Source organism: Nicotiana tabacum, chromosome 3 (genome assembly GCF_000715075.1).
Source record: "Nicotiana tabacum cultivar K326 chromosome 3, ASM71507v2, whole genome shotgun sequence".
Taxonomy (NCBI): Eukaryota; Viridiplantae; Streptophyta; class Magnoliopsida; order Solanales; family Solanaceae; genus Nicotiana; species Nicotiana tabacum.
In genome coordinates this window covers 100,835,729-100,896,676 of record NC_134082.1, presented here as the reverse complement: position 1 = coordinate 100,896,676, position 60,948 = coordinate 100,835,729, and the positions used below count along the sequence as shown (strand labels likewise).

Here is a 60,948-nt window from a genome sequence, read left to right as displayed (position 1 = left end):
GTTGATTCTGGAGGAGGCCCATAACTCGTGGTATTCTATTCATCTAGGTGCCGCAAAGATGTATTAGGATTTGAAGCAACACTATTGGTGGAGAAGAATGAAGAAAGATATTGTGGGATTTGTAGCTTGGTGTCTCAATTGTCAGCAGGTGAAATATGAGCATCAGAGATCGGGTGGCTTGCTACAACAGATGGATATTCCTGAGTGGAAGAGGAGAGAATCACTATGGACTTTGTTGTTGGACTTTCACGGACTTTGAGGAAGTTCGATGCTATTTGGGTAATTATGGATCGGCTGACCAAGTCCGCGCACTTCATTCCTGTGTGTACTACCTATTCTTCAGAGCGGTTGGTAGGGATTATATCTGGGAGATTGTTCGTTTGCATGGCATTCCAGTTTCCATCATTTCAGATAGAGGTACTCAGTTTACTTTGCAGTTTTGGAGAGCCGTGCAGAGAGAGTTGGGTACTCAAGTTGAGTTGAGCACAGCTTTTCATCCTTAGAAGAACGGGTAGTCCGAGCGTACTATTTAGATATTGGAGGATATGTTGCGTGCTAGTGTTATTGATTTTGGAGGGTCATGGGATGAGTTCCTATCGCTTGTAGAGTTTGCTTATAACAACAACTACCAGTCAAGTATTCAGATGACTCCATATGAGGCTTTGTATAGGAGGCAGTGCAGATCTCCAGTTGGTTGGTTTGAGCCCGGTGAGGTCAAACTATGGGGACTGATTTGGTACATGATGCTTTGGAGAAGGTGAAGGTGATTTAGGAGAGGCTTCATACAGCGTAGTCGAGGCAAAAGAGTTATGCTGATAGGAAGGTTCGAGATGTGTCCTACATGGTTGGCGAGAAGGTTTTGTTGAAGGTTTCACCCATGAAGGGTGTTACGAGATTTGGGAAGAAAGGGAAATTAAGTCCTCGATTCATTGGGCCTTTTGAGGTGCTTCAGAGGATTGGGGAGGTGGCTTATGAGCTTGCTTTGCCACCCAGCTTGTCGAGTGTGCATCCGGTATTTCATGTTTCTATGCTCCGGAAGTATATCGGGGATCCGTCTCATGTTTTGGACTTCAGCATGGTTCAGTTGGATGATAATTTGACCTTTGATGTGGAGCCAGTAGCTATTTTGGGTCGTTAGGTTCAAAAGTTGAGGTCAAAGGATATAGCTTCAGTGAAAGTGCAGTGGAGAGGTCGGCCCGTGGAGGAGGCTACCTGGGAGACCAAGCGGGAGATGCGGAGCAGATATCCTCACCTATACGAGGCTTCAGGTATGTTTCTTGACTCGTTCGAGGACGAACATTTTTTTAGTTGGGGAGGATGTGACAATCTGGCCAGTCATCTCATGAGTTATCGCTCTATTTCCCCCATTTCAGCTTCTTTTTGCTTTGTTATCCGTGTTTTTATGGTATCGGGTTGGGCAGATCGAGTCCGGAATGAGTTTGGTGAAGTTTGAGACACTTAGTCTCTTTTAAGAAGGCTTAAGTTGGAAAAGTCAAACGGATGTTGACTTATGTGTTAGAAGGATCGGAGGTGAGTTCCGATAGTTCGGTTAGCTTCGGAAGATGATTTGTGACTTAGGAGCGCGATCAGAATGTGTTTTGGAGTTATAGAGAAGATTTAGGCTTAAATTGGCGAAGCTGATATTTTGGTGGTTCCGGTTGATAGGCGAGATTTTTGATATAGAGGTCGGAATGGAATTCCGAGAGTGATAGTAGCTTTGTTGTGTAATTTGGGATGTGTGTGAAAAATTTTAGGTCATTCAGACGAGATTTGATGGACTTTTTGATTGAAAGCATAATTTAAGAGTTCTTGAAGTTCTTAGGCTTGAATCCTATGTTAAATTGGTGATTGATGTTGCTGTGAGCGTTCTGAAAAAGTTTGAACGATGTCATGGGATGTGTTGGTACAATTGGTTTGAAGTTCCGGGAGTTCTGGGTAGGTTCCAGGATGTTTTAGGCCGAAAATCATAGTTGTAGCAGGTCCAGAAGGATTTCAGGCCTCGGAACCCACCAGCGCGGTCTGCACAAAACGAAGTGCGGCCGCGGTAGGTGTTGTGCGGACCGCACAAAATAAAGTGCGGCCGCGGTAGGTGTTGTGCGGACTGCACTAAATGCTTTGCGGCCGCGGTGCGGAAATATTTGACTGGTCTTACTTTGGAAATTCATATCTTTTGATCTACAAGGAATTTTGAGATGATTCAAAGATGAAAGTTGTATCCCTTCGTGTCTAGTTTCCAAAAAGGAAAAGGTATCACAAATTGGACATCTGTAGCGGAAGTTATTGCCAAAACACTATAGCCTGTCACTGCAGAGGAAAGCCTGTGCGGCTGCGGTTGTTTTTGTGCGGACCGCACTAGTTTTGTGCGAACCACGGTCAATTTTGTGCAGTCTGCGAAGCTGGAAATCTGTGGGGTACTCTATAAATACGAGGTTTTGAGTTTTATTTGATATTTTGACCTAGAGAACTCGGATTTTGGCGATTTTTCGAAGGGTTTTTAAGAAATTTATCAGGGTAAGTGAATTCTAACTCAGATTTGGCTAGAGTACATGAATCTATCATATAATTCATCATTTAATTCGTGATTTGGGATAGAATTTGGGAAGAAAATTGTGAAATCTTTCAAAAATGTAAAATGATGATTTGAAGGACCAAATGGTATCAGAATTGGATAATTTTTGTATGGTTAGACTCGTGAGAGTATAAGGATTCTAGTTTTGTAAATTTTGTTAAATTCCGAGATGTGGGCCCGGGGGTCGGGTTTGATCAATTTCTGGAATTTTGTGGTAATTCGATTGTTTTTATTTGGACTTTGTTCCCTTCGCATATTGTGACGTACTCGTTCTGATTTTGGATAGATTCCATGCGTGTGGAGGCCGATTCGAGGGGCAAAGGCGTCGCGAGTTAGGGATTTAGCCGATTCGAGGTGAATAATGATTGTAAATGATACTCTCAGAGTTTGAAACCCCGGATTGCACATCGTAGTGCTATATTGAGGTGAGGCACACGCTTGATGACGAGTGTGGGGTAGTGTACTAGTGGGGATTGTGACTTGGTCTGTCCCGACTGATGATTTTACCCCGTATTTGACTGGAACTTATATGTTATCATCATGATTGGGCTGATTGCCATATTTGGGCTTCGTGCCAATTATTTGAACCCTTCGGGGATTTTTATTACTATTTTCTCACTGTTTTGACTTATTAATTGAACTCAGTCATGTTATTTTTCACTGTTTTACTACTCAGCCACTTTTACTCCGTTTTGAGACTTAAATGATGTTTTGGGCTGAGAAATACTATTTTACTAATGCCCGAGGGGCTTGTGAGTATTTTTGACTGAGTAAGGCCGAGGGCCTAGTTATGAGGAAACACTGATACTGATTTGAGGCCGAGGGTCTGAGATATGTACACCACGAGGAGGCTTGTTGATATTGTTTATGAGACCGAGGGCCTGAGTTATATACGCCACGAGGTGGCTTGATTGATATGAGGCTGAGGGCCTAGACTTGATGCCTCGAGATGACTTGATATTACGCTTGGGCCGTAAGGGGCCCCATCCGGAGTCTGTACACCCCCAGTGAGCACGAGTACCTATTGTGATGTGAGATTGAGCCCGAGGGGCTGATATTGTTCTGAGATTGAGCCCGAGGGGCTGGTACTGTTCTGAAATGTTGTCCGAGGGGCAATTTTTGTTGATACTGTGCCCGAGGGGCAAACTTTTACTTGTTATTTACCTGTTAATTTCTTGTTTTACCTGCTGAAAAGGGATTTTTACCTGATTCTTCACTGATTTACTGATTTTAAGTGATTTTATTGCTTCGGTATAGAATACCTTGTGTTTTACGTATTTTCTTACTTTCAGTCATTATTTATATTTATTATTCATTGAGTCGGAGTATTCATATTACTCCTTGCACCGTGTGTACAGATTCAGGCGTAGCAAGTCCCGCTCCTGAGTGTTGATCCTTCCAGTCCAGGCGGTGTTTCGGAGACTACGAGGTAGTTGTTGGCATCCGCAGCCCCTGTGTCTCCCTTATCTTATTATTTCTATGTTTTTCAAATAGTTGTACCAGATATCGTATTTAGTAGATTTGTATCAGGATCCTTAGTTGCTCATGACTTGTGACACCCCGGTTAGGTCTGTATCGGGTTGGGTTTCCGTTTTGTTATCTCTATTTTTGCTAAATATTGCTATTTAATCATGTTTAAAGTATCTTTATGTTATTTAACTGCTTAAAATGGTGAATTATGTTCGATTGGCTGGCCTTGTCTTCACGAGAGGCGCTATCACGACCGGGTTTGCTGTTAGGGTCGTGACAATTTACCACTGAGCTACGGCCAGTCAAACACTCATGCATTTACCACCAAACTACGGTCGGTTGGGCAGTTACACATTTACCACCAAGCTACGACTGGTCGGGTAGTCATGCATTTACCACCACGCTACGGCCGGTCGCACAGTTACCACTGATCAGTTAGGCAGTCATGCATCATACAATATGGATAATAGAAATAGTCTTAAATAGAAGCATTATATATGTAAGTATGATAAGTATGCAGATAAGGTGGCACTTCAGAGATTCAGGTTGATTCTTATATGTCTTTAATTAATGTTGACTTATTATTATGTTTTAGTTCTGCCTTACATACTCAGTACATTATTCGTACTGATGTCCCTTTGTTGGGGATGCTGCATTCATGCCTGCATGTATAGATAATCAGATTGACGAGCCCTCACAGTAGACGTGGTTTGCATTCAGCGAAGGATCGGTAAGACTCCACCTCATTCGGAGTGCAACCGAGTCTATGAGTCATCGTGTTAAAGTTTTTCTACAGACTTATAGGTAGGCCGGTACCCTATCCCATTTGATGTCGAATAATATTAGAGGCTTTGTAGACAGAGGTTCAGTTTGTACGGTATGTTAGAGGCTTTGACGGCTCATATGTATTCATGTTTTAAGAAAAATGGTTCAGTGATACAGTGTTTTTCACTTACAGTTGTACATTATGAGTTGTGGCCATGTGAGCCCATGATAGTTACGAAAGGAATGAATTCAGCTAACTAGACCTATGTATGTTCTAGTTTTGGTCGAATGATCATGAGCTACAGAGTGGTTCGCTCGGGCCAGTGCGACACCGGGTGCCAGCCACGCCTCCCCAAGTTTGAGGCGCGACAAAGTGGTATCAGAGCGAGTCGTGTCCTAGAGAGTCTACAAAACCGTGCCTAGTAGAGTCTCACTTATGGGTGTGTTGCGCGCCACATTTATAATTGAGAGGCTATAAGATATTTAGGAAATGTTACCCTTCTTTTGGTTCCAAATCGTGCCATAGAGCTGAGTCGTAAGAAGTTAGTATGAAGCTTTCGCTAGAGTTTGTATGCACCAGAGGTGCAGGTATCACAGTAGAGCTTTAAGGCGTAATGTGGAAAGGAGGTTATGAAAGAAACATCAAATACGATGTAAGATTGAAAGGTAAGTAAGGTAAAGGTGAAAAAGATACGACATACTCGAGTACAAAAGGTTGTGAATAGTCAAGACTTCAGATATAGTTTGGGTTTTAAGTTTAATTTACAGAGGAGACCCTAGTGAAAATTTTGCAAATCTCTATCAGTCAACATTCAAGGACGAATGTTCTAAAGGGGGAAGGATATTACACCCCGTAAGTTTAACAACCTTGCTATAGTTAAATATATATTTGATATGGTATTTTAAGTGAAATTTTTTTTAAAGTGGAACTTTTTTTTTAAAGAAAAAAATGATTTGAAAAAAAATAATTTTATATTAATATTACTACTTTCGAAAATGCTTTAAATTATACACATAATATTACCCTGTTCTAAGTGTAAGAACCTTTCTCGTCGGGCTCTTCGAAGCTCAATTGACAAATATTGTTGTAAAAATACCTCAGAGAACTCCTTCCATGTCACTGGTGGCGCATTAGGCCCCCGAGGCTGCTTCCAAGTCTCATACCATGTCACAACAATATCACGTAGTCTATAAGAGGTAAACTCCACTGACTCAACATTTGTGGCATGTATAATTTGTAAGGTCCGTTGCATACGATCCAGAAAATCCTGTGGGTCAGTATTAGGATCAACCCCTGTAAATACTAGATGATCCAAGTTGATAAAGTCCTGAACTCTCGCACTCACGGATCTATCAGTAATACCGAGGGTCTGGTGTTAGGCCTGGGAGGTCACTATTCGAGTCAACAATTGTATAGCACTCTGCATGTCTAGGTTCTGATCAGGAACAACTAGGAGAGGGACTGAAGGTACGTTAGCTCCTCTATACCCTTCCGGGGGTGGTGGGGGTGCTGCCCCGGAAGCTTGAGAATTAGCCTCATTCTGTGGCTCATGTTGATCTACATTAGCAAGTGTCACCCGACTTGTGCCCTCTCCCGCCTCCTTATCCAACCTCTGAATAAATTTCATATCCACTTGTCGTCTCGTAGTATTAGGCATCACTGAGAAGGTAAACAAAAAGAGAATTAGGAATGAACACCTATGATTAGGCTCTATTGCACGATCTAGATCAAGAAGAGAGTAATAATCCTAAATGCCTGTTAGCCTCATGTGACTCTACTAGACACGGCTTGTAGACTCCCTAGGACTGACCTGCTCTGATACCAAGTTTGTCACACCCCAATCTTGGGAGGTGTGTCCGGCACCCGAAGGCCCGAGCGAACCAACCATGAGATATGATCTGAAAGGTAATAACCTGAAGGCAAAAGAGCCCAACACGACATATATACGACATATATATATGCAATGACCGCTAGTCTGCAAGCCTCTAAGAGTGTAAGAGAATCTCAGCAAGCCGGGACAAGGCTCCCGACATGCCCAAAACTACACATATACACCTGTAATAGTACCTATGGACTCAAAATAAGCAACTCCGAAGAAGTGGAGTGTGACACCCAACGCTGATCCTGGAGGTCCTACTGAGGAGGCACACAACTCTGTCTATCCAAACCAGTGGGCATGAATACAACGCATAAAAAGGTGTCAATACGAAATATGTACTGAATATGTAGGGCGACGAATGTAACATGAAAAATGTAATTAACAAGAGAAGAGATATAGAGACAATCTGAATTCTGAAACTAGCCTCGATAGGAAACTAAAATTCAACATGAATATAAATGTATGCTCGTGGAGTCGTCGCTCACTATCGCTACTTATAATATATCACATTATATAATAATAATGAATCCCTCTGTGGGGCTATAATATCCATAACATACCCGGCCATAATAAAGGCTCGGTAGAATCATACCTGGCCACGTGAAGCTCGGTAATCCCAATTGATCTGTGGTTACACAATAGGTGTCATACCCGTCTGACTATAGTGCGGCTCGGTAATGAAAGTAAATACATACATATATAAGTACAATGCGAAACTAACCTTAAAAGACGTATTCTAAGAAGTGTCGAAGTGGCCTATCATCATTATTCCCCGACTATCATGGTTGTCACTAAAGTATTTAATGTTCAACTACAAGCCAACAAGTACTAAGAACATGAGAGTTATGTGTTATGAGTACCTTTGAAGTAAGTGTTACTTTTCAGCGACCATTATTCATGATTTATATGAACGTCGAAAGCAGAACAAGTAAAAAAGCTCTAGTTCTTTTTAAGCAAGGAACAAGGAAAATCGAGAATTCATAGATATTCTCTGAAGTAAGCAATCTATGATAAAGGATAAGGTCTAAGCATCTTTATGAGTTGAAGGTGAAATAACTCGAATCCGACGAAACAATTCGATAAACGTTTATTCGAATTCTAGTCATGCCGAAAAGTATAGCAAAAGCCCTACATACCTTGTCGATGGAGTTATATACGGTTTCCGAGACCTCGAAAGCCTTAGGAATGATTTCCTACATAATACGAACCATTCAATATCAAATTCAAGCTCATATCTTATATAATTCTTCATTTAGACATTTAAGTGAACAATTTGCGGGCATGAATTTGTAGACTCTTTTGTAGTTTAATTTCCCCGAAACACACTACCAAATTTTTACTTTACTACATCTCCTCATTGACACGATTCCATACATGTCTTCACAGATCCAAACAACACAATAAAACTATATAGAACAGCCCCAACAATCAAGTCATATTAAGAGAGGTTTCCTAAAAAAATCAAGAACATTTCTATAGAGGTTTCAACTATTCCTTAAGAATTCTTATAGTAGAAGTTTACAAAGATAAAATAGGAAGTTAAATCATACCTTATGTGATCAGAATTACTTTAAATTCGAGATTACTTCAAGGCAAAGTCTTCCTACGAAAAATGAAACACGGAAGAATTCACGATTCCGAAGTTACCATGGTGTTCTCCATCTCGAGGATGATTAAATTGCTGTTATGATTGGCTAGATGGATGTGAGGAGTTTGAGAGTAATTATTAGGTTTTAGGTTCTGTTTTGGAGAGGATAAAATGCAGGGATTCTGTTTTAAATTGACTTAAATAAAAAAAAACTTTTAACTAAAACCGACTAAGCACACTGCTCCCGTAGCAGTGTGCACCCTAGTACGAAAATGTTAATATCTCTCTACTCCGAAGTCGTATTAATGAACGATTTGTTGCGTTGGAAACTAGACTCATAGACCTTCGATTCGTTCGGTAGAACACACTATAACTCCTAGTATATTGAGAGAAAAGCTCATAAATATTTTATCCAAATTTCAGTGAAATTTAAAACCCATAACTTGCGGCGATCTTTGTCTGACTTTTTAATCACAACTCGAATAACTTCCAATCTTAACGTATAACTATCGCATCATTTAATTATCTCATCAAAATTATCTTGCTATCGAACTAGCCCCTTTACGGCATGATAACGCCGAATACACAATGTGTAACAACACTTTAGGCCTATTTGGCCTTATGTGCATGAAAACGTTGGTTGCACTTCAGGCCTATTTGGCCTTAAGTACAATTTTTCACTTCAGATTTATTAGTCTTAAATGCAGGAAAACTTTTGATGCACTTCACACCTTTTGGCCTTAAGTGCATTTGAAGTATAATTTTTCACTTCAGATTTGTTGGCCTTAAGTGCATGAAACGATTGGTTGCACTTCAGACCTATTTGGCCTTAAATGCATCTAAAATGTAATTTTTTTAATTTTCTTTAACTTCAGACCGGATAAGTCTGAAGTTGAGGGAGAAATTCAAAAATAGCCATATTTACAAGTGGTCATTCAAAAATAGTCACAGTTTCAAAAGTAATCGAAATTTAGCCACCTTTTATGTAAAGATAAATCTGAACGAAAACACTGTTCAAAATCCGAACAATATATTATGCTGGATTACTCCAGTATAATATACTGGAGTTCCAGTATAATATATCGGTCCAGCATAATATACTGGAGATTAGAGCTCCGGTATTCCAATCTCCAGTATATTATATTGGAACTTTCCGCGTGTTGGAGTTCCAGCATAATATGCTAGAAGTTCATACATAGGTGCACCGATCTCCAGTATATTTTGTTGGAACTTTACGTGTTGCAGCAAAATAATGGCTATTTTTCAATGACTTTGCAAACGCTGGCTATTTTTAAATGACCAGTCCGAAAACTGGCTAGCCCGTGCTATTTTTAAACTGAAGTTGATCGTAAAGTGGATAAACTTACAATTTTTTTGCAAGGTAGGTATAAGTTCAATTGTAACCTAAAAACAGAATATAGATGCAAAAGCCACGATGAAAAGGGCGTAATCTAATATCTTGCAATATCTATAACTTTGTTGAGTACCGCCGTTTACGGGGTTCATAATATCTTCAAAATTGAACGAGAATTTACCACAAAACTTCCTACCGAATGCCAGAAATTCAAAAGAGTCGATATCTGCGTGCATAATTTAGTAAGTTAAATTTCTTTTCCAGTGAAACTTATTTTAATGTGTGAGGAATATTGACAAAGATAAAAGTACCTATAAAATGAGCAAATGAGCCCAATAAAATGTCCTCAGTTACGCTTACGCAGTCGGTTTGGAAATAAAACTAGTGACACAGCCCACTGTTTCCATCATTTGCATTGTCCTCCATTCTCCTCCTTTTTCAAGTTTCAATAGATTGGTCCTCACCAGGGGCGGATTTAGGGGCGCAAGGGTTTATCCGAACCCCTTTCGCCGAAAAAATACACTGTATATAAGGCAAAATTTATTTTTTACTTTTATATATTAAGTTTTGAACCCCCTTAACACAATACAAAAGTATAGTTTAGTGGTCAAGAGGGTTCAAAATCTACATAAGGTCATGAGTTCAATTTCTACTAGATACAAAAAATTATTTTGAACCCCCTCCGCCACTGGTCCCCACCCTCCCACTTCAGGATAACCATTACACTTATTATATTGTGCTGACACTTTACTTATTTCTCGATAAGTTAACAAATACTTTAGTCCACGCTTTCGTGTGTTTTGTTTATCAATTTATTTGCACATTTAGGAAAAAATTGGGAGCTGCTATTACTTATATACTAAGTGTACAATCCATTTGCTACTATCTGATCAAGAAACCACTAGCTTAAAATAAAACCAGAGGAACCCAAATATGCGTTACTCTTTAGAAGAAGACAACGAGTTGCCTATATACCCACAGAAATATTTGCATATAGAATGCTATTTATAGACTTAGTCCAACTCACCATTCTTCCACTACCTCTTGACTTGTGAAAATTATTGATATTACAATCATTCAAAGAAACATGGCTTTCTTGATATCTAAAGAGCAACGACCTTCTTTCTCTGAGCCCCAAAAGGTGAGTTTCTCACATAATGATCAAGATAGTAACGAGAATGAGAGTGTAACCTCAGTAAGTAGCCAACTCTATTTGAAGTCGTCTCATCAATCTCTTGATAAGAATGTTGTGCTGAGGAGACTTCGTCACCACAAGTGCTTGCAAAAAGTTCGTGGAAATTTGCAGGCTTTATTGGACGGTTCTTCGACAATGGATTATGAGCACAAGTGGTTAGAACAAGGCGACGTTTTCTGCTCCCCCTAGCAAATTTGCCAATTAATTCCTTTAAACATCCTTAGCTCCTTGTTCCTTTGGGCTTCTAGAATCATGTCTCGAAGATTGAGCCGGATCAAGGATTTAAAGTTAGTGGATTCAATCTTAAGGTGTTTAGCATGAACACATGTATTTTGAAATTATAGTTTAAAAGTTTTATATTTCATCAGGTAGCATTATTATTCCTCTATTCCTGTGACTTTACTTCATAGTATAAAATGAGGCAAAGAGAGTTACGCGCTCATATTTTGCACTAAGCTGTAATCCTGTAGCAAGAATATCGATCATATCAAGCATGTGGAAACCCAAATAGGCAAATATATATATCATCATTCCTCCTCATGAAGAAAAAGCACAATTCAAAGACAAAGTAAATTCCCTAATCCTTCACTCCAAATAATGGGTCTTCTCTGCATAGCAACATGACGTATAACATGTTCACAGGACCATATATAGAAAATAACCTGAAATGCCATTGAATATTAAAAGGAGTAATAAACGTTACAAGAAATTGAAATTCTGTTGAACCTTATTATCTTCAAAACCAATAGAGGGAAACACAAACTTTTGTAAAGAGCTGAGTATTTTCCAGAAGGCATATGAATCAATGAACAAATAGAGAACAAGTTGGGGTAAGCTATATAGTAATATTTTTGTAAAACTTGGTATAAAGTCAAAATATATAGTCATCTAACTCATTAGTAAAGAGAAATTTTCATAAAGGACTAAAAGATAATTAGCTATCTATAGATACCATTTGCTATATTACGGATTGTAGATATGTTTTCTGTTGTTATAAGATGTATTAGATATATTTAAGCTATTGTATTCATGAATACAATAGCAAAAATAGGTGTGAATCATGGAAGTCCAGCTAATCAGTTGTTGTATTCGAGTGTATTCGAATGTATTCATGGCGTGAAACATGGGATTACAACTGGACAAATTATTGTATTCGAATGTATTCACGACGTGAAACATGGAATTACACTGTTTTTAAATGGAAAGTGAATCAATTAGCATAATAGACTCCTAATACAACTCAACAAACTCAAATATAACACACAAAATTTGTATTTCCAGTTATAAAAAAGATTCTCAACCGAAAAACACCCCAAAAACATAACAATCTTCAGAGAAATTATATAATACATCTGAATACATAAATTATATTAGTTAAAAAATATATGAATACATTCATGGAATACAACGAGACAGTGAATATAATGAAATACAACGAGATACATTGAAATACAATGAAAAAAGGACAATGAATACAATGAAATACATGGAAATACAACGAGATACATTGAAATATATTAACAGAAAATTCAAGTTGCTCAGCCTCAAACTCCGACGTCTTTGTTCAAGAACAAACCCTAATTTCTGGCGAATCCGCCGTCGAACAATGGTGGCAGAATAAGAACTCTGTTAAAGCTTGAATCTTGTATTGAAGATCACGGAAAGTTGTATTTGCGGAGGCTGAAAAGGATTGCGTTGATTTCCTCTTTCACATCCTCTCATTGCATGTAGGCAGTGTTGTTAGGCTTCTTAAGGAGAAAGGGATGAACGGATGTTTGCCTAACCTCTACGGCAGCATAGAAAATCTGAATGACACCTACATTTAATCTAAGGAACGCAAGAATATCCTTTTGAAACCTAACTCCCCTAGGCATAAATCTGAGTCGTGTAGGTTCTTAGACAAAAGCATCCAACGGCAGCATAAAAAATCTGAGTCGTGTAGGTTCTCAGACAAAAGCGTCCAACTGTTAGGTGGGGAAGCAATACATCCAAGGAAAACATTAAAGAAAATTCAAAAATTAAGAAACACTCAAGAGAATTGGAGAAATTGGGATCAGAGATAACGTAGGTGATGTGAGTGAGAGGAATTTTGAGATTGAACATTGTATTTTCAGGGAACGGGGGAAGAGAATGACATGTATCAAAGTAGAGAGAGAAAGAAAATAGTGTAACTGAATAGCGTACTTAGTGGCTTAGGGTTAGGAGGTAACCAAAATTAGATATATATGAGGTAAAAATTCCTTTTAAAAAAAAGAGGACGTATCTTTACAATAGTTACTTTCATTCAGCGGTGTCAAGAGCAATTTACCCAATACAAAAAGAACCCTGCATTTTCCTGAAATTACTGTTTAAGCCACTATAGCACGCAGTCCGCGTTGCGCTTAAACTCACCTCCCCTGCACTATACTTCCCTCACGCCAATTTCATTCATTTCCGGCAAAGCTTTCCGAAAAACTGGAGCTCTAATTCTCCAAATCTTTCTCTCTCTACAGAAATCTGGCAAAACGATGGTGAGTATTAGCAGAGATATCATCGGAGAAATACTTTTCTATTCATTCCACTTTGATTCATTTGTTTAATTCACATGCATATTGTAACTTTCATTTTTCTATCGGAATTCACAGGTTGTGGCTCAGAAAGTGAAGGAATCAGAAATTATGGAGCAGGACTCACTACTCCTGGTAAATCCCCTGTTTAACTTCATCCTTTGCACATTTTTCTTTTCATCCGCTATTTTTGAACACGTTAAGATCGATCACTACTGTATACACTGGATTTCACTTGAAACTTAAATCTGTTCAATTGCAAATTGATTGATTGGAACGCTGATTATTTAGAGAGTTGATTTACATCTTTAGCTTTGGTTATTTTAGATTGTTATTTTATATCTCTTTGTTAGTGAATTTGGTGATAAAGTACCTAAAATTTTCAAATATTGTATTGAAGTCTCAGGCACATGGATGGTGATGATTTTAGTGATAAATCTGTTCTACCTTTAGGTTACCTCTTTCTGCCAAGTTAAATTTATCATGCTATCAGTCTCTTTCAGTTATCTGCGTTAATTCCGTTAATGCTTATATAACAAGCAGAGATGAAAATTAAGAAACTCATGCCCATGGATGCTGAATCACGTCGACTGATTGATTGGTTGGGAAAAGGCATGTTGATCTTTGACTAGTCTATCATACTTTGTGTTAGATTTTATATTCTGCCCTATCAGTTCTTTACACTTCTTTGTTATTTGGAGGTGTTTATGATGCATTGCAGAAGAAGTATCTTAACATACTCTTGTTCTGCGTGTGCAAAAAATAGATGGACTAACGACCGAGGAATATGCATGTGTAACGACACGACTGGTCGTTTTGAACATTTGCACTTTGCTCGACAGTTTAAGGGCACGAGTATCTTCTCATGATGTATTATGACGTGTGTGAATCGTTGGTTTTGGTTTTCAAGTTACCTGGAATCGATTTGGAAGAATAAACTTCAGAATTGAAGCTTTAAGTTGGAAGAGTTGACCAAGTTTGACTTTTTAGCATTTTGACCTCGGATTGGGGTTTTGGTGATTCCAATAGCTTTGTATGGTGATTTTGGACTTAGGCGTGCGTCCGGATTTGGACTTGGAGGTCCATAGGGTAAATTGAAGCATGTCGGCGAAAATTGGAAAATTGAAGTTTTGGAAGGTTGAGAAGTTTGACCGAGAGTTAACTTTGGTGGTATCAAGGTCGGAATGCGATTCCGAAAGTTGGATTAGCTCCGTTATGTGATTTGAGACTTGCATGCAAAATTTGATGTCATGCCGGGTAAATTTGATATGATTCGGCGCAAGCTGTAGAAGTCTCATAAGTTCATTAAATTCGATTTGAGGTGTGTTTCATAATTTCGATGTTATTTGACGTGATTTGAGGCCTCAAGTAGGTCCGTGTTGGGTTACAAGACTTGTTGGTATGTCCGAATGAGGTCCCGAGTAGCTTGGGTGAGTTTCAGATAGGTTTAGGTTGTGTTGCGCTTGTTTTTTTTTTTGCTTCGGCACCGTTTCTTCAAGCATAAATAGTTTCATATTATGCAAATGAGCTCAAAATTAAGTTTTTTTGAAGCATTAGATCCGTATCGTAATTACGGAGCCATAGCAAAAAGAATCGTGGAATTCGGACTTTGTATGAGAGAGTTATGCTCATTTCCGTGTTGGAGAGACTGTTGGTTTCTGGTGTACTCGCAATTGCGAACTTTTTTTTATCGCAATTGCGATGTCCAGTTCGCAATTGCGACATTTTCCAGCCCTGTTCTTGTTCGCAATTGCGAAGGCTTCTTCACTTTTGCGAGGGTTCGCAATTACGAACCCTAGATCACAAATGCGGCATCTTCAGCTTGTTTTCAGCTGTGTAATTCGGGTTTTTGATTCATTTTGTTATATTTTGAACCCTAACCTCGATGAGAGGCGATCTTGTGGAAGGATTTTCATACCAAACTATCGAGTAAGCAATTTTAATCAACTTTCAATTATATTTCGTGATTATACATAAGATTCAACATCTAATTCATGAGAATCTAGGAAAAAATTTGGGGATTTTGTCAAAGCTTTGAAAAATAAAAATTTGGGATTTGAAAGTCGAATAGGACTCGAATTTGGAAACAAAATACGTATATAAACTCGTGGGGGCTATGGGTAGTCAAGACCTACACTTGGACTTAGGTTTGGACCGGGCAAGCCCGGGGTTGACTTTTGTTGACTTTTTGAAAATTGTTTAAAGGTCATAACTTTATTAATTGAAATTGTTTTCTCTTGCATTGTATGATGTATTTAAGTCATTTTTGGCTAGATTGAGTTGGGCGGAGGTGAATTTGTAAAGGAATAAGCTAATTTGAGTATTTAGTTGGCCGAATTGAGATAAGTGTCTTGTCTAACTTTGTTAAGGGAATTTTTCCTACTATTTGACATTATTTGCTACATGCGGGGGTGATACATATATGACGTGACGGGCATACATGCATGTGCCAGGGTTAATCATGCTCGGGAGTAAATTATACTATAAATTGCACCTTGTAGAATTACATGACCATTCTTGCTTCATGTCCTACTTGACTTCTAGATCACTAAGAATATGGAATTAAATGTTAGAAATCAAGATTTAGTTTATTATAACTTGATTAAAATTTGACGGGATTTTGAGAAACATTGATGTGTCTAATTTGGTCATCATTATGTTCAATCATTAATACATTGCTATGGCCGATATTCTTGAGATATTAGATTTTTTTACTCGTGTTGTAGATCATTCTTGAGATTTGTTGAAATACTTGAATAATAAGGTTGTCGAGAGTTTATTGAACTATTGTTGGCTTGAAAGTTGTGATTGGGGTTCATTTGGAATATTCGTTTAAATACTCTCCTTGACGTTATTTATGTTTCCTACCTTGTTTGTCATTGATATACATATGCTTGGTAAGGAAGAGTGTAAAGCACGAAGGGTGATGCCGTGTCATTGTATACATATTATCATGCGAGGGAGAGTGTAAAATACGAAAGGTGATGTCGTGCCATTTCATTTGAGAGTAAAAACACAAAGGGTGATGCCATGCTATTTCATTTGAGAGTAAAAGCACGAAGTGCGATGCCGTGCCATTTCATTTATATTATCCTGATCTCATTTGCATTATCATGTAAGGATGAGAGTAAAAGCATGAAGGGTGATGTCGTGCCATTTCATTTATATTACCATGCTTTTATATTATCATGAGTTCATGGCACGAAGGGTATTTCCGTGCAGGCGAGGACAAGGGACATGTATTACGTTGTGATATGTTTTCCTTGTGTGTACATTCATGCCTTTACCTGGAGTTACTACTGTTGCACCTATGTTATCTACGTGACGTGTCGTCGTTGTTTTGTCTTTGTCCTCTATCTCGATTGTTGTTGGTGTTGTTCATGCCTTCTATTTATTTAACTTGCAAATATCATGCTTTCTTTCCTGCTGTTATATCTACATCTATGTCGTATCTATTTTGTTGCACTTTAGTATAAGCCTTCTACCATGTTAGTCGTTCATGCCTCTATGTGTTAGCTTATAAAGACCATGCTTTTTCCTCTTATTTGTTATATCTACATCTATGCCTTCTACCATGCTAGTTAGGTGAAATTATGTTCTTCTTTCCTAATTGATGTCATTACTCTTATGCTCCTACCTAGTCTATTACTGTTGTCTATATGTACTGCCTTGTTCATCATTGTTACTTGTGTATTTCTTACTGTGTCATTACTGTTATCAGCATTTCTTTCACCTGGTTGGTATTGTTACCCGTATATTTGGTGAGGATGAGATAAATGTACGAAAGGTGTTGCCGTGCCATTTGATTTGACATCTTGAGGAGTTACTATCGTGGTTTGTTGGTTATCGCTCTAAGTAAATGATTGGTCGAGATATTTGGAAATGTTAAATTGCTAGTACTCAGTTATTGCTTCACATATTCGTTTCATGTACTCTTTTTTGTTATATTGTAGTATTGTTCTATTGCTTTTTCTCAGCTTTCATCGCCTTATGGTGCTTGCGAAGGTTTTCACCAATAAGACTCTCTCGTTTTATATCTCTCCAGCTGGGGATTTGGAGTGTTGCTGGTATGACTCCTTCTGTTGGAGATTAGAGTCCTTTCTGCTGTGGAACAGAATGTTATGTTCGCCGGTAAGACTTTTCATTTGTCTGACTTGGCATTTTTTAAAGACTGATCAGAAGGTCTTTCTTTGGACCGTAATGTGAGTTTTGGATAGGCTAGAAAGAAAGGGTATAAAAGGCTCAAAAAATACATTAATTTTGGGTTATTAGTTACAACCTTACAGTACAGGTTATATCAGTGAGTATCTTTTAACTAAAAAGTCTCGTCACTACTTCACCGAGGTTAGTCAAGATACTTATTGAGTACATGGGGTCGGTTGTACTCATGCTATACTTTTGCACCTTGCATGCAGATTTTGGAGCGGAGCTGCTGGTGATGTCGGGAGCTGACTCTGAGGATGTTCGTGCCTTCTGGATGTGGCTACCACTTGTCCCTGGGTAGTCCTAGAGATGGATTCTGTTTAAGTACCTTTCAAACAGAAGTTGTATTTATTTCATATTCGTTTTTACAACAATCTAGTCTTAGTAGCTCATGTCTTGTACTACCAGTCCTTGGGATTTTATATGGAAATTCAGTTATGTTATTGCTGATACATTTATTTTATTAGGATTGTGTTAACTGTTAATTGGCTGACCGTCGAGTTAGGTGCTATCACGACTTGTGGATTTTGGGTCGTGACAGCATGTATGACAACAAGATAGGACGGTTGGATTTGGACTGTAATTAGATAGTTATATGTTTGCACTGATATAATTATATCACAGGCTGAGTAGTTCAGCATCTCAGAATAGCATCGCTTGAAATAATGATAAAGCTAAAGAATATCCATTTGATGTTAATTTTATATCATTTGTGACACTATAATCTAAGCCTGAGGATAACTGATAGTGCTAGTTCTCTACTTGCAGTTTCTTTCTGTTATTCAAACTCTGACAGCCAAGAAAGTGTCAATGGATATGAAACGAATTGGAATGAACACGGGGAAAATTCAAGTGTGACTCAACCACTGAAATAACACCCAATCAGATGAGGTAGTTATATTGATGTCATGAAATTCTAGTTCACTGTTTCGTCTTAAGCTAGTTGATTTTGGATAGCTAGAACCACTGAGATAAGAAATAGCACTGTTTCAGGAGTTCTGCGCATAAAATGGTCCGTACATATATTCAGTTGATGAGAACTTTGGATAAGATGCCAGAAGAGGTAAAGCTTTATGTTATTCTTTAAAGACAGGCTTCAATATTCATTAACCATTGGTGTTCCAATTTTTTATTTTTTATTTTTATCTGGTTTATAATATCAAATCCTTTTCCTCCTTTCCTTTTTTTTCAGCGTATGATACTAATAAAGCTCCTTTATTATGATGATGTTACTGTATGCCCTTCCCTCAATTTTTGTGTCCTTTCCTAGCTTCGTCAAGATAAATGTTTGTCAAGCATAGGTTTAGCATACCTTCAGTCAAGATAAATGTTTGTCTCTTTATGCATGCGATCACCACCATCACCCAAATCGCTGATTAGCGTTTCTAATGCTTTTGCAAACGGTCACTCCCCAAAATTATCAGATCAAATAAGAAGAATTTAAGTGATTCCTTCCTGGGATATCTGGTGGTCTGCCTGTCTTAACCAATGGAAAATCCCCTGAGTATTGGTTTCCTCCTCCTACCTGAAGGATATGGAAAGAACATATATCCAAATAACATCCGATAGAATGAGGAGAAAGGTTTAGTATTCTCATTTAGTTAAGTAAAGTTCTCAAAGTATGAGAGGAGGGCATATATATAACAGTATCTTATTTCACTAATTGAAATCCTGTTATGAGCTGTATTGAGTTTAGATGCTTAATTCCTGGAATGCATGTTCGTAATGGACTGTCATGTCTCAGGCTTTGTATCATGATCTGCCAATGAACTATGTAATGATTAGAAAACTTCAAAGTGAACTAGGAGGAGAAGTAAATCAAACTACTGTGAGGAAGCTAATAGATAAAATGACACAAGATAGGCTTTCTTGAGGCTAGGCTATGTACTCACTGGCAAGCTGCATCTTTGGCTTTGCACGGAGGAGAAAGAAATAAATAACAGTTACACCATTTGTTGGATCGCTTCCGTTATTGCAGGCAAGTGTGTGATCCACTCGGACTTGACTGAGAAAAAGCTGGTTGAGGTTAAGAAAGTCCTAGAGAAAGATGTCATGATAATAGTCATGAGTTTATATGGGTTCAATAGATATTACACTGTTGTAGTTTTAATTCATTTATTAACTATGTCATTGGTCAGGATGTGGACATGAACTAAATCAGGTAATCCAACAATTCAGAACTTCCTCTAGTGTTTACTCAAGTCAATTTATGGCTGTCGTCAAGACTACTATCACAAACTCTACGACAGCTTTAGTGCGGGTTAATTTCACTGACGATCACTTAACTATGTTTCGATTTTATTAAAGTCACTCAATTTTTTTTGTCACTTAAAAGTAACTAAACTTTCTCATTGTCAGTTAAAAGTCATTTTGGCTCAAACTCTTGCCATAAATATGACATGACATAAAATTTAATGAGAAAAATCCAAAAATAAATGTCACATAAGCTTAAATAGACTATACCCACTTTAGATCCATTTCTCCTTTAAGGTGATTTGACCTATAACCCAAATGGGTTTCAATAGGGGAAAAAAAAACACCCCTAATAAAATTAGGTCCTGTGATGTTTTTGTAGGATTTTTATCGTACAAGTACAATATTTCTTTTGTCTAAACAATTGCAATAGGTTGTTTTAAGTGTATGTTCATTTTGAAAATAGACTCTTATTAGCCTAATTATTATTATTCTCGTATGCTTATGATACATTAATATGTTATGTAAGATGAATACAATACTATTTTAATTTCACTAGAAAATTATAAATATGTTATATGAGTTGGATACAATACTATTTTAACTTCAATAGAGTTATAAAACGACTTGGATGAGGCATACAAATAAGATAAGCATTTTTTTAGTATAGAATAATTATAAATGGGCATTATGTAACAGAAAAGATAAGAATTTTGTAGTATACGATAATCATTTTAAACTAATGTGAAATTTAATATTTTTTTATTGAAAACATTTGGGTTATGGGTCAAATCACATTAAGGAAGAAATGGATTTAAATTGAGTATGATCCATTTAAGCTTATGTGACATTTATTTTTGGATTTTTCTCACTAAATTTTATGTCATGTCATATTTATGGTAGGAGTTTGAGCCAAAATGACTTTTAAGCGACAAAAAATAATTGAGTGACTTTAGTAAAATTAAAACATAGTTGAGTGACCATCGGTGAAATTACAATCATAGAGATCTATCCACCTGCGGTGCTCTCCACTCTATTGGATCAGATCTCACACGATCAAGACAGAAGTCTGATGCATACCAGAATGGCTCTCTTGAGCGATCGAACTGTCTCAAAGAGAAGAAACCATGAAAACAAACCTCAAGCAGAGCTGAGGTTGGTTATCTCGTGAACTGCAACTAATCTGAAAAGTTTGTTACTGCAGGAAACTCGATCGTTAAAACTTACATATGACATTATGCAGCCTGTAGCTTCTCGTGAGAGTTTCATAGCTGGGAATGAGAATGGAAAAACTATATGGAAGCACAAACAAAGATAATGAGTCTGAAACAGTTGTCTGTAGCAGGTGCAAGTCTAGTCAGTATACGCGTACGTAACAGGAAAGCAAGCATCGTATGCATCAAATTTCTCCAGAGGAACTTGGTTACACTTCGCAATCTAGAAGATCATTCTTCTTGTTACCTTTTTTGGGGTCTACAGGTAAAAGAGCCTATTCTTCAGTATGTGAAACGCCAAAAAGCTAAAATTTGTTGAAGGTTCGTGAACCTGGATTCTCAGTTAGTGACATTTCTTGGTAGTTTACTTAGAAGTCTTCTTGTAATAATCCGAGCAGTTTTACTCCTATTTGTTTCATCTTGGAAATTTCACTTGTTAACTAGTAGCATATATACTGTTGGACATGATATGCTAGTGTTGAATTCTGTAATGAACACTAATTCAATGTGTGTGTGAGATTGATCGAGAGAACAGAAGAGAAAATAGAAGCAGAGGAGATAGAACTGTAATAGAGTTGCAGAAGAAAATGATTTTTTTCTCTTACATTTACAATGTGTAATACAAGTATTTATATACAATTGACTAACCATGGTTAAGTTAACAACTAACTATAGTTAAGTGACCCAACTAACTAAGTACCGTGTGTACTGGCACTATCTTCTACACCCCCCCCCCCTCAAGCTAGGGGAAATGAAGATGTTCTTCATTCCTAGCTTGGAAAGCAAGTGATGATGCTGCAGACGAGAAAGACCCTTAGTAATAACATCAGCAGGCTGTTCAGTCGAGGCAAGGTACATAGTCTTGACCAAACCTTGTTGGATCTTCTCGCGAATGAAGTGACAGTCGATGTCAATGTGCTTTGTCCGTTCATGAAAAACAGGATTGGCAGCAATCTGGATAGCAGATTTGCTATCACAGTGAAGAGGCACAGATAGATGAAGCTGAACATTGAGCTTTTTGAATAAGCCAATGAGCCAAGTGATCTCAGCGACCGTTGATGCCATACTCCTGTACTCTGCTTCAGCAGAGCTCCTTGAAATGGTAGACTGCTTCTTTGACTTCCAGGAGATGAGAGAATCACCATACATGATAAGGTATCCTGTGATAGATCGTCTAGTGTTGAGACAGGAAGCCCAATCTGCATCACAAAATGCATGCAGCTGGGCAGCACTAGAAGCAAAAAAGAGAATACCCAAGCCAGGAGCAGACTTGATGTATCTGACCACACGGCTAGCAGCTTCCATGTGAGACACTTTGGGAGCATGCATAAATTGGCTAAGAGTTTGTACTGCAAAAGAAATATCAGGACGGCTGATAGTCAAATAAAGTAGTCGACCAATCAGTCGTTGATATACACTGGGGTCAGCTAGCAATTGATCATCATTTTCTCCAATATGTTGATCAAAAACAACTGAGGTAAGCTTAAGATTAGGCTCCAATGGAGTAGCTAAAGGCTTAGATCCAGTTAACCCCAAATCAGAGAAGAGTTCTAGAGCATACTTTCGTTGATGCATCAATATTCCCTCCTTACTTCTAGCAAATTCTAACCCAAGGAAGTATCTAAGCTCACCAAGATCTTTAATTTTGAAACTATGCTGTAGAATGTCCTTAGTTTCCTGAATGAGATCAGAATCATTGCCTGTGATCAAGAGATCATCTACATAGATAAAAACTACAACTATTTTGTCCAGCACCTTCTTAGTGAGTAAAGAGTAATCTAGATGACTTTGAATAAAACCAGAAGACACCAAAGCAGTAGTTAACTTGATGTTCCATTGACGAGAGGCTTGCTTAAGTCTATAGAGAGACTTGAGCAGCCTACAAACATGGTGATCTCCGGATGACTGTGTGAAGCCAGGAGGTAATTGCATATAAACCTCCTCAGTTAAATCACCTTGCAGGAATGCATTAAACACGTCCATCTGATAAATTTGCCAGTTGTGAGCTGCTGCTAGAGACATAACTGCCCTTACTGTTACCATTTTCACTACAGGAGGAAAAGTCTCCTGATAGTCAATTCCCTCCTTTTGATTGTAACCTTTTTGCAACCAGTCGTGCTTTAAACCTTTCAATATCACCTGAAGCTTTATACTTTATCTTGTACACCCATTTGCAACCAATGGCTTTCTTCCTATGAGGAAGAGGCATGATGGACCAAGTATGATTATCCTCCAATGCGTGAATCTCTGCTTTCATAGCATCAACCCATCTTGGGTTCTTAGCAGCTTCAGAATAGGTTCTTGGTTCCACATCAGTAGATAGCTTAGCAACAAGGCTTTGATAATTAGGTGCAAGAGCTTTGTAATTCAATACAGAAGAGATAGGGTACAGACAAGTGTTGGCAGTCTTCTTTCCTTTATCTGGTTGGACATAATCTTGAAGCCAAATGGGAGCCTTACTAACTCTGTCTGATTTTCTTAATGGTTCTGAAAGAAGTACTGGAGGTTGAGAGGAAGAATGCACCTTTGATACAACAGGGATTTCTGGAACAGGAGGAGAATTTGATGCAGACAATGGAGGAGCAGTAAGGATTTCTGATGTAGCAGGAACTTCTGATGCAGTAGGAGAAGCTGGTGTTGATACTGTAGGAATTAGAGGCTCAACTGAAGCATGTTGTCTCAGTTCTTCATAAGAAGGAAACCTAGAAGAGCGCTGAAAAATAACTGGTTGTTCAGTAGCCATGTGTTGTTGGAAAGGAAAGACTCCTTCATTGAAAACCACATCTCTGCTAACAAAAATAGACTTGTTGTCCATGTCATACAGTTTATAACCTTTCTAAGTAGAAGCATAACCTAGCAACACTGACTTGATTGCTCTAGATTCAAACTTGTCTCTTCTAACCAAGTTAGTAGCATAACATAGACTGCCAATGAGCCTCATATGTGACAAATTAGGTGGTTTGTTGTATAGCAGCTCAAAAGGAGATTTGTTCCCCAACACTGATAATGGAACTCTATTGAGCACATAGACTGTTGATTCTACATAGTCTCCCCAGAATCTAAGAGGTAGATGTCCTTGAAATCTGATAGCCCGAGCAGTTTCTAGGATATGTCTATGCCTCATTTCTACCACCCCATTTTGTTGTGGGGTATATGGAAAAGAACTCTGATGCAGAATACCATACTATTTGAACCATGTGCTGCAATGTCTGTTAATGAATTCTGAGCCATTATCTGATCTAAAGATCTTTATCCTCTTGTTAAACTGATTCAACACCATCACTATAAAGTCTTTCAGTATAGTAATTACATCAGACTTAAGTTGCAACATGAAAATCCAAGTCCATCTAGAAAAATCATCAACCACTGTTAGAAAATATCTCATTCCATTATAAGTAGGTACCTTGTATGGCCCCCAAACATCCATATGAACCAGATGAAAAGAATCATTTGTCTTAGTACTACTAACTGGAAAAGGAACTCTTGTTTGTTTAGCTAAAGGACAAATGTCACAGTGACTTATTGTAAAACTAGAATTATTTCTAAAAACATTAATCTTCCTGATTACTGCCATAGGCACATGCCCTAACCTCTTGTGCCAAATACCTGCATTCAACTCTCCAGAAACTGCCATTGCTTTTGCTTCTCCAGTAAACTGTTTCATTTTCCTTGAGCTTAGGACATATAATCCATCTTCTTCCTTACCAGTCTCCTTCACCCTCCCAGTGAAGAGATCCTGAAAGACAAAGAAGTTGGGAAAAAACATGGCACAACAGCTCAAAGCCTTTATTAGTTTGGACACAGAGAGAAGATTAAACTTAAAATCTGGTACACAAAGCACATCCTAAATCAAGTCACCTCCTGCTAAGTGATAATCCCCCACTTGAGTGATACTTGCTGATTCTCCATTAGGTAGCTGAACCTTCCCAGAATTTCCTACTGACACACCATTTTTCAGTGCAGATTCATCATTAATCATGTGATTTGTTGCCCCTGTATCTACTATCCATCTTAGTACATTCAGATTATCAGATAAGTTTTTACCTGCCATATTTGCACTAGCCTCAGATACTTGAGACTTGTTCAATAGTGTTAATATTTGATTGTACTGTTCTGTAGTGAATAATGGAGCTAAGACTTGTCCATTTCCTTGTTGTTCAGTATTAACTACATGATGACCCTGTGCAATATTCTGCTGTTGCTGATTGAGAACAAGATCAGCTACATGATTACCTCTTATGACTGCATTTGCTTTCTTCTTCCCTTTGAAATCAGCCGGATAACCTATTATCTTATAACAGTTCTCCTTGAGGTGATCTTTCATTTTACAAAACTCACAGTGCATGAGCTTGTAGCAATTTTCCCTGTTATGCCCTTTCATGTTGCAAAAATCACAAAACATAGGAAAATTTCTTCTAGGTTTCTAAGTTCTTCTCATGTTAGTAGTAATGAGTGCAGTGGGATCAATGTGTTCACCTAACCCATAACCACCACCAGATACTAATTTTTGACTTTCATCCTAAGCAATTAAAGCAAATGCTTGATTTACAGATGGTGTTGGAGACATCATTAGAATTTGACTGCGAGCTTGACTATAACCATCGTTTAGGCCCATTAGAAATTTCAATAACCTTTGATTTGTCAGATGAGTAACAAAGTCCTTGGACTTATCACAACAGGAAGGCACAGGCATGATATAATCAGTTTCATCCCAAAGATCTTTCAATTTTGAGTAATAAACAGAGACAGGTGAAACACCTTGAGTCAATGTAGAAACCTCCTTATGAAGATGATAACTTCTAGTAAGATTAACCATATCAAATTTCTCCTTTAAATCATTCCAATCAGAATAAGCATCAGGACGAAAGAGTATACCGCTAAGAAGCTCCTTGCTTACATTGCTCGTAATCCATGATTTCACCAAAGCATTGCAACGATCCCATTGTTTTTCCAGATCCTTGCCAATAGTATCTCGACGAACAGTGCCGTCGATAAATTCGAGCTTATTTTTGCATTCCAGCGCCAGCAACATCACTCGACTCCAAATGCTGTAATTTTCCATTCCGATGAGCAATATTCCGGTTTGTACCACTCCCGGCGAATTCGATGGCTGTAGATACAACAGATGATTGTGATCAATTGTGTTAGAGCTAGATTCAGCAGTAGAATTCACCATAATTGCAAAATTAGGTTTTCAATTGAACTTCGAAAATGAAGAATTTCTCGATTTCCTTTCTGAATTGCCGAAGAAAATCCCTAAATTCTCTCAATTAGAAGCTCTGATACCATGTTGAATTTTGTAATGAACGCTAATTCAATGTGTGTGTGTGAGATTGATCGAGAGAACAAAAGAGAAAATAGAAGTAGGGGAGATAGAACTGTAATAGAGTTGCAGAAGAAAATAATTTTTTTCTCTTACATTTACAATGTGTAATACAAGTATTTATATACAATTGACTAACCATGGTTAAGTTAACAACTAACTATAGTTAAGTGACCCAACTAACTAAGTACCGTGTGTATTGGCACTATCTTCTACAGCTAGTCAGCAAAAACTTAACATTTTTCTTATGAAAACTGAAATATGTACTACTCCATATGTTATGCAAATTAACCCAAGTTCAAGTTAACAAATGGAAACCATAATTGATTTTCATGTGTGTGAGACGGGGCAAAGTGAAGAAGTTTCGTTTACATCCAGTGACTAAAATAGATTAGTTGTAATTAATCTGCTAAAGATTCATATGAGTCTATAGTTAACTTCACTATTGAACCGGGGTCAACCTTTTACGTGCTATTCCTTTCACTGAAATTCAATTTGCAAGTCTTTTGGGTTCAATGTTCCCAAAATCTATCACTTAGGGTGTGTTTGCTAACAAAACATTTTCCGGAAAATATTTTTCAATTTTTCCATGTTTGGTTGGTTTAAATGTTTTGGAAAAACATTTTTCCTATCAAGAGAAGGAAAAATATTTTCCAAAACTCCTTCTCAACCTTCCCTACCCAATTTTCCATCCCCACCAACCCCTCCCCACCCGCCCAACCTCTGTCCCACCCCCACCTATCCACCCCATCCTAAATAAAAATATTATTAATAGTATTTTCTTTTCATGTTGTAGATAGATTTTTTTTTCATTTCAACAAGTGAGTATTTTTTTTTCATGATATAAAAAAGTATTTTTTTATTTTAACAAAAAAAAATACTTTTTTTCATGTAGAAAAGTATTTTCTTTCATTTCAACAAAATGAGTATTTTCTTTTCATGATGTAGAAAAGATATTTTTTTTATTTCAATAAAATGAGTACTTTATTTTCATGTTGTAGAAAGAGTACTTTCTTTTTCTACCAAAAAAGAGTATTTTCTTTTTAGTTATGGAGAGAGATTTTAACGTTATTTTTGGTAAAAAAAAGTAAAGCAACATCATAGCACAATAAAACACTTTTCAGGGTCCATCTTCGTTTTCCATTTTTTCTAATTTTCACTATTTCCCCAATGTTCCCAAAAAGACAACGATATCCACTTGGGGTCGGGAATTTGTTATTGGTCAAACGCCAGATATATACAAGATTAATAGCCTGTTTAGCCAAGTTTTTTTTTGACTAAAAATGTTTTTTTGCCAAAAGTATTTTTGGCCAAAAATTGAGGTATTTGGCCAAGCTTTTGGAAGGAAAAAAGTACTTTTGAGGAGAAGCAGAAAAAAGTAGCTTATCTCCAAAAGCACTTTTGAGAAAAATACACTTAGAAACAGTTTTTTAAAGTTTGACCAAACACTAATTACTGCTCAGAAGTGCTTTTCAAACTAATTAGTCAAACACGAACTGCTTCTCACCAAAAGTAATTTTGAGAAAAACACTTTTGAAAAAAAACACTTGTCAAAATAAGCTGATTTTTGCAGCTTGGCCAAACGGGCTATAAGACGATATGAATTGCACATTTCGGAAATATATAGTACTTTTGCTTCGGAAATAATGGGAATTTCAATATTACATTCAGTAATTACTTCTTTAATTTATTACAGTACTAGCATTTACACATCCTAACAACAACACCACCACCACCAACATACTCAGTATAATCTCACATAGTGAGGTCTAGGAAGGATAGTGTGTATGCAGACCTTACCTCTACCTTTGTGGAGGTAGAGAAGCTATTTCCAATAGACTCTCGGCTCAGGCAAGCATATGTACAACAATAATAACAAGAAACAAGACGGGACAACACCGAAAAAACATATAAAAGCAGCATACACAACAAGATAGTAAAAAAAGAATAAAAAAAAAATAGGTATTCAAATAAGCCTACTATCAACCAAATGTGAGAGTACGTACTAACACTATCGGTATGAATAATCTAGACTACCTAACCTACTATCCTAATCTTCGATATCTGCACCTTCCTATTACGGGTCATGTCCTCGGTCAGTTGTAGCTGCGCCATGTCATGCCTAATCACCTCACCCCAACTCTTCTTCGGCCTACCTCAGAGGCAGCTTAACTCCCAAGCCACTAAAGCGGCCACTTTAAGCCTCACACAGTTAGAGGCCCCAAAAGCTACTCTTTTTATATGTAATTTGAATATTTATTATATTTATTATTAAATAATAATAAGAAATTTTTTCAACCATCTGTTGCTACTTTGCCACCAATCGTTAATAACATAGTTTTATATTTTATGTAGTCTTTTTTTGGAGTTGGTTGAGAAAATTCAAATGAAAGTGAATGACAATTAAATATGTAGTTACTTTCTAGTTCTTCTTACTCCAACTTGAATAAATTTTATTTACAGTTCTAACTTTGTAAGATATTTTCTTTCAAGATTTCTATAGACATGCTTCAAGCTAATTAGATCGTAAAATATTTATCATCATTATAAATACAAATTTCTACATGATTATTACTTTAGGAGGCAATGCTATATAGCGAGTTACGTTGACGGTCATGTAAAAAAAAAAATAAAGATTAAACTTAATAAAATCTTATCAAATGTTAGTAATCTTTCAACAAAGATTAAAGGGGTTAGTTACATCGTCAAGATGAAATTGCATCTCAAAAAGTAAAAAGAATAAACTTCAACAAAAATATCTAAAATTATTAAACAAGTTTAAGGTATTTTATTACGTCTTGGCTTTAAGCCTCTAAGACTATTGAGCTGCCTCTGGCCCTACCTCTACCTCTCCTAAGGCCCTCCAATACCAACCTCTCGCGCCTCCTTAATAAGCTTAAATTTAGATCCTATATATTCAAGCATTCGGACGACCAAACATTGTGCGATATCAAGGAAAATATTGTTTAAGAAAAAGAAATTTCTTCGCCTAATATTCCCTCGATGTTGGAAAATTGGGAGATTCCAGGAAATAATTTTAAAGAAAGAGCTTTTATATTTCCATTGTGCCTCTATCGAAATTTAAATTTTATACCATAATCAAATATTTGATGCTTACTATATTACGTATTATATTACTATACACTATTAATTTTCACAAGTTTTAATAATTTTAATTAATTTTAAACTCTGATGTGATATTTTCTCGTCAAACTAATTACATATCACATCAGTATTTTTTTCCACTGATATTTGTAAAATGAATGTGTCTTTTTAACATACTAAAGATATTAGTCGATGGCAATATAATAATCACAGCAGTTAAAAATAAAGGTATCCCAAATTATTACATAAAATAACCGAAAAGGGAAAGGAGCCTCTCAGTTCTATATCTTGGGAGGTTAATTTTTGTATGCGCAGTAAGAAATAAAAACAAAGAATTACGAAATTAAAAGCGTATTACAACCTACAAGTGTCAAGTAAAGCGAGAGTCATAACAAGATTGCAACTTCCTTAGAAATGGTGATTAACGTAAGCCACTGAAGTAAGTAATGAATAGGTGACCAATTTAGGCTCTTGCTTTCGTCCTTCAAACATCAATATTTCCACTAATTAAGAAATCGATCCTCATTTAAGATCAGAACCAATATCTAACATTTAGATTTTAGGTAAACTATGTAGCTGAAAAAAATAATTTATCTGGTATACTTTAATCACTAAAAAATGGAAATGCACTTTGCCTCCATTGACATCTTTTGATGAAGTTGGAAAAAATATATATCATTTGTCTATTCGACGTTTAACAACTCCTCTAATTACGGCACTAAATACATAAATAAAGAGGATTCCACTTATTTTACTTTTCTTTAAAAAAACAATCCACTTTCTTTTGCTTTTCTTATAAAAATTCTACTTTCTTTTACTTTAATTTTTTTAAATTTTCAGCTACCTTTATATTTATTTTTTAATTCCAACTTTCTTTACCTTTTATTTTTTTAAAATTTTCACAAAACTTTACTTTTAATTTTCCACTTTCTTTTACTTTTTAAAAGAGAATTCCACCCACTTTTACTTTTATGTTTTTTATTCCATACTTACCTTTTTCTTATTTTTTATATCTCACCCGAAAATTAAAAAAAAATTTAAATATTTTTCGGATTTTTTTATTATTTTAAAAATAAAAATAAAAAATAAAATAATAGTAATAGTAATAATTCACCTTTTAAAATTTTGTATTTTTACCCTATAATAAAAAGTGTAACAAAGTTAAAAATTGTAGGTTAAAACCCCTAAAATATTTACATAGAAGAAGTGACAAAAAATTAAATATTGTCAAAAATTAGGTGCTCAGAGCTGCCCCTCTTTGCTTGGAAACATGAAGAGTTTTCGAGCAAAGATAAGGTGAGCCATGTAACTAATTTTTGAACATATCTTTATTCAAAAGAGAAGAAATAAGGATAAGAGAAAAGAGAAAGGGTGCAACTGACTCTTGGTTTTGGACAACCTACATATCCCGGGTTATAGGGGAATCAGGCCGCGTGTAGTTCAAGGAGAACTGTGGAATGATGAGTTGAAAAGTCGAGTGAGGTTCCGTCGAGGCTCTGGTCCGTAAGTCTGTTATTACATAAAAAAAACTGAACAAGCCTATCAACTATGAGTTACAAGATTCTTATCTATGAGTCTTCTGAAGCTTGATCTTGAGTCTTGGATGGTTCTTCCTGCAGACTCTGATCTGAATCTTGATGCTCGTTAGCTTCAACCGCTGGTTCATTCTTCTTCGGCTTTTCAGATCAAAACGGAACATGCAGAGCTTGTGACTTCAACTATGTCTTGAGCAATCCATATCTTTCCTTCGCTTCTGCACTTTGGATTCACTTCTTTTCCTTTTTCTTTATTCTGGATTGAGACTCATTCTTTGGGCATCTCGAACCCTGTGCCTCGAGGTAAAACCTGCTCAGACACCAAAGCAAACAAACGAACGAAATTTTTCTGCCCCAGTTTTCACTAGGAAAATTTTGTGAGTTATTGTAACAAAATTCTAAACTACTTCTTTATTTAAAGCAATAAAATCAGGATTGTGTATCCTTGAGAAAAAGGGATTGGGGAGTGGGCCCTATATCTATACTAAAAGTCTACTAGGGAGTGAGGACCCTATGTTGGAAAGCTTAGCTAGGGATTAGTGTACCCTATACTGGTAAAGGAAATGTAATCCGGGGTTGGTGCCATGTGTTACTGAAAAGGAAATGTAACCAGGGGTTGGCACCCTGTATTACTGAAAAGGAAATGTAACAAGGGGTTGGTGCCATGCTTTATTGAAAAGGAAATGTAACCAGGGGTTGGCACCCTGTATTACTAACCAAAAAAAAAAATGTTGAATCCCCCTGGGTGATAAAGTTCTACCTGGGTTAAAGTAACGAAAGCAAATCTGGGCGAAGAGTACTTATACCCGAAAACTATGAGCCAGATCTCCCTAGGCAAAAAGGTTCTACATGGGTTAAGCTAATATAAAACAACCTGAGCGAAGAGTACTTCTACCCGGAACTATGAGTTGGATCCCCCTAGGCGAAAAAGGTTCTACCTGGGTTAAGCTACATAAAAATAATCTGAACTATGAGCTGGATCCCCCTAGGTGAAAAGGTTCTACCTGGGTTAAGCTAATGTAAAACAACCTGAGCGAAGAGTACTTCTACCCGAAAATATGAGCTGGATCCCCCTAGGCGAAAAGGTTATACCTGGGTTAAGCTAATGTAAAAACAACCTGAGCGAAGAGTACTTCTACCCAGAACTATGAGCTGGATCCCCCTAGGCGAAAAGGATCTACCTGGGTTAAGCTAATGTAAAAACAACCTGAGCGAAGAATACTTCTAACCGGAAATATGAGCTGGATCCCCCTAGGCGAAAAAGTTCTACCTGGGTTAAGCTATGTAAAACAACCTGAGCGAAGAGTACTTCTACCCAGAACTATGAGCTGGATCCCCCTAGGCGAAAAGGTTCTACCTGGGTTAAGCTAATGTAAAACAACCTGAGCGAAGAGTACTTCTACCCAAAAATATGAGCTGGATACCCCTAGGCGAAAAGATTCTACCTGGGTTAAGCTACGTAAAAATAACCTGAGCGAAGAGTAATTCTACCTGGAGCTATGAGCTGGATTCCCTTAGGCGAAAAGGTTCTACCTGGGTTAAGCTACGTAAAAGTAACATGAGCGAAGAGTACTTCTACCCGGAACTATGAGCTGGATCCCCTACGCGAAAAGGTTCTACCTGGGTTAAGCTAATGTAGAACAACCTGAATGAAGAGTACTTCTACCTGAAAATATGAGTTGGATCCCCCAGGCGAAAAGGTTCTACCTGGGTTAAGCTACGTAAAAATAACCTGAGCGAAGAGTACTTCTACCCGGAAATATGAGCTGGATCCCCCTAGGCCAAAAGGTTCTACCTGGGTTAAGCTACGTACAAAAACCTGAGGGAAGAGTACTTCTACCCGGAAATATGAGCTGGATCCCCCTAGGCCAAAAGGTTCTACCTAGGTTAAGCTACGTAAAAATAACCTGAGCGAAGAGTATTTCTACCCGGAACTATGAGCTGGATCCCCCTAGGCGAAAAGGTTCTACCTGGGTTAAGCTAAATAAAAATAGGAGGTGGGAACAATAGTGACGTATGCCAAAAGTAAAAGAAAAATGGAGATTTTAAGGAACTTACGTTTGGTGACATTCGTTCTTTTAGAATCACCATTCTGCATGCTTTGTTCCTGCTTCAAACAAAGAAAAATTTGTGAGTTTTCAAAGTGGTGGTTGGTTTGTGGCCTTGATGCCCTGAGTAGCTTGGTTCACGGCCACTGCTGTCGAAGAACCTATTCTGTCAGCGTGGTACCGAGATGTCCATGGTACCACTACCCTTGTCTCTAAGGCAAGGCTATTTTTTCTTTAAAATCAAGCTCAGTCGTCTTGCACCCAGTATCAGTTTGTGTCCGTAGTGCTTATCAATTTTTCTTATGAAGCATGTTTTGCTTAGACAACCTTTTCAGTTTCTTTGAGACACTTTGTTCGCCTTATCAAATGAGATCATAGATGGATTTGTGCCTTCGTCAATGCCATATATGCCCCAAATTGTGCTTGACATTACAGGGAAACTGTATCCAGTTTTGCAGCCCTTTCTTTGCTTCGATTTTGATACAGGATTAGACCGAAAGGGACTCAAAGAAAAATTATGGGTAAAAATATAATAATAATTGGAAGCAAAAAAGAACTATGCTTAAACAAAAGGTGTCCCTTTCGGGGAAAGGAATATGGAGACTTATTTGGAGGTATGTGCCGACTTCAATGAATGATGACATGTATTTTGGACTGGACACCTGATCTGTCTAATTCTCAAAATCTGCCGCAAATGCTCATCTTGAATTTGTCTTCGTTGTGCTCACGCCGGAGAATCGAAGACCCTTATTCGGCTAGTAGCGCCCTTTGCATGTATTTTCGCTAACTAACCTCTCTCATTTCTCTACTAACCGTCGCCTTATGGTGCCCATCTGGGTTTTCACCAATAAGACTCTCTCATCTCTTTGTTCACTATTGCCTTATAGTGCCCGTACGCGTTTTCACTGATAAGACTCTCTCATTTTATTTACTAAGATACTTCATGAGGGAGGTCACCCAACGCCCTTGGCATGTGAACTTCAAACATTCTCAAACACATCGATTAGAAGCTCTTGAAAGGTAAAAAGGCGAAATGAACCTTGAAACGAATTACAACTCTTGGAAACCGTTTTTTTACAGAAAAACCGTGAAATAAAACAAACTTCTGCCCCAATTTTGGAGTACTAGGAATATGGGTTTTTTGTTCTGATGTGACCGAACCCAGGGTAAGGCTGCCTACGTATCCTTTCGGAATCAGGTCTCACGTAGTTCAATGCAAGGATTTTCTTTTTGGCTTTTTTACTTTTTTTTTCCAAGTACATAGGCAGACAAATACGGATCAAAAGGCTTAACAAAATGGTGACACCTATTTGGAGTAGCGAGCAAATGATAGCCTTTGTCACTTCAATATGCGAAAATCAATGCGTGAAATTCTACAGTAGGTATATATCAGACATAATATCTTTTGACTGCATCTGCGTTAATATCATGTCTGGTACCCGTCCTTCTTCATCTACCAAGTGCAAGGCCCTTTTTGGTAACACTTTCTTGATGATGTAGGGTCCTTGCCAGTTCGGGGCGAACTTTCCTTTAGCTTCCACCTGGTGCGGAAGGATGCATTTCAACACCAGCTGGCCTACCTCAAACTTCCCCTGGCGCACTTTCTTATTGTAAGCGCGTGCCATTCTTTGCTGGTACAACTGGCCAAAACACACTGCTGCTAGCCGTTTCTCATCAATCAACATCAGTTGTTCTAATCGGGTCTTGACCCACTCAGTGTCTTCAATCTCTGATTCCATAATAATTCGGAGAGAGGGAATTTCGACTTCAGCGGGTATTACAGCTTCAGTTCCATATACAAGCAGATACGGAGTTGCACCAACAGATGTGCGAACAGTTATGCGGTATCCCAAAAGAGCAAAAGGCAGCTTTTCATGCCATTGCCTGGAACCTTGGATCATCTTCCGAAGAATCTTCTTGATGTTCTTGTTTGCCGATTCAACGGTTCCATTGGCTTTTGGCGATGCATGATTTTAAATTGTTCGCATACCTCCTTCATCAAATGACTATTTAGATTGGCTGCATTATCAGTGATAATGGTCTTTGGGATACCAAAGCGACAGATGTTGGAGTGAACGAAATCTACCACTGCTTTCTTGGTGACTGCTTTGAAAGTGACGGACTCCACCCACTTGGTGAAGTAATCAATTGGAACCAAAATGAATCTATGCCCATTTGATGCCTTTGGCTCGATCGGCCCAATGACATCCATTCCCCAAGCAACGAACGACCAAGGAAAGGACATGGGATGCAACTTCGAAGGAGGCGAGTGAATCAGATCACTATGAATCTGGCATTAGTGACACTTGCGAACAAATATGAAGCAATCTCGCTCCATAGTAAGCCAATAATACCCTGCCCGCAGAATCTTCTTTTCCAAAACATATCCATTCATGTGAGGTCCGCATACCCCTGAATGCACTTCACTCATGATCCGCTCTGCTTTTGTACAACCTATGCATCTCAACAAGTTTAAATCTGGGGTCCTCTTGTATAGAATTTCCCCATTCAGGAAGAAACCATTGGCGAGCCGCCTTATAGTTCTTTTTTGATCTCCTTTGGCATGCTCTGGATATTCTCTTGTTTTCAGGAATCGTTTGATGTCATGATACCATGGTTCACCATCTGATTCCATCTCAATTGTATTTCAGTAACCGTGTTGATTCCAAACTTGGATTTTTAGTGGGTCAACATGAGTGTTGCCTGGATAAGGGAGCATCGAGGCTAAAGTGGCCAAGGCATCGGCTAGCTCGTTGTGAAACTTGGGAATGTACCTGAACTCGATGGATCTGAATCTTTTGCTCAAGTCTTGCACACATTGTCTGTACAGAATGAGCTTGATGTCTCGAGTCTCCCATTCACCTTGGGCTTGCCGAATAATCAAGTTAGAATCTCCCAAAACCAATAGTTCATGCACATCCAGATTGATGGCCATTTGCAAACCCATACAAGCTTCGTATTCTGCCATATTATTGGTACAGAAGAACCAAAGTCGGGATGTTGTAGGGTAATGATGTCCAATAGGTGAGATGAGTATTGCCCCGATCCCAACTCCTTTGATGTTGACAGACTCATCAAAATACATTTTCCATACAGGGTGATCGTCTGAAACTACTTCCTCTATTGAGTTGACCTCTTCGTCTGGGAAGTATGTGCTAAGTGGCCTGTACTCATCATCATCTAGATTCTCTGCCAAATGATCTGCCAAAGCCTGTGCTTTCATCGCGGTGCGAGTGACATAGATGATGTCGAACTCTGTGAGCAGGATTTGCCATTTTGCGAGCCTGCCAGTGGGCATTGGCTTTTGGAATATGTACTTCAAAGGATCCATTCTGGATATGAGGTAAGTAGTGTAGGCCAAAAGATAATGTCTCAGCTTCTGAGCGACCCAAGTCAAGGAACAACATGTCCTTTCTAAAAGGGTGTACTTAACCTCATAATTGGTGAACTTCTTACTCAAATAGTAGATTGCCTGTTCCTTTTTGCCTGTTGCATCATGTTGCCCCAGAACACATCCAAAGGAATTATCCATCACTGATAGATATAAAAACAAAGGCCTACCAAGTTCAGGTGGGACCAGTACAGAGGGTTTTGACAGATAATATTTGATCCTGCCAAAGGCTTTTTGGCAATCGTCCGTCCACTTGATAGCGGCATCCTTTTTTAGCAACTTAAAGATGGGCTCGCATGTGGTTGTGAGCTGAGAAGTGAACCTACTAATGTAGTTCAACCTCTCGAGTAAACTCATGACTTCCTTTTTGTTCTTCGGAGGTGGAAAATCTTGAATGGATTTTATCTTAGATGGATCCAGTTCAATGCCTCTTCGGCTGACTATAAAACTGAGGAGTTTCCCAGATGGAACCCCAAGTGCACACTTGGCTGGATTAAGCTTAAGGTCATACCTTCGAAGCCGTTCGAAGAACTTTTTCAAATTGCACACGTGATCAGCCTGTGTCTTTGATTTTATAATGACATCATCGACATATACTTCAATCTCTTTATGCATCATGTCATGAAAAATGGTGGTCATGGCCCTCATGTAAGTTTCCCCTTACATTGGCATTCAGTTGCTTCATTATTTCCTTTGATTTTGTCACTCACATCTGTTTTAAATTTTCGTTGCTTTTGTTGGACTGGTGGAAAATCAGGATACGTAGGAAGATCATGAACCACTAGATCGACACTTAAACCCGACATATCATCGTAAGACCAAGCAAACACATCTCTATATTCAAATAAAAGTTGAATCAAGGCATCTCTGGTTTTCTATTCGGTATGAATGCTTATCTTCATTTCTTTAATTTCTTCAGGACTTCCGATATTAATTGGCTCAGTTTCATTGAGGTTTGTCTTAGGCTTGTTTTCAAATTGTTCCAACTCTCTTTTTATTTCCTCAACAACCTCATCTTCATCATATTCCACCTCTTGATGCATTATTTCGATATTAGACAGCATTTTAAGATCTGGGCGTGAATTCCTCATGCATGTCATGTTATTAAAGCTGGCATTAACAAAACTGAAATGGAAATAAAATGACAGGAATTAGGTAGAGGGAAAGATACGAAACTGAAATGCATTTCATTGAATTCAAAAGGATAGAAGGGTTAACAATAAAATAAAACAATCACATTGAGATGTTTGGATTACAACCCTGAAAGTAACCCAAAAATACAAAAAAGAAGCTGCAAAAGCAAACTACCAAGACTCCTTCCTTGTGGGGAGAGGAGTTGCTTCCCAGTTGGTGAGCATGGTGTCTGGGTCAATTAGTTGCATATCGGCACGACTAGTGCCTTCACCGGCTTGGATCATATTCACTTCAGAAAACATCTGGCTGAGGCCATGGCAAATTTCATCAATGTTTGCATGCGCCGAGGAATTTTGAACCTCTTGGAGTCATGGCTTGACAAAAGTGTAGAAAATGTGAGGGATAGGTTGTTGCAAGACCCATCCATGCTTTTTGTGGTGCTTGGATTTGTTTTTGTCTGCTTGTGTTGGCCTGAAGCCTAAACCAAAAGTACCACGGTTACCGAACGGAGAAATAGGCTCTGAAATTCCTTGCAATGATGCCCCCAAGTCTTTCCCTGGCTCATAACCTTGTCTCATCATAACCACAACCACCATTATAGATGTGGTGGAAAGACGAGGATGCAGAATGGGCTTTCCTCCCTCAACATGGTCCACAGAAACCACTTCAAAAGCTTGATAGACAATGGAATCACACCCTTCCTTGGCCTCAATGCACGGGATTAATGGGTCTTTATAAATGGATGACTCATCTTCTCCGTGAACAATAATCTCTTGCCTATTGTGTTCAAACTTGACCATCTGATGCAATGTGGATGGCACAGCTCGAGCCATATGGATCCATGGCCTTCCAAGAAGAAAGTTATAAGAAGTGTCCATGTCCACTACTTGGAAGACAATTTCAAAGTCAACCAGCCCAATCGTCATAGTGAGGTTGATCTCCCCAATGGTATCTCTCGCTGAACCATCAAAAGCCCGGATGCGAACATTGCTGGGTCGAATTCTATCTTTGTTGATCTTCATGCCTTTCAAAGTAAAGAGAGAGCACACATCTACATTCGAGCCTCCATCGACCATGACTCACTTTACATAATGCCCCTCACATTTGACGACCAGGTGCAAAGCCCTATTGTGCTCGGCTCCTTCCTTGGGAAGTTCATCATCAGTAAAAGAGATTCTCTTTACCTCGAAAAATCTATTGGCCATCTTCTCCAAGTCATTCACTGTGGTCTTCTCTGAGACATGTGCCTCGTTTAAGGTCTTGATTAGTACACGGGCATGCTCTTTTGAGTGTAGGAGCAGAGATAGTAGAGAGATTTGGGCAAGAGCCTTTCTTAGCTGTTCAATGATTGAGTAGTCATGACTTTCATCTTTTTCAAAAGCTCTTCTGCCTTTTCTTCCGTGACAGATTTCTTTATTGGCAATTATCCCTCTCTGATTTGCTTGGCCTTCCTCAACTCCTCTGGAGAGTAACACCTCCTTGATCGAGTCAAACCTCCAGTTTCCCCCACTTCTTCTATGATTTCCTTGCCTTTGTACGTCATCACAGTTTTGTTGTAGTTCCAAGGAATGGTTTTTGTATATGTCACAGGGGGTTGCATGGCATGTCTGATTATGATCGGCTCTATTATACCATTTGTACTGCCCTGTTTCTGCCTTGTGATGGGGTGGCCTCCAAGGACATACAACCTTGGGCTTGGAACATTAGAGCGAACTTCCAATCTCGTCACCTTGGGAACAAATAAAGTTACATTTTCTGAACTCAGGGCGACTTTCACAAACAATGGCACATCTTGGATCGGACTTACATCCCATTTGGTTCCCTCTTGAATTGTTCCCACGGTCATCTCTGCCCGATTAAACAGCCTGCATTCTAGATCTCGTCCAATCATTCCTACAAAATGAATATCGTTGTGTGCTGGCAATGGGTTGTTTGTAACATTGGGAGGTTCTTCGCCATTTGTTACCATAATCAAATTTTCAGTGATGAGTCTTTCTATAGCTCTTTTTAGAGTCCAACAGTCATCCGTGTTATGCCCCGGGGCACCTGAATGATATTCACATCTAGCATTTGCTTGAAATCCATGTGAATCGGGATGCATATGGTGGGGAGCGATGGGTCCAATCACGCCCATCTGTTTCATCTTCCGGAAAGGGAAGGGAAAGATGGATGAGAGACCTCCTAAACAAGCGAGGACCCTAGTATTCGTCGAATTGAAAGTGAACGACAAGCCCCTTCACGCATTGATAGACACGGGTGCCACCCACAACTACTTGTCGTCAACTCAAGTAGAGCGCCTGGGTCTTGTTGTGCAAAAGAGCAAAGGCCGCGTCAAGGCTATCAACTCACCACCCCAGACATTGGGTGGAACAACTACAAATGTCCCAGTGAAACTTGGCCCATACAAAGGAACCATCGACCTGCGCATCGCAATCATAGATGACTTCGACATCATAGTGGGTTTGGAGTTCATGAGTCAAACCAACACCATACCGGTACCATATGCCAACATGCTCCTAATGATGGGAGGAAATGGGTCCAAGCCCTGCACCATACCATGCTTTCCCATAAAGATGGCCGCTGAAAACATCTCGGCCATGCAGTTGGAGAAGGTAGTCAACAGACATGAACCCCTGGTTCCGGCTACCCTTCAAATCAACAATCAGCCATCAGGTCATCGGCCTCAAGAGACTGGTGACGCTCCTCAGCGTGTGAAGACTTGTCAGCCATGCCATAAGGACAAGTCGGATCACTCATCACAGAAAGGACCGTCGCAGCCATTACATGTCTCTCAGACACCATGAGAAAGTGTTTCCTTCAGATTCATCACGGGATTGCCCCAAATCGGTAATCTTGCATCCATCATGGTTGTCATAAATCAGTTTTCAAACTATGCAACCTTCATAGCAGCCCCGCAAAATGCATCAACAGAAGATACAGCTCGACTCTTCTTCTCGCACATTGTCAAACATTGGGGCCTGCCTAAAGACATTGTTAGTAGGCGCGACTCACGCTTCACTAGCAACTTTTGGACCCATCTCTTCAGGTGTTTTGGGTCAACATTGAGTCACAACTCAGACATCCATCCACCATCGGATGGCCAAACAGACTGGTTCGATGACATGCAGGAGGAATATCTCCGCAACTTTGCAACCGGATCACAGAAGCATTGGGTGAAGCTCTTGGATGCTGCTCAACTGTGTTTCAATTCTCAAAAGAGCCATCATACAAACAAAAGCCCTTTTGAAATTATTACTGGACAACAACTGCTTCTCCCTCAAATGGTGAATGCATTAACCATGCCGAAATCTCCTCGAGCTTCCAACTTCTCGAGCGAATGGGAGCGCAACATGGGGATAGTGTGGAGCTATCTTGTCAAAGCCCAAGAGTGGGCAAAAAGGTTCATCGAACAAAAGCTTTGCTTTGCCCAACATCAAACAGGGGACAAAGTAATGCTATGCATCCCAAAGAGATACTTATTTGCAGAGAGGACCCATGACCCTCGCTTGCAACAAAAATACATCGGGCCCCTGCCCATCGAAAAACGTATTGGGAAGTCCACATACCAGGTGAAAACTTCATCCTGGTGGAAGATCCATCCAGTCTTCCATGTCAGCCGCATGAAATCATTGCGTTGCTACAATAGCATTCTCACAGAATAGAGGGGCGCTGACCTCCCATCCAACAACCACCAGAAGCATCATCATCATCATAAGGCTCCGAGGACGGCGCCAACTCAGGTAGGGGAGAATGTCATGGGCTGCTTTCCAGACACGCCCCATGACCCCTTGGCTACGCCCCATGGCGGCCTAGCAAGCCTCACAATGCCTAGCACCATGGTCGGCCCCGTGGTCTTGGCGGCGCCAAGTGACAAGCGCGCATGCGCCTCTGTCGCCCCACCGATGCCTCTCGCCAACGCCCAGTGGCTGGCCAATGACAACAGCACCGCGCGCCCTGACAATGTCGCGCGCACAGATCCTGATGCCTCGCCAGCGCCCAGCCTCAGGACCATTCCGGCAGCGCCTCGTGCACAGACCCTGATGCCAAGTGCCAGCGCCCAGCCTCAGGCCAACACAGCAAGTATCGCGCGCGCCCACAACACGGCACGCGCAGACCTTGACCCGCAAAACAAAGTTGCTGCCATCGGACTTAGTTCTACATTGTAATAAACTAAGTCCTTTTCATTGTAATTATAGGCTAGTTTACATCATTTTCATTCAGTGTGCTTCTACAGCTTTATTAGGACTAGTCTTGCAACTTTGGTTTATTTTTTTTAAGCATTATTAGGGGGGATCAAGCAATCAAACATTTTCAGCAATCAATTTTCTGTACTGGTGTCTCTCCCCCTCGACATCGCATCTTTTGTAATCAGCATTTCATTCATCAATAAAATCATCATTATTCAAAACCCAATTCTCTCTCAGCTTCCGCAATTGCTTGTGAAATTGGTTTTCCCGCACGGCACTGACAATCTAGTCTAGCATGCGGAGGGGACCTCATTGGCGGACAGCAACCGCACTGACATCGGTTGCTTAGCCTTACGTTGCCCTTCCAAAGAACATCAGGAAGGCGTTGCAGATTTTGGGTGCTTCAAAGGAAGTACAGTGGTTGACGATCTTCTAGACTATGTAGTTCGTGCCAAGATTTATCTTGATGGAGCTATACTTTTGTGATCGTTGTATATAATTGGGGGAAAGAGTTACCCCAAATAAGAATCGAAGAGTATACGAATAAATATGATAGCTCAGCAGTGTTGAGTCAACATAGCAAAAGTAGAAATTAGCCGTCGGTGTTTGTGGCAAGCCTATGAAGAGGGCAGACTAGCCAATGCAACACCACCTACTTAGCTCAGTTCTCATAAATGTTTTTGAAGGAGTTTGTCTCCCAGATTCCTGTAATATGTGGTCTGAACGGTTGTGACAGGTCACCATGACAGTGTCAGAATATGTCATCAGGTTCAATAAGTTAGCCATCATACTCCTACTTTTGTTCCTAAGCCAGAGAGTGAGTCCACAGACTCATTAGAGGACTCAATTATGATCTTAAAATTCAGTAAAACCCGGGAAGCTACAGGTTGATGCTTCATTTCGGCTAGTGGTAGAAATTGGCAAATGTTAGAATGTGTTCTGGATAAAAAAAAACCTAAGAAGACCAAGAGGTCTCGAGGTTTTAAAGGATTCAGCAGATTCTACTGTAAAACTATAAATCATTATGATATGGGCTTGGGCAACTGGTCAGCCCAGTCAATATATCTAATTACTCGGGGTGCTCCAGTAAGTTCTTTTAATGCACTACCGACACGAGGTTCATATAATGGTTATTTTAGTTATCTAGCATAGACTCAGTATGAGCAGCTGAACCCTCAAAGGGATTGTTATGAATGTGGTGGTACTAGGCACATCATGAGAAAATTGTTCTAGACTTGAGAGAAACATATTGTGTAAAAGCCCTGAGTCTACCTGCCCCATTACAGTAACTACTTTACTTACATGACCAACCAGAGGTAGGGATCAGGATGTTAGAGGTGGAGGTGAGACTCCCAGAGATGGAGACCGAGCCGTTGATATATTTTCTATGGTATGGCTGAGGTCGCAACACCAGATGGTGTCGTTACAAGTACGGTCTCGAGTTACTATAAAGTAACAATTTTGTTAACTTGATTTGGTTCTGAGTATCGAGGCAAGTCCTCCTATTGTGCTCCACTTATGAGTGAGCTTCGTAATTCTGAAATCTGCTTATGTAAATACTCCTATTGGGAGATTCGATGGTGATATCTATGTCTATCATTATGTGTTGTGATTTTGTTAAACGGAAAACTATTCAAAAGAAGAAAATGGAATGTTCCAATTTGGCACGATGTGCATATTACTTGTGGTACAGAGTTGAGGACAAGATCCTCGTGTTTTATATAATGTGAAATATTTAAACCAGGCTACAAGCTATGGTAGATGTTATATAAGGACGAGGTCCTTGTGGTGAAAAACAATATTGTATGAATATCATTGTGATAATGTCGTGCTTGTAATGCGGAGATTAGTGTTATTGATATATACTATGTGGTGCTTTGCTGGGTTGTGGACATGTTGTTAGGAGTTGTTTTGGTGTTACTTCGACAGGTGGATATGCCCAATTACAGGGGAGACTCTGTAGAAATTTCTGGAAAAAAAAATTGGAGTTAGAAAAATTTGGGATATTGAGATGTGTAAAGAAAGAGATAAGTTACATTATGTGTTTGAGGACAAACTCTACTTTTCATTTGAGGACGAATGACCCTAAGTAGGGGAGAATGTAATACCCCATATTTGATGGGTGCGTAGGCATAAGTTTCTATAGCCAGTCGAGACTAATATCATATGTTGACGTGAAAATCGGACCTTTCTGGAAATGATTGGAGTGTAAGAAATTTGATCTTCAAGTTTATAAATATGGATAAAGGAAATAATCTCAATTGAAATGGTATTATTAGACTTATGTTGAATGCGGTAATGTGGGATCAACCGCGAATATTTGTGTAAAAGTAAAATCGTCAATTTGGCAACCTAAGAATAATTCTTAGTACGTTCGAGGACGAACGTTTGTTTTAGAGGTGGAGAATGTGATGACCCAAAATGTCACCTTTAAATTAAATAACTATCTAGGTATTTTAAGACCTTGAAAAGCGGTATCAATAATTCCTCGACTTGCGTGCGCAGTCCATATAATTTTTCGGAAGGTTTTTATGTGAAAAATGGATTAAATTATGAATTAGAGCTTTAAAACTCAACTGAGTTGACTTTGGTCAATATTTTGAGCAAAAGAACCCGAATCCAAGTTCTGACCATTCCGGTAGTTCCGTATCGTGATTTGGGACTTGGTCATATGCCCGAAATCGAATTCGAAGGTTTCTAGCTCAAATTATCACCATTTAACGGAATCTAGAAATCTAAGGCTAAAGATTTCTTAAGTTTGACTGGAGATTTGACTTTTGAGCAAACGACCCCGGAATGGAATTTTGATGATTCCAATAGTTTCGTATGGTGTTTTGGGCTTAGGAGCATATTCGGATTTGGAAGTCCGTAGGACAATTTGACGCATTTTGGCGAAAGTTAGAAATTTAAAGGTTTTTGAGAAGTTTGACCGATTGTTGACTTTTTGATATCGGGGTCGGATTCCGTTTCCGGAAGTTGGAGTAGGTCCGTAATATCGAATGTGACTTGTGTGCAAAATTTGAAGTCATTCCAAAATAATTTTGATAAGGTTTGAGATACTTAGTCTCTTTTAAGAAAGCTTAAGTTGGAAAAGTCAACCGGATGTTGACTTATGTGTTAGAGGGCTCGGATGTGAGTTCCGATGGTTCGGTTAGCTTCGGGAGGTGATTTATAACTTAGGAGCGTGATCAGAAGGAGTTTTGGAGGTTAGTAGTAGATTTAGGCTTGAATTGGCGAAGTTGGTATCAAAGCCAAGGTTAATTGGTCTCGCGAGTTATGATCCGGTTTAGTAGAGTCTCGCGGATCGGTACGGAGACATCTGTATTTATCCTCGAGAGGCTGCAGAACCTTTAGGAAAACTTCATGTTCTTGAAATTCTTGTCGTGCAACTTTGTTGATCCGAACACTAAAAATTTCTATCTTTCTATTCTCTCGCAGATGGCGAGGACTCGTGCTACTGGACGAGGTGGACGACCACCAATGCCACCCACTGATGCCACCAGAGGCCGTGGACGCGGTCGTGGGCGTGGAAGAGGTAGAGTAGCGCGGGCAGCACCTGTTAATCCACCAGTTGCCCAGTTCCAGATCAGGCTCCAGCAGATGTACCAGTTCAAGCACCAGCTATGCCTATTGTGATTCCGGGTCTTCAGGAGACCTTGGCTGAGATTTTGACAGTTTGCACTGGCCTAGCTCAAGCGGTCTTAGCCACTACAGCCGCAACTACTTCACAGGCCAGGGAAGGCACCCAGACTCCTGTTAATCGCACAGCTGAGTAGGTTGTGCAGGGATTGCAGACACCGGAAGCTGTTCCAGCTCAGCCAGTTGCACCAGTTCAGAACCGTGTGGTCCCAGCTATGCCAGACAATGAGCAGCATCGTCTCGAGAGATTTGGTAGGCTCCAGCGACATTCAGTGGTGCAGAGGGCGAGGATGACTAAGGTTTTCTCGACAAGTGTCAGTGTATGCTTCGCACCACAGGGATTTGGAGTCGAGTGGTGTATCTTTTACTACATTTCAGTTCCAGGGAGCTGCATTTACCTGGTGGGAAGATTTTGAGAGGCGTAGACCTGTTGGTGCAACGCCCCTTACTTGGCAGCAGTTCTCCACTCTATTTCTGGAGAAGTATGTACCTCAGTCCTGCAGAGAGGAGCTGCGTAGGCAGTTTGAGTGGTTGACTCAGGGAGATATATTCGTGACACCGGATTCTATTGGGCTATGGTGTGGTATTTTAATTGAACTTCCGCAGATTTTATTATTAATTATACACTTGAATGTAATGACTTAGTAAATTCTCTGTGATATTTATCTATAATCTGAATAAGAATTTGGGTTAATGTTGTTGAATGGTCGGGTTTTCCTAGCAGTGTGTTGGGCGCCATCATGACCGGGGTTGGGGTCGTGACACTTTTTGCAGAAACAATCTTTCGGTACTTCTGGAAAGGTTTAAAGTTTCTTCGACAAAAATGGCCAGTCATAAAGGCAAATGGTAAAAGGTGAACAAATATGGATAAAGTAACTACTTTTACAAAAATGGTCCTTCAGCACTTCCCAAGAAGATTTTTAGGTTGTCTTGGCAAAACAGTTGGAGCTGAGGGTAAGACAGTAAAAGGTGACAAAAATAGTTTTTTTTTATTTTGTATATTTTTATCATTTTGCTTCTGTGTTTGGCTGTTTTTTGTCGAGACATCCTTTATGCCTTCTATGGAAGTATTAAAGGGCCGTTTTGTAATAATAGCCATTTTTCTGCTTTTATCATCTCAACTTTTGTGTCCGGTAATTTCAAAATATATATTGTAATTAAAAAAAATAGATCGAGTCCTAAATTGGCCAAAAAATAAATAATGAATGATCATAATTTGCATATAGTTTAGGTAAGTCCTAACCCTTTTTATTTTACTCTAAGGATCACCATGAGTTCTCCACAAAGAAGCAGTCAGAAAAGGGTAAGGGACGAGACACCTCCTATGTTCTTGATAAGAGATAAGACCCCGAGTAGTCTCTATAATTGGTGGGCTAGTTTTGCTACATGGGAACAAAATCAAGTATTTAAGAACCTCAAGTTCCTCACAAACATCATGGGAATTAAGCCTAACAGAGATTTAATTGAGGCTCTAGTGGGTTATTGGGACCCTGCGAACAATGTCTTCAGGTTCAAAGATTGTGAAATGACGCCCACATTGGAAGAATTAAGTGGGCTCACCGGATTGGGGAGAGACCTTCGTGGGAAAAAGCCTGCTGCTCCGAAATGTTGGTGTGAACAACTTTTTACAGAAATTATGCCTCCGTCGAATTCCAATGGTTTGCTTAAACGAAGGTTGGGTTCCGTTGGAATATCTCTATAACAGGTTTGGGGACAAGAAAGGGTTCGAAAATTTCTCGGGCATAGAATTCGTCAACCAGTTGAGTTACGATGCTTGGAGGGAGTTGAGAATCTTCACGTTCATGATATCATTTCTAGGGATCATGATCTTTCTAGAGCGTGGTAGGCGTATCAGAATTCGATTGGTTGCGGTGGTCTCATATTTGCAAAGTAGCATGGATCATACCATTCTTCCCATGATTTTGGGAGATATTTTTCGAGCTTTGACCCGCTGCCAAGAGGGTGAAGATTACTTCGAGGGATGCAACATTCTGCTGCAGATGTGGTTCATAGAGTACCTTTATCATCATCCAATAGTAATAAATTTTAATGAAAACTGGTTGAATTACATTGGATGCCACCCAGATAGGGTCGCAAGTTGTAATCTTCCAGAGGGGGTGAGGGCCTGGCAGAAATTACTTGGTTCATTGAATGCTGATAGAATCACTTGGAACTATTATTGGTTCCCTTCTGCTAGGGTCATGCATATGTCGACGTATCGCCCGTTCTTCATACTCATGGGTTTAAGAGGTTTCCAACCCTACGCGCCTCTACGTATCATGCGCCAGTTAGGGAGAGAGCAAAAGAGACCCCCGATTGAGGACATGCGTCCGTCGTGTGGGAATTCAAGGGAGAGGAACCTCCAAGGGAGTCATATGCACAAAAGGTTTGGTTTGGTGGTCGATTTTCTGATTTAGACGAGATGGTAGCTAATCGTGAATTTGGGGAGGTAAGCCTCGCATACCTTGAGTGGTTTCACAACCAGGCTATCCCCGAGCAAAGGACAGAAAGATCCATACGACCCGAGTTGATTGAGAGAAGGAGATCGAGGTCAGAGTTAGAGAAACCAGAAGGGAAGCGGCACAAGAGTTCCAATCTCGTATTGACACTTTACAAGAAGATAAGGGCATTCTGGAGATAGCCATGGACGTACAACATGTTGATTTTGAGCGAGAAAAGGCTCAATGGGCAGGAGAGAAACGAGCACTCAAAGCCCAAATTCGAAAGAAGAACATAGTCACAACCGCTCAGCAACAAGAAGAGAAAAAAGCCCAGTTCAGGGTAGTCCGTGATCAAGAACGTAGAGGTTTTGCTCCATGAATCCAAGGTCTGAGGGATCAGATAGGGGAAGTTGAGTCAATCAAGGAGAGCCAGATCGCGGAGTTTGAAATAGAAGGCACGACTACCAAAAGGTGATCAATCAGTTAGAAGTAGAGTTGCTAGAAGTTCGGCGCCAGAAAGATATGGACTTGGACCGCGAGCAGGATGCGCTGGATCTAGCTGAGACCCGTGGTCAGCAAAATCAAGAGTTGCATGTGGCTCAAGAATACATTAAGGGAAAGATCCTCGAGGTAGCCACATATACCTCAAGAGCGTGCAAGAGTTGTCAGGGAATGACGCCTGAGCGGTTTGCATAAGTATCATTGAACGTTGCTCGTCATATATCTGCAGACCTGGAAAGAATATACCGTAATGTTGGGGGTCAGCCGCAGGAAAAAGTGCCTTGATTACAGCGATGCTGGTGGATTTTTACTGCAAAGGTCAAAGTCCTTTTTTTATTTATTTATCAGTCCTTTGTTATTCTTGATCATGTAAGAGTCTTTTGGTGTTTTGAGTCTCGTTGTTTTGCCTTTTATCCTAAAAAGTCTGTTTGAGTCAAGTCTGGTCTTATTTATCTTTCTGGTCTTGTTTATCTTTATGCAATTGGTTCTTCTTGAGTCTTGTATAAAAAATAAAATATATATATATGAAAAAGATTTTGTTTAGAAAAATTCGAAAATGAACCCAAAAGATGTTTGTTTTGTAAAAAAAACGGTCATGTCCCTGAACTACGTAATGATCTGATTCATGCGGCGACATGATACGTAGGCAACCCACAAAAGGTTCGATCAAAATATTTTTCAATGAATCTAAGCTGGGATCAAAATGGGGGGAGTGTAACTTGATAAAAAAGGGGGGGAAGGCGCTAATAGGAAGCAACTTGATAAGCTGGAATGAAACATGAAGCCTTCCAAAATGTATTTTAGAAACGATGATGATGTTAGGAGCATGGCATGTTATGTGTAATTCATATCTATAAAATTTCTAACCCTAACACATTTGTTGTCCCTTATAGAGAGTAAGTTTAAAGTGGTTGGTTTGTGGTGAATCTGGCAACACATCATTACTTCACAAGATCTAAGGGACCAGTAGTAATGGATAACAATGATGAAATCGAGTTGGTCAGTGACAATCCGCAGGGTCAGTCAGTTGAGCAAGAGTCGGAAGAAATAAGAAAATTGAGACAACAACTGTCAGATGTATATCAAGTTTGGGTTTCCGGTCGACCTCCACCCTAGGGTCCTTCAGAGGGAACATCCACCATACCCAGGCTACTCAGACACCGCTCCATGCAACGAGTGATCCCATTATACCACCAGGGTATGTGCCAAACTATAGCCTCCATGCTGCCCCCTGTACTTTTAATATGCGACCTCCAGTCGCACCGTTTAGGAACACCCCTCTAGTTGTGTCTGGCGCACCGGTATATACAATACCACCGCGACCACCTGTGACGAGACCCAACAACGAGCCACTACCTCAGGTTTATGATGGCCAATACTACTCCCCAAATATGGCTTTCAGGGCCTCAGCTCCCTACAATCAGACTCCTCAGTACGAGTCACCAGCGGAAAATGAAAAGCCTGCAAAGACAAGTGAGCCGGATGAGATGGCTAGGAAAGTGAAAAGTCTTGAACAAAACATAAAGAACATACAGGGAATAGGTGGTCACAAAAGTGTCTGATTCAATGATCTGTGTATGTTCCCTCACATCCATTTGCCACAAGGTTTCAAGACCCCAAAATTCGAGAAGTATGATGGACACAGCGTCCCTATCGCCCACTTGAAAAGGTACTGCAACCAGCTGAGGGGTGTAGGCGGAAGAAAAGAATTGTTGATGGCATATTTTGGAGAAAGTCTTATAGGGGTAGCCTCTAAGTGGTTCATTGACCAGGACATCTCTCACTGGCATGTCTGGGACGACATGGCCCAGGCCTTCATCAAGCAATTCCAATACAACATTGATATTGCGCCGGATCATAATTCTTTGTCCAATATGAAGAAAAAGCCGACCGAAAGTTTTAGGGAATATGTCATCAAGTGGAGGGAGCAAGCAGCTAGAGTTAAGCCACTCATGGATAACCATGAGTTGATCACTGTTTTTCTGGAAGCTCAAGAGCCTGATTACTTTCAGAACATGATGTCTGCGATGGGTAGACCTTTTGCAGAAGCAATCAAAATAGGGGAGATGGTCGAAAATAGCCTCAAGACCGGTAGAATTGTAAGTCAAGCTGCTATCAAAGCCACCACCCAAGCTATCCAAACTGGGTCGAGAGGTTTGGCAAATAGAAAGAAGAGAGATGAAGAGTCCATGATGGCTTCGGGATCTAGGGAGTTTCAAAGAGGGGCATCGCACCATTATATGCAAGTTTAGCAGGGGCAATCCAGCTACCCTCAATATTATTATCCCCCGTCGATTCCTCAATACTATGTGGGCCCACCGCAATATACAGTGTTCAATGCTCAATCATATGCTCAGCCTCCCAATCAACAGGTAGAGGCACCAGCTCCAAGAGCCCCCCGACCTCAGCAACAAAATTTTCGGGCACCCTTCAATGCTCGTCCCAGGTAGGATTACGGTCGAGAGCAAAGGCCGGTGGAAAAATTCACCCTATTGGATGAACCATACTCTAGTCTTTTCCGGAAGCTGAAACAGATGGGCGTGATTGGACCCATCGCTCCCCACCATATGCATCCCGATTCACATGGATTTCAAGCAAATGCTAGATGTAAATATCATTCAGGTGCCCCGGGGTATAACACGGATGACTGTTGGACTCTAAAAAGAGTTATAGAAAGACTCATGACTGAAAAGTTGATTGTAGTAACAAATGGCGAAGAACCTCCCAATGTTACAAACAACCTATTGCCAACACACAACGATGTTCATTTTGTAGGAATGATTGGACGAGATCTGGAATGCAGGCCATTTAATCGAGCAGAGATGATCGTGGGAACAATTCAAGAGGGAACCAAATGGGATGTAAGTCCGATCCAAGATGTGCCATTGTTTGTGAAAGGTGCCCCGAGTTCAGAAAATGTAACTTTATTTGTTCCCAAGGTCACGAGATTGGAAGTTCGCTTTAATGTTCCAAGCCCAAGGTTGTATGTCCTTGGAGGCCACCCCATCACAAGGCAGAAACAGGGCAGTACAAACGGTATAATAGAGCCGATCATAATCAGACCTGCCATGCCACCCCCTGTGACAAATACAAAAACCATTCCTTGGAACTACAACAAAACTGTGATGACGTACAAAGGCAAGGAAATCATAGAAGAAGTGGGGGAAACTGGAGGTTTGACTCGATCAGGGAGGTGTTACTCTCTAGAGGAGTTGAGGAAGGCCAAGCAAATCAGAGAGGGACAATTGCTAATAAAGAAATCTGTCATGGAAGAAGAGGCAGAAGAGTTTTTGAAAAAGATGAAAGTTCATGACTACTCAATCATTGAACAACTAAGAAAGACTCTTGCCCAAATCTCTCTACTATCTCTGCTCCTACACTCAAAAGAGCATGCTCGTGTACTAATCAAGGCCTTAAACGAGGCACATGTCTCCGAGAAGACCACAGTGAATGAGTTGGAGAAGATGGCCAATAGAGTTTTCGAGGTAAACAGAATCTCCTTTACTAATGATGAACTTCCCGAGTAAGGAGCCGAGCACAATAGGGCTTTGCACCTGGTCGTCAAATGTGAGGGGCATTGTGTAAAGCGAGTCATGGTCGATGGAGGCTCGAGTGTAGATGTATGCTCTCTTTATACTTTGCAAGGCATGAGGATCAATACAGACAAAATCCGACCCAGCAATGTTCGCATCCGGGCTTTTGACGGTTCAACGAGAGATACCATTGGGGAGATTAACCTCACAATGATGATTGGGCCGGTTGACTTTAAAATTGTCTTCCAAGTAGTGGACATGGCCACTTCTTATAACTTTCTTCTTGGAAGGCCATGGATCCATATGGCTCGAGCTGTGCCATCCACATTGCATCAGATGGTCAAGTTCAAACACAATAGGCAAGAGATTATTGTTCACGGAGAAGACGAGTCATCCATTTATAAAGACCCGTTAATCCCGTGCATTGAGGCCAAGGAAGGGTGTGAGTCCATTGTCTATCAAGCTTTTGAAGTGGTTTCTGTGGACCATGTTGAGGAAGGAAAGCCCATTCTGCATCCTCATCTTTCCACCACATCTATAATGGTGGTTGCAGTTATGATGAGACAAGGTTATGAGCTAGGGAAAGTCTTGGGGGCATCATTGCAAGGAATTTCAGAGCCAATTTCTCCGTTCGGTAACCAGGGTACTTTTGGTTTAGGCTTCAGGCCAACACAAGCAGACAAAAACAAAGCTAAGCACCACAAAAAGCATGGATGGGTCTTGCAACAACATATCCCTCACATTTTCTACACTTTTGTCAAGCCACGACTCCAAGAGGTTCAAAATTCCTCGGCGCATTGAAACATTGATGAAATTTGCCATGGCCTCAGCCATATGTTTTCTGAAGTAAATATGATCCAGGCCGGTGAAGGCACTAGTCGTGCCGATATGCAACTAATTGACCCAGACACCATGCTCACCAACTGGGAAGCAACTCCTCTCCCCACAAGGAAGGAGTCTTGGTAGTTTGCTTTGCAGTTGTTTTTTGTATTTTTGGGTTACTTTCAGGGTTGTAATCCAAACATCTCAGTGTTATTGTTTTATTTTAATGTTAACCCTTATATCCTTTCGAATTAAATGAAATGCATTTCAGTTTCGTATTAAGTTTTGTATCTTTCCCTTTTCCTAATTCCTGTCATTTTATTTCCATTTCAGTTTTGTTAATGCCGGTTTTAATAACATGACATGCATGAGGAATTCACGCTCAGATCTTAAAAACCTGCCTAATATCGAAATAATGCATCAAGAGGTGGAATATGATGAAGATGAGGTTGTTGAGGAAATAAAAAGAGAGTTGGAACAATTTGAAAACAAGCCTAAGCCCAACCTCAATGAAACTGAGCCAATTAATATCGGAAGTCCAGAAGAAATTAGAGAAATGAATATAAGCATTCACACCGAATAGAAAACCAGAGATGCCTTGATTCAACTTTTATTTGAATACAGAGATGTGTTTGCTTGGTCTTACGATGATATGCCGGGTTTAAGTGTCGATCTAGTGGTTCATGAGCTTCCCACATATCTTGATTTTCCATCAGTCCAACAAAAGCAACGAAAATTTAAAACAGATGTGAGTGACAAAATCAAAGAGGAAATAATGAAGCAATTGAACGCCAATGTGATTAGAGCTGTCTGATACACCACTTGGGTGGCGAATGTTGTGTCTGTGCCAAAGAAGGATGGAAAGACCAGAGTCTGTGTTGACTACAGGGACCTGAACAAAGCAAGTCCAAAGGATAATTTTCCTTTGCAAAATATCCACATTCTTGTAGATAATTGCGCAAAGCATAAGATACAATCATTCGTGGATTGCTATATTGGGTACCACCAAATTCTAATGGATGAAGATGATGCAGAAAAAACCGCTTTTACCACTCCATGAGGTACTTATTATTACAGGGTCATGCCATTCGGTTTAAAGAATGCAGGGGTAACTTACATGAGGGCCATGACCATCATTTTTCACTACATGATGTATAAAGAGATTGAAGTATATGTCGATGATGTCATCATAAAATCAAAGACACAGGATGATCACGTGTGCGATTTGAAAAAGTTCTTCTAACGGCTTCGAAGGTATGACCTTAAGATTAATCCAGCCAAGTGTGCATTTGGGGTTCCATCTGGGAAACTCCTCGGTTTTATAGTCAGCCGAAGAGGCATTGAACTGGATCCATCTAAGATAAAATCCATTCGAGATTTGCCACCTCCGAAGAACAAAAAGGAAGTCACGAGTTTACTCGAGAGGTTGAACTACATCAGTAGGTTCATTTCTCAGCTCACAACCACATGCGAGCCCATCTTTATGTTGCTAAAAAAGGATGTCGCTATCAAGTGGACAGACGATTGCCAAAAAGCCTTTGACAGGATCAAATATTATTTGTCAAAACCCCCTGTACTGGTCCGACCTGAACTTGGTAGGCCTTTGTTTTTATATCTATCAGTGATGGATAATTCCTTTGGATGTGTTCTTGGGCAACATGATGCAACAGGCAAAAAGGAACAGGCAATCTACTATTTGAGCAAGAAGTTCACCAATTATGAGGTTAAGTACACCTTTTTAGAAAGGACATGTTGTGCCTTGACTTGGGTCGCTCAGAATTTGAGACATTATCTTTTGGCCTACACTACTTACCTCATATCCAGAATGGATCCTTTGAAGTACATCTTCCAAAAGCCAATGCCCACTGGCAGGCTCGCAAAATGGCAAATCCTGCTCACAGAGTTCGACATCGTCTATGTCACTCGCACCGCGATGAAAGCACAGGCTTTGGCAGAGAATCCAGTTGATGATGAGTACAGGCCACTTAGCACATACTTCCCAGACGAAGAGGTCAAGTCAATAGAGGAAGTAGTTTCAGACGATCACCCTGTATGGAAAATGTATTTTGATGAGGCTGTCAACATCAAAGGAGTTGGGATCAGGGCAATCCTCATCTCACCTGTTGGACATCATTACCCTGCAACATCCCGACTTCGGTTCTTCTATACCAATAATACGGCAGAATACGAAGCTTGCATCATGGGTTTGAAAATGGCCATCGATCTGGATGTGCATGAACTATTGGTTATGGGAGATTCTGACTTGATTATCCGGCAAGCCCAAGGTGAATAGGAGACTCGAGACATCAAGCTCATTCTGTACAGACAATGTGTGCATGACTTGAGAAAAAGATTCAGATCCATCGAGTTCAGGTACATTCCCAGGTTTCACAACGAGCTAGCCGATGCCTTGGCCACTTTATCCTTGATGCTCCCTTATCCAGGCAACACTCATGTTGACCCACTAGAAATCCAAGTTCGGAATCAACACGGTTACTACAATACAATCGAGACGGAACCAGATGGTGAACTATGGTATCATGACATCAAACGATTCCTGAAAATAAGAGAATATCCAGAGCATGCCAAAGGAGATCAAACAAGAACTATAAGGCGACTCGCCAATGGTTTCTTCCTGAATGGGGAAATTCTGTACAAGAGGACCCCAGATTTAAACTTGTTGAGATGCATAGGTGCTACAAAAGCAGAGTGGATCATGAGTGAAGTGCATTCAGGGGTATGCGGACCTCACATGAATAGATATGTTTTGGCAAAGAAGATTTTGCGGGCAGGGTATTATTGGCTTACTATGGAGCGAGATTGCTTCAGATTTCTTTGCAAGTGTCACCAATGCCAGATTCATGGTGATCTGATTCACTCGCCTCCTTCGGAGTTGCATCCCATGTCCTCTCCTTGGCCGTTCGTTGCTTGGGGAATAGATGTTATTGGGCCGATCGAGCCAAAGGCTTCAAATGGGCATAGATTCATTTTGGTTGCAATTGATTACTTCACCAAGTGGGTGGAGTCCGTCACTTTCAAAACAGTCACCAAGAAAGCAGTGGTAGATTTTGTTCACTCCAACATCATATGTCGCTTGGTATCCCAAAGACCAGTATCACTGACAATGCAGCCAATCTAAATAGTCATTTGATGAAGGAGGTATGAGAACAATTTAAAATCATGCATCGCCATTCTACCCCTTACCGGCCAAAAGCCAATGGAGCCGTTGAAGCGGCAAACAAGAACATCAAGAAGATTCTTCGGAAGATGATCCAAGGTTCCAGGCAATGGCATGAAAAGCTGCCTTTTGCTCTTTTGGGATACCGCACGACTGTTCGCACATCTGTTGGTGAAACTCCGTATCTGCTTGTATATGGAACTGAAGCTGTAATACCCGCTGAAGTCGAAATTCCCTTTCTCCGAATTATTATGGAATCAGAGATTGAAGACACTGAGTGGGTCAAGACCCGATTAGAACAACTGATGTTGATCGATGAAAAACGGCTAGCAGCAGTGTGTTTTGGCCAGTTGTACCAGCAAAGAATGGCGCGCGCTTATAATAAGAAAGTGCGCCCAAGGCATTTTGAGGTAGGCCAGCTGGTGTTGAAACGCATCCTTCCGCACTAGGTGGAAGCTAAAGGAAAGTTCACCCTGAACTGGCAAGGACCCTACATCATCAAGAAAGTGTTACCAAAAGGGTCCTTGCACTTGGTAGATGAAGAAGGACGGGTACCAGACATGACTATTAACGCAGATGCAGTCAAAAGATATTATGTCTGATATATACCCGCTGTAGAATTTCACGTATTGATTTTCTCAGATTGAAGTGACAAAGGCTATCATTTGCTCGCTACTCCAAATAGGTGTCATCCTTTTGTTAAGCCTTTTGATCCGTATTTGTCTATATGTGTACTTGAAAAAAAAGAGGCAAAAAAGCCAAAAAAAAATCCTTGCATTGAACTACGTGAGACCTGATTCCGAAAGGATACGTAGGAAGCCTTACCCTGGGTTCGGTCCCATCAGAACAAAAAACCCATATTCCTAGTACTCCAAAACTGGGCCAGAAATTTGTTTTATTTCACGGTTTTTCTGTAAAAAACGGTTTCCAAAAGTTGTAATTCGTTTCAAGGTTCATTTCGCCTTTTTACCTTTCAAGAGCTTCTGATCGATATGTTTGAGAATGTTTGAAGTTCACATGCCAAGGGCGTTGGGTAACCTCCCTCATGCAGTATATTAGTCAAAAAAAAAAATGAGAGAGTCTTATCAGTGAAAACCCGTACGGGCACTATAAGGCAATAGTGAACAAAGAGATGAGAGAGTCTTATTGGTGAAAACCCAGATTGGCACCATAAGGCGACAGTTAGTAGAGAAATGAGAGAGGTTAGTTTGCGAAAACCTGCAAAGGGCGCTACTAGCCGAATAAGGGTCTTCGATTCTCCGGCATGAGCACAACCAAGACAAATTCAAGATGAGCATTTGCGGCAGATTTTGAGAATTAGACAGCTTAGACAGATCAGGCGTCCAGTCCAAAATGCATGTCATCATTCATTGAAGTCGGCACATACCTCCAGATAAGTCTCCATATTCCTTTCCCCGAAAGGGACACCTTTCGTTTAAGCACAGTTCTTTTTCGCTTCCAATTATTATTGTATTTTTACCCATAATTTTTCTTTGAGTCCCTTTCGGTCTAATCCTGCATCAAAATCGAAGCAAAGAAAGGGCTGCAAAACTGGATACAGTTTCCCTGTAATGTCAAGCACAATTTGGGGCATATATGGCATTGACGAAGGCACAAATCCATCTATGGTCTCATTTGATAAGGCGAACAAAGTGTCTCAAAGAAACTGAAAAGGTCGCCTAAGCAAAACCTGCTTCATAAGAAAAGTTGTTAAGCACTACAGACACAAACTGATACTGGGTGCAAGACAACTGACCTTGATTTTAAATAAAAAATAGCCTTGCCTTAGAGACAAGGGTAACGATACCATGGACATCTCGGTACCACGCTGACAGAATAGGTTCTTCGACAGCAGTGGCCGTGAACCAAGCTACTCAGGGCATCAAGGCCACAAACCAACCACCACTTTGAAAACTCACAAATTTTTCTTTGTTTGAAGCAGGAACAAAGCATGCAGAATGGTGATTCTAAAAGAACGAATGTCACCAAACGTAAGTTCCTTAAAATCTCCATTTTTCTTTTACTTTTAGCATACGTCACTATTGTTCCCACCACCTATTTTTATTTAGCTTAATTCAGGTAGAACCTTTTCGCCTAGGGGGATCCAGCTCATAGTTTCCGGGTAGAAGTACTCTTCGCTCAGGTTGTTTTACGTAGCTTAACCCAGGTAGAACCTTTTCGCCTAGGGGATCCAGCTCATAGTTCCGGGTAGAACTATTGTTCCCACCTCTTATTTTTACATAGCTTAACCCAGGTAGAACCTTTTCGCCTAGGGGGATCCAACTCATATTTTCGGGTAGAAGTACTCTTCGCTCAGGTTGTTTTACATTAGCTTAACCCAGGTAGAACCTTTTCACCTAGGGGGATTTTTCTTTTACTTTTGGCATACGTCACTATTGTTCCCACCTCCTATTTTTATTTAGCTTAACCCAGGTAGAACCTTTTCGCCTAGGGGGATCCAGCTCATAGTTCCAGGTAGAAGTACTCTTCGCTCAGGTTATTTTTACGTAGCTTAACCCAGGTAGAACCTTTTCGCCTAGGGGGATCCAGCTCATATTTTCGGGTAGAAGTACTCTTCGCTCAGGTTGTTTTACATTAGCTTAACCCAGGTAGAACTTTTTTGCCTAGGGGGATCCAGCTCATAGCTCCGGGTAGAAGTACTCTTCGCTCAGGTTATTTTTACGTAGCTTAACCCAGGTAGAATCTTTTCGCCTAGGGGTATCCAGCTCATATTTCCGGGTAGAAGTACTCTTCGCTCAGATTGTTTTTACATTAGCTTAACCCAGGTAGAATCTTTTCGCCTAGTAGGATCCAACTTATAGTTCCGGATAGATGTACTCTTCGCTCAGGTTGTTTTTACATTAGCTTAACCCAGGTAGAACCTTTTCGCCTAGGGGGATCCAGCTCATAGTTCCGGGTAGAAGTACTCTTCGCTCAGGTTATTTTTACGTAGCTTAACCTAGGTAGAACCTTTTCTCCTCGGGGGATCCAACTCATATTTCCGGGTAGAAGTACTCTTCGTTCAGGTTGTTTTTACATTAGCTTAACCCAGGTAGAACCTTTTCGCCTAGGGGGATCCAGCTTATAGTTTCGGGTAGAAGTACTCTTCGCTCAGGTTGTTTTACATTAGCTTAACCCCAGGTCGAACCTTTTCACCTAGGGGATCCAGCTTATTGTTCCGGGTAGAAGTACTCTTCGCGCAGGTTGTTTTACATTAGCTTAACCCAGGTAGACCTTTTTCGCCTAGGGGGATCCAGCTCATAGTTTAGGTGAATTTTATGTAGCTTAACCCAGGTAGAACCTTTTTCGCCTAGGGGGATCCAGCTCATAGTTCCGGGTAGAAGTACTCTTCGCTCAGGTTGTTTTAGATTAGCTTAACCCATGTAGAACCTTTTTTCCTAGGGAGATCCGGCTCATAGTTTTCGGGTAGAAGTACTCTTCGCCCAGATTTGCTTTTGTTAGTTTAACCCAGGTAGAACTTTATCACCCAGGGGGATTCAACATTGTTTTTTGGTCAGTAATACAGGGTGCCAACCGCTGGTTACATTTCCTTTTCAATAATACATGGCACCAACCCCCGGTTACATTTCCTTTTCAGTAATACAGGATGCCAACCCCTGGTTACATTTCCTTTTCAGTAATACGTGGCACCAACCCCGGGTTACATTTCCTTTACCAGTATAGGGTACGCTAATCCCTAGCTGAACTTTTCAACATAGGATCTCCACTCCCTAGTAGACTTTTAGTATAGATATAGGGCCCACTCCCCAATCCCTTTTTCTCAAGGATACACAATCCTGATTTTATTGCTTTCAATAAAGAAGTAGTTTAGAATTTTGTTACAATAACTCACAAAATTTTCCTAGTGGAAACTGGGGCAGAAAATTTTTGTTTATTTGTTTGCTTTGGTGTCTGAGCAAGTTTTACCTCGAGGTACAGGGTTCGAGATGCCTAAAGAATGAGTCTCAATCCAGAATAAAGAAAAAGGAAAAGAAGTGAATCCAAAGTGCAGAAGCGAAGGAAAGATGTGGATTGCTCAAGACATAGTTGAAGTCACAAGCTCTGCATGTTTCGTTTTGATCTGAAAAGCCGAAGAAGAATGAACCAGCGGTTGCAGCTAACGAGCATCAAGATTCAGATCAGAGTCTACAGGAAGAACCATCCAAGACTCAAGATCAAGCTTCAAAAGACTCATAGATAGGAATCTTGTAACTCATAGCTGATAGGCTTGTTCGGTTTTTTTTTTAATGTAATAACAGACTTACTGACTGGAGCCTCGACGGAACCTCACTCGACTTTTCAACTCATCATTCCACAGTTCTCCTTGAACTACACGCGACCTGATTCCCATATAACCCAGGATATGTAGGCTGTCCAAAACCAAGACTCGGTTGCACCCTTTATCTTTTCTCTTATCCTTATTTCTTCCCTTTAGAATAAAGATATGTTCAAAAATTAGTTACATGGCTTACCTTATCTTTGCTCGAAAACTCTTCATGTTTCCAAGCAAAGAGGGGCAGCTGTGAGCACCTAATTTTTGACAATATTTAATTTTTTGTCACTTCTTCTATGTAAATATTTTAGGGGTTTTAACCTACAATTTTTAGCTTTGTTACACTTTTTATTATAGGGTAAAAATACAAAAATTTAAAAGGTGAATTATTACTATTACTATTATTTTATTTTTTATTTTTATTTTTAAAATAAAACAAATCCGAAAAATGTTATTTTTTTTAATTTTCGGGTGAGATATAAAAAATAAGAAAAAGGGAAGTATGGAATAAAAAAAAATAAAAGTAAAAGTGGGTGGAATTCTCTTTTAAAAAGTAAAAGAAAGTGGAAAATTAAAAGTAAAGTTTTGTGAAAATTTTAAAAAAAATAAAAAGTAAAGAAAGTTGGAATTAAAAAATAAATATAAAGGTAGCTGAAAATTAAAGTAAAATAAAGTAGAATTTTTATAAGAAAAACAAAAGAAAGTGGATTGTTTTTTTAAGAAAAGTAAAATAAGTGGAATCCTCTTTTAAAAGTAAAAAAAAAAGTGAGATTTTAAATAAGATAAAAGTAATTAAAGTTGGAATTTAAAAAATAAAAATAAATAAAGGTGGGATTTCTTTTTATAAAAAAGAAAAGCAAA

At 39.7% G+C, this 60,948-nt stretch overlaps 1 protein-coding gene and 1 long non-coding RNA gene across 2 annotated transcripts; one reads left to right on the top strand and one right to left on the bottom strand.

The window, feature by feature from the left end:
- The first annotated feature begins 12,335 nt into the window (after positions 1 to 12,335).
- On the top strand, positions 12,336 to 21,581 carry LOC107804917 (uncharacterized). The gene is made up of 7 exons (XR_001652321.2): positions 12,336 to 13,331; positions 13,446 to 13,502; positions 17,413 to 17,498; positions 17,783 to 18,461; positions 18,564 to 18,633; positions 19,709 to 20,918; positions 21,007 to 21,581. It is a non-coding gene; the product is annotated as an uncharacterized LOC107804917 (long non-coding RNA).
- A 3,915-nt stretch (positions 21,582 to 25,496) lies between these two features.
- Positions 25,497 to 26,153, bottom strand: LOC142176766 (uncharacterized). The gene has a single exon (XM_075245062.1). It carries the CDS (start codon positions 26,151 to 26,153, stop codon positions 25,497 to 25,499), a length of 657 nt encoding a protein of 218 aa, XP_075101163.1.
- Between the last annotated feature and the right edge of the window lie 34,795 nt (positions 26,154 to 60,948).

Coding starts and splice junctions, on each gene's coding strand:
- LOC142176766 (XM_075245062.1), bottom strand. CDS start 26,153: ATGGTGAATTCTACTGCTGAATCTAGCTCTAACACAATTGATCACAAT.